The 61,532-nt window shown below is 57.2% G+C and overlaps 2 protein-coding genes across 32 annotated transcripts; one reads left to right on the top strand and one right to left on the bottom strand.

The window, feature by feature from the left end:
* Positions 1 to 3,445: 3,445 nt before the first annotated feature.
* On the top strand, positions 3,446 to 24,778 carry ATP8B3 (ATPase phospholipid transporting 8B3). Of its 31 annotated transcripts, none has more exons than XM_060416471.1 (30): positions 3,446 to 3,546; positions 4,845 to 4,903; positions 5,377 to 5,468; positions 5,844 to 5,957; positions 6,975 to 7,073; positions 7,413 to 7,474; positions 7,848 to 7,920; positions 8,151 to 8,221; positions 8,620 to 8,702; positions 10,678 to 10,836; positions 11,382 to 11,470; positions 12,033 to 12,223; positions 12,343 to 12,554; positions 13,761 to 13,783; positions 13,870 to 14,023; positions 14,405 to 14,593; positions 14,675 to 14,787; positions 16,246 to 16,410; positions 16,502 to 16,613; positions 17,617 to 17,686; positions 17,881 to 17,989; positions 18,267 to 18,651; positions 18,747 to 18,970; positions 19,620 to 19,775; positions 21,377 to 21,460; positions 21,585 to 21,824; positions 22,008 to 22,146; positions 22,425 to 22,552; positions 23,723 to 24,046; positions 24,131 to 24,778. In XM_060416471.1, the coding sequence occupies exons 2-30, from the start codon at positions 4,855 to 4,857 to the stop codon at positions 24,548 to 24,550; spliced, it is 4,329 nt and encodes a 1,442-aa protein (XP_060272454.1). In that variant the 5' UTR covers positions 3,446 to 3,546; positions 4,845 to 4,854; the 3' UTR covers positions 24,551 to 24,778. The 31 variants fall into 31 exon arrangements, with proteins under 31 accessions (XP_060272454.1, XP_060272455.1, XP_060272453.1 ...); XM_060416472.1 differs by having other exon boundaries at positions 17,611 to 17,686; positions 24,155 to 24,778; XM_060416470.1 differs by having other exon boundaries at positions 17,611 to 17,686.
* Positions 24,779 to 26,602: 1,824 nt separating this feature from the next.
* ONECUT3 (one cut homeobox 3) lies at positions 26,603 to 48,269 on the bottom strand. The gene is made up of 2 exons (XM_027970696.2): positions 47,025 to 48,269; positions 26,603 to 29,710 (listed from the first exon to the last, which is right to left on the bottom strand). Exons 1-2 carry the CDS (start codon positions 48,208 to 48,210, stop codon positions 29,418 to 29,420), a joined length of 1,479 nt encoding a protein of 492 aa, XP_027826497.1. The 5' UTR covers positions 48,211 to 48,269; the 3' UTR covers positions 26,603 to 29,417.
* Between the last annotated feature and the right edge of the window lie 13,263 nt (positions 48,270 to 61,532).

Genomic DNA, 61,532 nt, shown 5'->3' with positions numbered 1-61,532 from the left:
ACATCAGTTTAGAAGGCAAGACAGGCAGGTACATTTGGCCTGTTCGGTCACAGCTGGCCAGAGGGAGCGACTGACTCCGAAGCTGGGAAGTACCTTCCTAATTTCTGTTCTTCAGAAGGTTCTTTAAAAGAATATGAAAAACAGCTTAATCACCTCTCCTGAACCCTCAAACTTGCCCCTCTTAAGAGGACCCTACCTTTAGTAGTGCCCCACCTCTGGCCTGAATGCTGCCCAAGCCTCATTGCTGTCTCCTACCCCTGCCCCCTCCAGGAAGGCCCCTGGAGCCCTATCTGAGTGCTGAGTAGGCAAACTCCAGGCTGCAACCCTCTGTGCTGCTTCCTGGTAGGATGGTTTCAGTGGTTCTAACAGCCTTCCCCAGCCAGACGTCCAACACTCTACCTGTGCATAGGAGATGCTCATTGAATTGAAATAGGATGAATGAAAGAGCTCAACATTCAGAAAACGAAGATCATGGCATGTGGTCCCACCACTTCATGGGAAATAGATTGGGGAAACAGTGGAAACAGTGTCAGACTATTTTTTTGGGCTCCAAAATCACTGTAGATGGTGACTGCAGCCATGAAATTAAAAGACGCTTACTCCTTGGAAGAAAAGTTATGAAAAACCTAGATAATATATTCAAAAGCAGACATTACTTTGCTGACTAAGGTCCGTCTAGTCAAGGCTATGGTTTTTCCTGTGGTCATGTATGGATGTGAGAGTTGGACTGTAAAGAAGGCTGGCGCCGAAGAATTGATGCTTTTGAAGTGTGGTGTTGGAGAAGACTCTTGAGAATCCCTTGGACTGCAAGGAGATCAACCCTGGGATTTCTTTGGATGGAATGATGCTAAAGCTGAAGCTCCAGTACTTTGGCCACCTCATGCAAAGAGTTGACTCATTGGAAAAGACCCTGATGCTGGGAGGGATTGGGGGCAGGAGAAGAAGGGGATGACAGAGGATAAGATGGCTGGATGGCATCAAGGACTCGATGGATGTGAGTCTGAGTGAACTCCAGGAGATGGTGATGGACAGGGAGGCCTGGCATGCTGTGATTCATGGAGTCGCAAAGAGTAGGACACAACTGAGCAACTGAACTGAATGAGAGAGAACCCAGGCCCATGGCTCAGACTTAATTCCCGATTATCTAACACCCCAGCATCCTTCCTCTGCCTCTAGCCTCTCCCCAACCCTGTGGCCCCACCCAGCTTCAACCAGGTCCAACCCACCTCACCGAGTGCAATATTCCACCACTAAAGGACATACCCCCGTGTCCTTTGAGACCACAGTTTGTTGTGAATGACAAACCTAGACAGAATATAAAACAGAAACATCACTTTGCTGACAGATGTCCATATAGTCAAAGCCATGGTTTTTCCAGTAGTCATGTATGGATATGAGAGTTGAACCATAAAGGCTAAGCCCTGATGCATATGAAAAGTGATACTGGAGAAGACTTTGACTTCTAACCCGTCTGACTCTTTGTGACCACATGGATTGCAGCATGCCAGGCTTCCCTGTCCTTCACCATCTTCTGGAGCTTGCTCAAACTCATATCCCTTAAGTCAGTGATGCCATCCAACCATCTCATCCTCTATCATCCCCTTCTCCTCCTGCCTCCAATATTTCCTAGCATCAGGGTCTTTTCCAATGAGTCAGTTTTTCACATCAAGTGGCCAAAGTATTGGAGCTTCAGCATAAGTCCTTCCAATGAATATTCAGGGTTAATTTCCTTTAGGATTGACTGGTTTGATTTCCTTGCAGTCCAAAGGATTCTTAAAAGTCTTCTCCATCACCACTTTTCAAATTCATCAATTCTTCAGGGCTTAGCCTTTATGGTTCAGTTCTCACATCCATACATGATTACTGGAAAAAACCATAGCTTTGACTATATGGACCTCTGTAGGCAAAGTGATGTTTCTGGGTTTTTTTTTTTTTTTTTCTACATTCTGTCTAGGTTTGTCATTCACAACAAACTGGAAAATTCTTAAAGAGATGGGAATACCAGACCACCTGACCTGCCTCTTGAGAAACCTGTATGCAGGTCAGGAAGCAACAGTCAGAATTGGACTTAGAACAACTGACTTGTTCCAAATTGGGAAAGGAGTACCTCAAGGCTGCATATTGTCATCCTGCTTATTTAACTTATATGCAGAGTACATCATGAGAAATGCTGGACTGGATGAAGCACAAGCTGGAATCAAGATAGCCATGAGAAATATCAATAACCTCAGATATGCAGATGACACCACTCTTATGGCAGAAAGTGAAGAAAAACTAAAGAGCCTCTTGATGAAAGTGAAAGAGGAGAGTGAAAAAGTTGGCTTAAAACTCAACATCAGAAAACGAAGATCATGGCATCTGGTCCCACCACTTCATGGCAAATAGATGGGGAACAATGGAAACAGTGACAGACTTTATTTTTTGGGGCTCCAAAATCACTGCAGATGGTGAGTACAGCCATGAAATTGAAAGATGCTTACTCCTTGAAAGAAAAGTTATGACCAACCTAGACAGCATATTAAAAAGCAGAGACATTACTTTGCCAACAAAGGTCCATCTAGTCAAAGCTTTGGTTTTTCCAGTAATCATGTATGGATGTGAGAGTTGGGCAATAAAGAAGGCTGAGCACCAAGTAATTGATGCTTTTGAAGTGTGGTGTTGGAGAAGACTGTTGAGAGTCCCTTGGACTGCAAGAAGATCCATCCAGTCCATCCTAAAGGAAAAAAATAAAAAGCCACCTGATGCGAAGAACTGACTCGTTTGGAAAGACCCTGATGCTGGGAATGATCGAAGGCGGGAGGAAAAGGGGACGACAGAGGATGAGATGGTTGGATGGCATCACAGACTCAAGGGACATGAGTTTGAGTAAGCTCTGGCAGTTGATGATGGACAGGGAAGCCTGGCGTACTGCAGTCCATGGGGTTGCAAAGAGTCGGACACGACTGAGCGACTGAAATGAACTAACAGGTTTGCCATAATACAAAATACAAAAGCCCAGATTAAGACTTCCATCCAGCCCCTCTGGCAAGGCCTCACTCGGCCCCGCCTTCGGCCCCTCCCCCTTGGTCCCGCCCCCTCTAGCTCCTCTAGTCACACTAGGCTCCGCCCCCTCGAGCCCTATTCGGCGTGGATGACTCTCGGCCCCGCCTTCTCCCCCGCCCCGCCTTCGGTATTGGCCCTGCCTCTGGGTAACGCCCTTCTTCCTTGGACTCACCTTCCGCTCAGGCCACGCCCTCGACGTCCCGCACCTTAGCCCCGCCCGCTCTCTCCCCGTTCTTCGAGGTCACTGGGCCCTGCCTTCGGGCTCCGCCTCTTTTGACCCTGTTCAGTTTGGCCTCGCTCGACCCCGCCTTCGACCCCGCCCCTACTTTGGTATTGGCCACCCCTTCAGCCCTAGACTCCGCCCTTCCGCCCAGCTCCGCCCCGCGCCCGCGCCGCCCGTTTCAGGCCCGTTGGCACCCGGCTAACAGCTTCCACCACGTCCGTCGCTTTGAACTCCAGCGACTGACCCAGGCAGCCCGGCCCCACCCGCCCCAGCCCGCGCAGGTGAGCGGCTGCGCTTCCACAGCTGTGTGTATCTGTGGGCCCGCGCACCCTCTCTGAACTCCGCCGGGCCTGAAGGCGGGAGGCCGTGGCGGAGGCGGCGCCCCCTAGAGGTCCGCGCGGGCCAGGGTCCGGACGGGCGCCGGAGCTCACGGTCTGTAGTGGACCGAGATCTCCTGGTGCATTTTCCAGGGGCTGGGCATCGAATCCTGCGTCGCTTCGCTGTGGGAATGCTCGGGATTTCCCCGGGGTTAGTGGACGTTCTGGTGAGCCTAGAGTGCGCTGAGGAGGAAGCAAGCCCTTGTTGGGGGAGGCGTGTTTGCCATCCCCCAAAACACTGCGTGAATTCTGACCGGCAGCAGCCCTCTAACCCCATCTGGCCCGGGCCGGGATTCCTAGTGGCTCTGGTCCCACAGGCTGAGCCTCACTCACCCCGAGCCTCGTTTTTTCTCATCTGGCAAATGGGCACTGGCCTTCATCAGGCTCCCAGGAGCATCAGCGCCGGCCCTGAGCCAGGCCATCCCACCCCGGGGCCCTGGGGACACTAATGACTCAGACGCCAGCAGTCCCTGCTCTAGGAGGTTCCGGTTTCAGCAGGCAACCCAGATGGGGGAAGAAGCAGTAAAAGGGTGATCAGAGCTGGAATGGGGGACCCTGCAGGCAGAAGGGAGGCCCAGAGGAGGCTCCAGAACGAGCCTGGGCCATCGGAGAAATATGAGCTGAGAGCAGATGGGTGAGGTGCCTCCGGCCAGCCTGTCAAGAGGGAATGGTCCTGCTGGCAGAGGGAACAGTGGGACCAGGGGTGTGGAGTGCTGGGGCTGGGGTCATTTGGGGAGCTGCCAGGGGCACTGAAGGACTAGGAGGGACCAGGCTCCTGGCTCTATGGAAGTCTGGTGGTTGCTACCCCAGGGCCACACTCAGACCTCTCAGCCCCTTGGCCTCATAAACTCCCTTTTGAGATATGACAGGGAACCCTGGGGGCCCATTTAGTCTGTCAACAAAGAAATCGATCGAACACCTGACCAGGCTGAATGTCCTGTGCTGTGTGGAAGGACATGTGTGCGCCTTTCCAGGAGCGGCAATAGGGGCTTGGACTACAGAGGGCCGTGCGGGGCTGTGGGGTGGGGAACAGTGGCCAGGTGACCACAGCAGTGAGCAAGGACTCACAGCTGGTGACTGGACCTTCAGATTCTGGGGAGGAGACTTTAGCAGGCGGGCATAGGAAATTACTTTTCCAAGAAGGTTGGAGTGGTGGGCACTATACAGCCGCCAGTGTGACCTCAGGCCACTCTGTCCGACAGCCCCACCAGCATGGGCAGTCTCACGTACCAAGAAGACCTTGACGAGGAGAAGAACTCAGGTGCATGTCTGGGCGAAGCGTGGGCATAGGGTGGGGGGAAAAGGTGTGGGCACAAGGTGGGCTCCACCAAGGGGCGTTAGAAAGTACAGTGGCTGAAGTGGGGAGACAGGAGGCCCAGTGTGGGGTTCTCATGGGGTTACAGATAGTTCAAAATCCTGGGACTGAAGGGTGGACTCAGGACTTGGAAGCCTGGGACCCAGAGCACCTGGGCCGGGCATGGAGCCTCCGACACCTTGGAGCTCATCCCCGGTGCCTTGTAGTTTACCCGTCTGTAGAAGGAGTGGGTGTGAATAGGTCTCCCATGGCCTAGGGGTTGTCTCGGGGTGGCTGGATCCTCAGATCTACCTGGGCTCCCCAAGCAGGTAGCTACCGTGTAAAGAGATCGAGGGCCCTCCTGTCTGTTTACCAGCTAGATCCCCCAGGGGCCCATTAGCCCTCCTCTGGGGTGTCATTAGCCTGTGTTTATCCTCCAGAGTTCACCTGGGAAGTGCAGGCCAACAACCGGGCCTACAACAGCCAGTTCAAGGAGAAGGTCTTTCTGTGTTGGCAGAGAAAGAAGTACAAGGTGGGCAGGCCTCCCCCGTCCCCGCTCCCATGGGCTTTGGGGACCTGCCAGTGAGGGAGAGTGGTCACCGGGGCTCTGCCTTCTGGGTTCTCCCACTTGGTCCTGAGGACTGTAGTGCTGGCCTCGCAGAGTCACTGGTCCAGCACGGATGCCCCATGTGGCTCCTCTGCCCTAAATATGTTCCTAGGCAGCCTTCACAGTACAGTGTGTCCGTCAGGCTCTACCTACCTGCAGGGAATCCTGGGGTCACCGACCTGGCTCACCAAGCCTGCACCCAGTAGGGGCTCTGTTCACGCTGTTCATGGCTGGAGGGGCAGGTGGGTGGAGGCCAGGTGGGGCTGGGCAGGCAGACCCCCACACCAGCTCTCCTTCCAGAAGAACGTCATCCACACGGCCAAGTACAATGTCTTCTCCTTCCTGCCCTTGAACCTGTATGAGCAGTTCCACCGCTTTTCCAACCTCTACTTCCTTCTCATCATCCTCCTCCAGGTGAGGTGGGGGCAGCCCCAGGAGTCAGTGCCCATGGTCACTCCACTCCATCTACCTGCTTGAGCTGTCTCCTCCAGGAAGCCCCCATCCCCACCCCCTGGCACTTCCCACCTTCCCACATGGCTCTGTAGACCCAGGGTGGTTCCCACATGGCTCTGTAGACCCATGTGTTTGTGTGGTTAGTGGGTCAGTGTCCACCCCCCACAGACTGGGAGTTCCGTTATGGCTGGATCCTCACTGCCCAGCCAGGGGCCTGGAACACAGGACGTGCTCAATATATATTGAAGGATTTGAGTGCATGGATGGCTCCTCCAGGTATGAGGAGGCCTCCTGACCCCTTTGGCCTCAGCAGGTCCCAGAGGGCAAGGAGGAAGGATCAGATTCTAGGGACCCACTGGGTTACTTCCTGGCATCAGGCTGGTCATGGGTGGAGATGGGGCCCTGTGTGGTGAGGGAAGTTTCCAAAACATCCCAACTCTTACCCAGTATCTCATTCTGATCTGAGTAAAGTGAGACACTGCTTTTATCCATCGAGCCAATAAACACTTATTGAGCACCCACTGTATGCAGGTCCTGTTCTGGGCACTGGGGACCCAGTAGTGGCCCTGACACCTGTCTTAAGGTGGCTCAGGACTGGGGGAAATGACTGTCATTAAACCACATGGTAGGAACCAGTGATGGGGTGGGCCCCCACCCAAACTGTGCTGAGGGCAGATATGAGGTTGCACAGAGGGGATCCCATGAGACCCAAGGCCTTGAGGAGGGAACAAGCATAGGGTTGGGAGGGCTTCCTGGAGGAGAGGACATGTGGGGGCGGTGCGTGGAAGGAAGAGGAGGCATTGCTGGGCAGGAGGTCCAGGCAGGGAGAGGGCCCAGAGGGGAGTTGCCTGCAGGTGGGAACGGCAGGATGTGAGGTTGTAGTGCTGGATGTGTGGGCAGAAGGGTGCAGGATTAGGGGGAGGGGAGGCAGTCTGGTGCCCAAGAGGGTTGGCTGGCATGACCCATCCTCTGTTTCAGGGCATCCCCGAGATCTCCACGCTGCCCTGGTTCACTCTGTTCGTCCCGTTTGTCTGCCTCCTCACCATCCGGGCCATCCGAGACCTGGTGGACGATATTGTAAGCAGGGACGGGGTGGGGGCAGGGCGAAATCAGGTGGGTCCTCCTGACTCCTGGGTGCGGTGGGAGGAAGGTCCGCACAGGCAGCCCCGGTGGGCTGTTGTCCATTGTGCTCTGTGGCCACTGGGGCAGGTGCCAGTGCCCCTTCAGCAGGTCATCCAAGTGTCCACAGTGGCAGCCTGCAGGAAACTGCCCTCTTTCTGCTGCCAACACCCTCCCAGGGGCAGGGTCACTGGACAGGCACTGCGGGGTTTGGGCTCTCTAGCTGGGCACCTGCGTCTGTTGCCTGAGCGGCATGAGGGGAATCGTCCCTGCTCTGACCTACCCCCATCGGCCCAGGGGCGACACAGGAGTGACAAGATTGTCAACAATCGGCCGTGCCAGATCCTAATGGGGAAGAGGTGAGGCTGCAGCAGCTGGGTGTGGGATCTATCCAAGGGGGGCAACCCCAGCATGGCAGAGGGATGGACATTCACGGGGGGTGTGCCTGGAAGACCATCCAGCATCTTCTGAGGTCTTGGAGATCCTATGGGGCCAGGAGAAACCCAGACCAGCACTTGTTAGATGCCTGCTGTCTACCAGGCTTGGGGTGGGCCCTGTGAAGGGGCAGGGGCTGAAGATCCAATTGTTTACTCTCATGGAGCAGAGTTCAGCCAAAGGGGAGGGCAGGAAGGTCTGAAGGGCGTTGGAATCTGGGAGGAGGGGGTAATCAGGGTGGGGGGTGGGGGGGTGGGGGGACCCCCCACCCCACCCCTGCCACCCCCACCCACACAGCTTTCTGTGGAGAAAATGGAAGAATCTACATGTGGGAGACCTGGTCTGTCTGCATAAAGACAGCATTGTCCCGGTGAGCTGCAGAGGGGTGCTCCGGAGACAGGGCAGTTCCCTCCCTCCTCCCCATCCCTCACCCTGCTGGTCTCCCACACTCTGCCCCTATGCAAGGCCATCATCTCTTCCTCGTTGAGCTGAGTTGGGGGGTGGTTTGGAGGCAGGGCTGTCCCCCTCTCCCCACCACTGGTCTCCCCCTTCTCTACCCCCATGCAAGGCTGTCATCTCCCATCCTGCTCCTCACCCCAGGCTGACTTGGTTTTGCTGGCCAGCACAGAGCCCAGCAGCTTATGCTATGTGGAGACGGCTGACATTGACGGGTGAGACCAGGTCATCACTAGGGCTTTTGGGGACTGGAGGGCTGCACACCCAGCCCACTTGGATGTTGTGGTCCTTTGCCCTGGGAGCATGCGGACACTTGAATGTCAGCTGGGGCAATAAAAATGCACCACCATTTCTGGAAGCCCATCTCCCCCACCCACCATGAGCCAGGTGCCAAAGCAAGAAGGCCTAGGGTCTGGCCTCAGCCCTTTGGCAAACACACTGTGTGACCTTGGGCAAGGCTCTCTCCCTCTCTGGGCCTCAGCCTCCTGCTTGGCAGCTGGTGCACAGTAGGTGCTTAGGGAAAATGCCAGAGTGGCTCTGGAAAGAGGCTGGGCATGCCCTGACCAGGCACTGTCTGTCCCACCTTTTGTCTTGCTCCCCTTCTTGTCACCAGGGAGACCAACTTGAAGTTCAGGCAGGCCCCAGTGATCACGCACCACGAGCTGACCAGTATAAGGAAGATAGCCTCCTTCCAAGGTGGGAGCTGGCAAACCCATCCAGCCCCTCTGGGCCCTGTCTCCCCCACTGCAGTGGGACCACAGGTTCCCCACCTGCTAGGTGGAGGGTGTTGTGCAGCTTCTGACATCCAGATGGGCACATTACCCTCTGTTATCCTGTCTTATTTATTCCCAGACCACTGGGGCTGAGAGAATTTTTGGCAGAGAGACTTCTTCCAGGTCCATATCAAATCCCTTAAACCAATGCAGCAGTGGAGGCATTTCTGTTGTTATTACAAAGCATGCTACAGCATTTGATCAAGTGTTACATTTTATTTTTAACCCATGACCACTTTAAAGCAAATGCTTTTAGTTGTTTATTCAAAAAGGCAGCCTATGGGAATTCCTTGGAGGCCCATTGGTTAGGACTCAGCACTTTCACTGCCAGGGCCTGGGTTCAATCCCTGGTCAGGGAACTAAGATCCCACAAGCCGAGTGGTGCGACCAGAAAGAAGCAGCAAAACAAAACAAAGAAACCAAGGCAGTCCATGTACACTGGCTAGCAATTCACCTACATGTTTGGGAGAGGCCCACAGGGACATCAGGTTTATTATTTTCTGCCAGATAAGTATGACATTTCACACCTATTGGTTCAGTTACTGTTTGCTGAGACCCAGCAAGGGGATAATTTTTTTATTGTTACTATTTGCTATCATTATTTTCCTGTCACATTACAAAGGCAAGTTATTCTAATTGGCTCTGGAGCATGCCAGAACCTTTCTCTCCAAGCACAGCCCCTCTGCTCCCGACATCCAGACACTGGTTGTGTGTCTGCTCATGGATCTGGGGAAAGGCCTTGCCACCCTGACACCTCTCTCTGGGTCCTGACCTACCCCAGACAGCCCAGCACCCCTGCCCATTTTGCAGAGGGGGAGACTGTGGTTCAGAGGGGTAGTGAGAGGTGTGGGCTTGCCCCATGGCTCCTCTGTCCTTCTCCTGCCCCTCCCTAGACAGCTCTCATGTCTACCTTCAGGAAACAGAGGGTCCAGCCCCAGAGAAGGAAGGGTGAGGGTCACTTAGCCCCGTGGCCCCCCAGCCCACTCCCTGCCAGATGCTGCCTTGGGCCAGCCTTTGCACGCTGGGTGGGTTTTGTCAAACAGAAGTGAGACCAGTGGCTATACTCTCTCAGGGTGATGGTGGACAGGCCCTCCCCTACTGCCTGCTGGGGAACGCTGTGCCCTGTGTTTGGTCCCTGTAGTTTAGGGTGCTGGATGGGTGCACCCCTTCCTTCCCTCCCTCCTCATTTGTATTCAGCACTTACTGTGTCAGGTGCTGGACTGGGCTCTGGTGTCCCCAGCTCAACTGAGATAAGGCTGGTGCCTGCACTGGTGGACCTTACAAACATTTAAAAAATATTTATTGATTTATTTGGTTGTGCTGGTATGTGGGACCTTTTTAGTTGTGGCATGGAAACTCTTAGTTGTGGCACGGAAACTCTTAGTTGTGGCACGGAAACTCTTAGTTGTGGCGTGCAGGATCTAGTTGTCTTACCAGGGATGGAACCTAGGCCCTCTGCATTGGGAGCAGGGAGTCTTAGCCACTGGACCACCAAGGAAGTCCCTCACAGACATTACTGATATGGCTGCAGGAATAAACGTCTGGTGATGTCAGACACTGGCAGGGAGGAAGGGGCTCAATGGAGGGGTGTGTTTATCTGGCTGGAGGATCAAGGAGGGCTTCCCTGAGGAGGTGTGTGTACCACCACAGGAGACAGCACATGCAAAGGCCCTGAGGCCAGGAACACCCAGCTTGGAGCATCCAGGAGGAGGCTGTGTTGTATAGTGGGGGTGGAGGTGCCATTGGGGCCAGTTTGGGGTAGTGTGGGGCCTGTGCAGGTGGCCCTGGCTGGAGAGTGACAGGAATATTCCCTGAGTCCCCTACCCCTAACCCATATTGAAGAGGGGTGGCTGAGTTGCACCATGCTCGTGGCTCCCTGAACACTGGGTTGCCCACAGGGAAGGTGGTGTGTGAGGAACCCAACAGCCGAATGCACCACTTCGTCGGGTGCCTGGAGTGGAAGGGCAAGAAATACCCACTGGATAGTGGCAACATCCTCCTGCGAGGCTGCAAGGTCCGGAACACAGACACCTGCTATGGACTGGTCGTTTATGCCGGTACAGCTGCTCTCTGGGGCCCCGGGGCCCATCCTGCCCAGGTCAGGGGTAGGGCTGGGTGGCGGAGAACCCTGAGGTCACTGGCAGGAAGTCACAAGGCCAGGCCTGGGTGCCACATGTCTGCTGCTATGGGATGAAGGGCTCCTGGCGTGGTTTCTCTGGACTCTCATTTCTGAAACTGCAGGAATGGACGTGTTGAGCCAGCACCTTTGTTTTGACTGGAGAAATGGGGGTATTTATAATAGATGGAATGATGGGTGATGGAGTAGGTGGATAGATGGAGATGGAGGGTGGGTGGATGGATGAGTAGACACGAGAGTGGACGGATAAATGGATGGATGGATGGACGGACAGATGGTAAATGGATGGATGGATGAATGAATGGATGGTGGATGAATGGTTGGTGAACAGTGGATGGATTGGTGGATGGATGAATGAAGGGATGGGTGGATGGATGAATGGATGGTGGATAGATGAATAGATAGATGATGGATGATGAATAGGTGGTAGATAGACGGATGGATGAGTGGATGGAAATCTTGCAGGTTTTGACACAAAGATCATGAAGAACTGTGGCAAGATCCATCTGAAGAGAACCAAGATAGACCATCTGATGAACAGACTGGTGGTCCTGGTGAGCTTCTTAGACCCCCCTGCCCTGGGTGGGGGGCCATGGAGGAGGGGAACGAAAGGGCCCCACCGCACAGAAGCCCCATGGCTGTCATCTTCCAGGCTTCAGTTTCCCTCCTCTGAAGAATATGCAGCTTGATCGCCTGGTCAGGCCAGAGAATTTTTTCTTCAAATGACGATTTGAGGTGGGGGGGGGGGGGTTAATAAAACAATATTTGATTGCAACGTTTCCAAAACCCGCAGGAGATAATAAGATGCCCCCCTATCCTCCACTGATCTTTAGAAATCCTTAATTTTTTGCCTAAATCAAATTTTACCTTTTTAAAAATTATCGAAATAATAATTTCGCAGTCGCGAAGCTCGGCAGAAAACCTCCAAATTGCCCTCCCCGTGGACTGCCATCCCCTCCCCACCGCGACCCCCGTCCCATCCTGAAGCAGTGCTGGGGAACACCCGCTCCCCGCCCCGTGCTTGTCAGTTCACACTAAGGGTGCGCGCGTCCCTGAGGTGCCTCGCTGCCGCCTGGGCCCCCCTCACGCTGTGCCCCTCCTCCCCTCCGCGCGCAGATCTTTGTGTCCAAGGTGGTGATTTCCGCGGCCATGACCTTTGGCTTCTGGCACAAGGTGAAGGAGTTCAAGGCCAATCACCACTACGTGTCTGCCATGCACATGCACAGTGTGGCTATGGAGGCCTTCTTCATCTTCTGGAGCTTTCTCATCCTGCTCAGCGTCCTGGTGCCCATGGCCATGTTCATTATGTGAGCCCCGGGGCCTCCCAGCCCTGCCCGCTGCTGAGCCGGAAGGGAAGGTGGGGGAGGGACAGCAGGCCCAAGGGCCGGGCAGTGACCCAATGTGCGAGTGCGCATGCGTGCATCAGCAGGGTCGAATTCATCTACCTGGGGAACAGCGTCTTCATCAACTGGGACGAGCACATGTACTATGAGCCCCAGGACCTGCCCGCCAAAGCGCGAAGCACCAGCCTCAACGACCTGCTGGGCCAGGTGGAGTACATCTTCTCCGACAAGACGGGCACGCTCACCCAGAACATCATGACCTTCAAGAAGTGCTGCATCAGCGGAGTTGTCTACGGTGGGACCCCGCCCGCGCCCTGCTCCCCGTGTCCAGGGTCTCACGGCAGTGGCCCGGCATCCAGCATCCCACACCAATTGATGCCCCACCACTATTGCCAAGGGGCTTCCTCTCACGTGGGGTTTGGTTAGCTATTCCTATACGGAAAAGGCAATGGCACCCCACTCCAGTACTCTTGCCTGGAAAATCCCATGGATGGAGGAGCCTGGTAGGGTGCAGTCCATGGGGTCGCCGGGAGTCGGACTTGGCTGAGCGACTTCACTTTCACTTTTCATTTTCATGCATTGGAGAAGGACATGGCAACCCACTCCAGTGTTCTTGCCTGGAGAATCCCAGGGACAGAGGAGCCTGGTAGGAGGCCATCTATGGGGTCGCACAGAGTCGGACATGACTGAAGCGACTTAGCAGCAGTAGCAGCAGCAGCTATTCCTATAAAGAACCCACGGGTCAATATTTTTGGCCACTAAGGCCGCTGGGTCTCTGGCCCCAGAAAGCAGCTGCTGCTTTCACCCAGATTCTGGATTTTTAATTTCACAGCATTTCCACGGGTCACACAAGATAATATTCTTCTTTTCAGGTTTCTCCCAACTCTCTAGAAATGTGAAAAACATTTATAGCCTTGAAGGTCACACAGAAACTGGTCCCGATGTGGGGGCATAGTTCACCAGTCTCTGGTCTAGCTGATAAGCAGCAGACACAGTTTAGACCAGGAGCGGACAGAGGGCCCCACTGGGTGATACTGGGCCTCATGGGCAGTCTCATGACAGACCTGGGCCCCTGCCCTTGGGCTGATGCCACCTGACAGGTCAGGTGCTGACCAGGCCCGTGGTGAGTGGCACCAACCCTGGCCGGTCTCTGATGTTTCTAGAAGTGCTGCGGACCCAGGTTTTCCTGTGAAATCACCTTGTTTTTCAAAGTAGGTAGCCAAGTCCAAATTTTAAAAAGACACCAGGAGGAGGTCAAACCAAACATGTTCTACGGGGCTGAACCCCACTCCCCTACGCCCTCCACCCCACCGCCCTGGAGGGGGCCCCTGGGACACATGGCTACATCCTATTCTCCAGGCAGAAGCTGAGGCTGGGGTCTTTGGCAGCTTGGGGCGCCGGGTGCAGGGCGAAGGCCTGGCTGGTCTAGCTGCAGCCGGCAGCCCCAGGAAGTCTGGCCCAGGGAGGGGGTGCTGAGGCCTAAAGCTGAATCTTTCCCCAGGCCCAGAGGAGACCCCAGGCAAGGTGAGCTCTGGCCTCCCCGGAGCCCTGGGTGGTGGGGGGAAGGGCAGTGACCCACCCAGTGCTGGCCTGTGCCCCACCCCCTGCAGGAGAACCCCTTCCTCTGGAATAAATTTGCTGATGGGAAGCTGCTATTCTGCAACGCCCAACTCCTGCAGGCCGTGTGGGCTAACCAGGACTGGAGGGTGCGCGAGTTCTGGCGCGTGCTGGCTATTTGCCACACGGTGATGGTACAGAAGAACGGTGAGTGGCCCCCCAACCCTGGGGGTGGCCAGGCCCAGGCTCCCCAGATCCTCTCCCACCAGCTGCCAGGGCCTTCTCATCCCGATCAGAGAACTCCCAGGCCCCCAGCCCGAACCCCACCTATCCTCTGCCACCAAGGGTGTCCTGGCCTGTCATCATACAGGGAGGAGGAGGACTTGTGGACTGGGATGCAATCGCCCTTTTCTTTTATTGGACTTAGAGGTTGTGCCTGTCCAAGAAACTGTCGTCCTGCAAATGCATGTTGGGCACTTTCTGTATTTGTTTCCTCCCTGTGCTAAACAGGTGGAGACAGGTGGGTGGTGGGTCTCCAACAAGGTCAAGCTCTCAGACCCCTCCCCGCTCTGCACCCTCCCTGGCCAGACCAGCTAGTGTACCAGGCAGCTTCCCCGGACGAGGAGGCACTAGTCACAGCGGCCCGAAATTTCGGCTATGTGTTCCTGGCACGCACGCAGGACAGCATCACCCTGATGGAGCTGGGGGAGGAGTGTGTGTACCAGGTCCTGGCCATGATGGACTTCAACAGCGTCCGCAAGCGGATGTCAGTGCTGGGTGAGTGCCCGAGGTCCTGGGTGGGGTGGTGGGAGGTAGGGAGGGGAGTGTATGTGGGCAGCCAGGCCTCTTCCTCCACAGTCCGCAAGCCCGAGGGCTCCATCTACCTCTACACCAAAGGGGCTGACACAGTCATCTATGAGCGCCTGCAAAAGAAAGGAGAGACAGAATGGGCCACAGAGGAGGCCTTGGCTGTGAGTCCCTGTGGGAAGGGAGGGTGGAGGGGCAGAGTCGAAGTCACAGGAGCAGGGGAAAAGAGTGTGCGGAGAAATGGCCTCAGGGAAGCCGTGGCCAGTTGGTCAGGTTGCACACTGTTCTGCCCAGCACACAAACACACACTCAAGGGCTGAAGATGGAGCTCAGCTCCAAGCTGCACTGCCCAGTGGGGACATCTTCTTTTGAGTCAGGCAAGGACACCCTGTGGGTGGGTTTTTTCCTGGATGCCGCCCCCCTCTTCCAGCCAGGCCTAGGTTCCAGGACACACTCAGCGCACTCTGCCCCGAACCTTTCATCTCCAGGTGAAGCCCCTTTCCAAGCTTCATCCTTCATCCTTCTGTTTCCTGCTGTCTGTCATCTCTGACCTGGTTTCCCTGCCCTCGGGGGGTTTCCCAGAACCCATTTCCCAGAACCCGGTTCCGGTGTTGCCTCAGGGCCCTTGCACATGCTATTCCCTGTCCTCCCTCCACTCAGGCGCTCAGCATCCTTCTGTCCTCGCGGTTCAGCCCTAGGTCCCCACCTCCAGGGAGCTCTTTCTGACATGGGCTGTCCTGCCATGCGGGCCCAGTCCTGAACCCATGGGTCCCCAGCCTCACCCAGCACAGGGCCCAGCAGGGCTGTTTATGGAAAGAATGTCCTCTGTCCCTCCCCTCAGGGGTCTCCCAGAGTGCCCTACTCTGCCGGGAGGGAGTGGTGGGGAGCCGATGTCTGGGTCCTGACCCAGAACCGAAGAAGTGCAGTCACAGCAGTGACCCAGAGCCCAGGATCTCGGCAGGATGACTGGGCTCAACTGCCCATGGTATGGATAGGGAAACTGAGGCATGAGAGGAGGCGCACAGGCCTGTCTGGGGCACTCGACATGTCCGCATACAGCCACCCAAGCCCATGTCAGTCAGGAGCAGAAGCCAGTCAAGGGGCTGCCTGTTGGGGCAAAAGACCCAGGGCAGGGTTGGAGCCTAGGAGGGAAGAGCTGTGATGGGGTGAGAGAGCACTGGGTCCTCACCTGGGCCTGGAGACAAGAGTCCCACACGATCCTTTCTGTGCCCCACCCCCTACCTCAGTTCCTTGAGAAGTGAAGCAGAGAGAGGGCTCCAGGGAGGACAGAATCCTGATTGGGAAGGGGTCTGGCAGGGCTTCACTGAGGATCTTGCCTAATGGTTAGAATTTGCAGCACAAATCATAGGGTGGATGTTCCTGGCTAGGGGAATAGGCAGGCTGAGATCTGGAGGCTAAACAGAGCGAATGGGGTGTCTGGGGGAGAAGGGTTGAGACAGAGCAGGTGTGGAGCAGGGTGGCGTGTGGTCCCAGCCTCCCCCCGCCACCGGAGGACAGACTGTGTGGGTAGGGGCAGGTTGGGGGCCCAGGCAGAGGGAGAAGGGCTGCAGGGGTTCCCCGGAGTGGCAGGGGTGCCAGTATCATCTGCCTGCTGGCCCCAGTCCTTTGCCAAGGAGACCCTGCGGACATTGTGCCTGGCCTGCAAAAAGGTGGATGAGGAAGTGTATGAGGAGTGGCGGCAGCGGCACCAGGAGGCCAGCATTCTGCTGCAGAACCGCGCCCAGGCCCTGCACCAGGTGTATGAGGAGATGGAGCAGAGCCTTGAGGTGGGTGGAGCTGGGGGCGGGGCCCCACACCCCAGCCCCACTGGGGAGCCCACTCAGTCTGTCCTCACCCACTCCTTCCTCCCCACCCCAGCTCCTGGGAGCCACGGCCATTGAGGACAAGCTCCAGGATGGTGTCCTCGAAACCATCAAGTGTCTCAAGCAGGGGAACATCAAAGTGTGGGTCCTTACAGGGGACAAGCAAGGTGGGTCCTAGGGTGGCGGCCACCAGCGCAGGGAGAAGGGAGGCACGGGGAGGGCTCACCCCATCCCAGAGTCACCATCAGGCCCTCCCTGTTGTCTGAGCTCACTGTAGCCCACCACTGTGTGTCCCTGGGAAGGGAGAACCGAGGCCCTAGGTGCCTCTCTCAGGTGGGCTGATGCCATGCTGAGCGCCTCCTGGGGATTTGGCCCCCTTGGCAGCGCTGTTTGGTGGGGCCCAGGTTACCTCCCAGGGCTCAGAGAGCACTGGGCCCCTGCCTGAGGCTGCCCAGCCACCTAGGGGCCAAGTTGGTCCTGTGGCTGTGGAGCCCTGGTTCTCCCACCCTCTGAGGCTTCTGGGGGGGCCTTCACTGAGCACTGGTGCCTACAGGGCTCCATTAGGACTTCTGTGGGCGGGAGGCACATACACTCCAAATATTTAGAATGACATTTAACAGCTCTGCTGGTGTAAAGACCAGTCTCCAAGGTGGAATTTTTTTTTTTTTTTTGGCCGCATTGCCGGTCATGTGGGATCATAGTTCCCCAACCAGGGAAGGAACCTGGGCCCACTGCATTGGCAACATGGAGTCTTAACCACTGGACTGCCAGGGAAGTCCCACAGGTTGGATTTCTGTATTCATTTTTTCCTTTATTTTTTTCCTAAGAAGTTATGTCACATTTTTCTTCACCCCCCCTCCCTGCCCCCAGACATTAAATCGTTTTGTGGGGATCCTAGGCATTGAAATGCCTAAGGTGCCTTGACCTTGGCCCCAGACTCACCTCTCTGCAGCCGCCCAGCCGCAGCCAGGAGTGGAGTCCTAGGTATGCTCAGAGTTGGAAAGTCTCAGGGCTGACTCAGTGGCTGCCATGGTCACATGCCCTCCTCTGAGCCAATCGCTGTGGCCCGTGGAAGGGGCATGCCGCTGTAATGGGCAAGGTGGGTGGGGTTGGCCTCCCGGCAGGGAGGCCTCCCCGCAAGGGCTGAACTGGGCTGGTTTGCAGAGACAGCGGTGAACATTGGTTTTGCCTGTGAGCTGCTCTCAGAGAACATGATCATTCTGGAGGAGAAGGAGATCGTGTAAGAAGTGGGGATGGGGTGGATGATCCTGACAGGGGATGGGGGTCAGGGTTAGGGACGGGACGCCCGGGACACAGCCATGGCCTTGGGGTCTGCCTGGCCGGGCTCCTTGTGGCTGGCATGTGGGTGCAAGGAAGCCTGTGTGGCTGACGTGGCTGAGGCCTGGTTGGGCGCCCACCCCTACCCCCGTGCAGGCGGATCCTCGAGGTCTACTGGGAGAACAACAACAACCTGCAAGGTGGCAAAAAGAAAGAGCTTCCCCTGCAGTTCAAGATGGCCTTGGTCATTAACGGGGAGTTCCTGGTCAGTGTTAGGTCAGAGTGGACGGTGGAGCCCTGGTACCCGGGGGAGGGGCCTGGGAGGAGCTGCAGGCTGAGGCTGGGGCTGCTACCACTGAAAGGCCCTCAGATGCACCATTGGACCAGCCAAGGTGATGGCCACCCCGAGAGATAGTTCTCAGCTGGGCCGGAGCAAGGGAGGGTGCAGTCAGGTCTGGATGGGAGGAGGGCACAGTCGGGGAGTGGGGCGGGAAGAGGGAGGGGTGCAGCAGAGTGACCCGCCCCTGTCACCCGTGAGCCAGGACCAGCTACTGCTGTCCTTGCGCAAGGAACCCCGAGCCCTGGTCCAGAATGTGAACGTGGACCCACTGGAGTCCTGGCAGGAGCCGGGAGAGGAGAGGGTGGACTTCCTGCAGGCCAGGCGCCTGTCCCTCATGTGGCGGACACTGGGGATCCAGCTGCGGAGCTCGGGGCTGGCGCCCCAGCAGGAAGACTCCAAGACCCTCCAGAGCTCTGAGGAGCGGCGGGAGCGGGCCTTCATGGAGCTGGCCTCCCGATGCCAGGCGGTCATCTGCTGCCGCGTGACACCCAAGCAGAAGGCCCTGATCGTGGCGCTGGTCAAGAAATACCAGAACGTGGTGACCCTGGCCATCGGGGATGGTGCCAACGACATCAACATGATCAAGAGTGGGTGGAGGGCAGCGGGGCCAGGGGAGGCTGGCAGCAGGTAGGAGCGGTGGGCTGGGGCCCCTGGGCCGACAGGCTTGCATGTGCCTCTGCAGCTGCAGACATCGGCATAGGGGTGGCGGGTCAGGAGGGCATGCAGGCAGTGCAGAACAGTGACTACGTGCTGGCCCAGTTCTGCTTCCTGCGGCGGCTGCTGCTGGTGCACGGACGCTGGTCCTACATGCGCGTCTGCAAGTTCCTGCGCTTCTTCCTGTACAAGACACTGGCCAGCATGATGGTCCAGATCTGGTTCGCCTTCTACAGCGGCTTCACTGCCCAGGTGCGCCGGAGGGAACTCCCTCCCCTCTAAGGGGGGCTATGTCCTTCCTGTAGCCTCCAGGAAGGCAGCAGGCATGCTCCCACTCGGAGGTCCTCAGAGGGCAGAGCGTGTCTGAAGCCACAGAGCAAAGCAGCCTTCAATCAGTATCTGGCTGCATTAACAGAGGTATAGAATCTACATAACGCAGGGGATGGTTCTGTGCCCAGCTCTGTGCTGAGCATTTTCAGGGATGTTTGGCAAATTTGAGCTTTGAAGCAAGGGCAGGACAGGTGCTCCAAACATACATTCTTCAAGGGGAAAAAACGAGAACCTGAACTTCAGAGAAGATAAGATTGTAAGGGCTGGGTCCCTGACTTCAAGATTCTTGACAGTATCATGGTGAATACTGGATGTGCTCTCCAGAGTGTCAGAGGAGTCATATGTAATGCAGTGATGTCCCCTGTGGTCTGAAAATAGACTTTCATGAAACAGAATGGCCTCCCTGTCACCAATACCCAAACAGCTGAGAGAGAGCTTTACAAGAGAATTCTTCATAAATATATATTTTTGTTTTACCTTTTATTGCTAGGTATTTTATTCTTTTAGATGCTACTATAAATGGAATTGTTTCCTTAATTCCCTGTTGATATTGCTTATTGCTGCTGTATAGGAAGTGGTACCATGTGGTGGTGCATGTGGTAAAGAATCCGCCTGTCAATGCGGGAGAGACGGGTTCGATCCCTGGGTCAGGAAGATGCTCTGGAGAAGAAAATGGCAACCCACTCCAGTATTCTTGCCTGGAAAATCCCATGGACTGAGGAGCCTGGTGGGCTATAGTCCGTGGTTTCTATACACCACTGGTGTATAGAAACACTTTTGTGTGTGTATGTGTGGATCTGTGCCCTGCAACTTTGTTGAGTTTGTTTTATTGGCTCTAGTAGTTTTCCTGTGAGTCTTTTGGGATTTTCTGCATGTAGATCACGTCCTCTGCAAAAAGAGACAGCTCTACCACTTGCTTTCCAATTTGGATGCCTTCTATTTCTTTTTCTTGCCTAATTGCTTTGGTGAGGACTTTTCCAGTGCAGTAATAGCCACGGTGAAAGCAGACATCTTTGTCTTGTTCCTGATGTCAGAGGGGACAATGTTTAGTCTTTCTATGTTTGTTAACTGGAATTAATGTTCCTTCCCCCCCCACATATTTATTTGAATATTTACTCCTATCAGTATGGACTCATGTATGTTCATTTTATTCTGTGCCTTGTTGCTCATTTTGTCTCCGATTTGTCCCTTTGCCCTGTGCCTGCTCTTCTCTGAGCATGTCCTCACTTTCTGGCGCTTCAAGAGCTTCCTGGCTCGTTTTGTCCTTTCCTTGTCCCAAGCCTGGAATGAACCATTCCCTCAAGGAATGCCAGTTCTCTTCACCAGAGAATGGTAGTTAGACACCAAGATCTAAGCACTTGGTGTGCTCATCGCACGTGGGATGCCAATATTCTCTCTGTAGACAGAGGCAGGAGATATACACATACTAACTGTGTTTAGACACACATCTACACCTGTACTTATACTGATCTATCTATGTGTATATGAGTTCACACTGATACCTCTGATTCCAGTCACCCCACAGAACAAGGCTCAGCTTAGCCTTTTCCACATGCTCATTTGTGACTCATCTCCAATGGTGAGAAACTTGATTCTGGTAAAAAAAAAAATTTTTTTTTGTCGTTACTTATTTGTTCAACTCCAGAATGCATGTAAAGCCATTCTGGGAACTGAAACTGATGCTTTTTTCACTAGCCTGGATTTGTGCATTCAGGAAGGGACTTGGTCTCTTTGTGAGATCACTTCCAGCTCTGTTACCCATCACTGACTTCCCAAGTTAAAAATAATCTAGGGACTTCTCTGGCAGTACAGTGGGTAAGTCTCCAAACTTCCACTGCAAGGGACACAGGTTCGATCCCTGTTTGAACTAATACCCTGCATGATGTGCAGCATGGCAAAAAGAAAAATTTAAAACACACTCTCTAGCCATTTTCCCTCCTGTAAACTTTGTATTATAGTCATCACTTGAAACAGACTCCAAGGTGCTACTTTAAAAGCATTGAAGTGAAAGTGAAAGTCACTCCATTGCATCTGACTCTTTGCCACCCCCATGGACTGTGCGGTCCATGGATACTGGAGTGGGTAGCCTTTCCTTTCTCCATACCTTTTCTCTTCTAGTCTTTATCACTTCGTGCAGCCCCGATCTTAGCTCCAACCTTGATTGTCACTTGACTTTCCAAGTCACCTGGCATCCTCTCCAGGTGACAAACAAGCCTGGATGGGTCTCCTTAGGTAGAGATTCGTTTCTGTCTCTGGCCATTTGGCTCTGAAGGCTCAGTGCATTCTCCCTCCCTTCCCCTCTCTGCACCCTCCACCTTCCCACCACAGGCTCTGTACGAAGGTTGGTTCCTGGCGCTCTTCAACCTGCTGTATAGCACCCTCCCGGTCCTCTATATCGGGCTCTTTGAGCAGGTGAGCAGCTCCAGGTCTTGGCTCCTCCTTCTCTGTACATGTTTCTTCTCCTGGGGCCTGGGGTAGGGTAGGGGCCATCCCCTTCTGGTCCCAAGAGCCAGCGTCCCCGCCGTGAACTCATCAGGATGTGAGCGCAGAGCGGAGCCTTGAGTTGCCAGAGCTATACATCACAGGCCAGAAGGAGGAGCTCTTCAACTACTGGGTCATCCTGCAAGCCATTGCCCACGGCACAGCCACCTCTCTGGTCAACTTCTTCGTGACGCTGTGGGTCAGCCAGGACTCAGCTGGGCCTGTCAGCTTAAGTGACTACCAGTCCTTTTCGGTGGTCGTGGCCCTGTCCAACCTGCTGTCCATCACTATGGAGGTAGGAATGGCCATCTGCCTGCCCCTCCCCTGGTGGGGTGGGCCTCGGCAAGCACTAAGGTCTTTCCTGGCAGTGACCTGCCCCTTCACAGGCCCTGGGAGCTGGGCCTCCATCCTCCCCGTGGAGCCCCACCCCACAGTTCCCTCCCCATCCCCCCTGCCTTAATGCCCCTTCCCTGTGCAGGTCATCCTAATCACCAAGTACTGGACCGTCTTGTCTCTGCTGGCCATTTTCCTCAGCCTCTTCTTCTACGTGATCATGACCAGCCTCACCCAGAGCATGTGGCTTTTCAAACGCTTCCCCAAGAACTTCCCGTTTCTATGTAAGCCCCCAGCAGGGATGGGGCAGTTGGGGGGGGGTGCCCATCAGAGCACCCTCTCTCCCCCTCTGAACCTCAAGCTCCTTGGCCATGCAGGTGAGGTAGGGGGGTGTGTGTATGTGTGTGTGTGTGCAGGAAGCGTCAGTGTCTCCTTAGAATTTTCACCTCCTTTCCCTGAGGTGAAGGGAAGAGAAAGAGATAGGGTGTTGGAGGGGAGAGGCACCAAGCAGGCTCTGGTGAGGCCATAGCCCAGGACGGCTGTGATCCTGCCCTGTTTCCAGACGCTGACTTCAACGTGCTGTCCCAGCCCCCAATCATGCTGGTGATCCTGCTGAATGTGTCACTGAACACCCTGCCTGTGCTGGCCTTCCGTGTCATTTACCAAGCCCTCAAGAAGCCACAGCGCAAGGTGAGGGGTGGGGGTCCACGCCACACATGGAGGACCCCAACAGCCAGAACCTGTGCTGGGAACTGGGACTTGAAGGAGAGGCAGAGATGAGGCAGAAGCAGAGCTAGACACACACCCAGTGTCCCCACAAGGGACCAAACGACAGGCAGAAGGGCCCCCAAGTGGGGTGTGGTTCCTGAGGTGCATGCAGTGGGAGCATAGCCGGACTCCCACCTGGAAGTGCCTGGGGCTTGGGGGCCGACGCGACAGAAGTGATTTGGAGATGGGATAAGCAGAAGAGGGACTCGGGGTAGCCCAATGTTCATCGGTGGGTGACGGATAAACAAAATGTGACATATACGCACGGTGGAATATTAGCCTTTAAAAGGAAGGCGAGTCTGACACCTGCTACAACATGGATGAAGCATGAGGACGTGATGCTCAGTGACGGGAACCAGACACAGAAGGACAAATACTGTCTGATCCCACTCACAGGAGGTCCCTAGAGGAGTCAGATCCATAGAGACAGGAAGCAGATGGTTGGGCCAGGGGCTGGGGGAGGGAAGGGAGTGTCAGTATTTTATGGGGAGAGAGTTTCCATTTGGGAAGATGAGAAAGTTCTAGAGACAGGTGATGGGGATGGCTGCACGACAGTGTGAATGTGCCACTGAGCTGTGCACCTAAAAATGGATGAAATGGTACATCTTATGTTATATGTATTTTACCACAATGAAAAAAGGTGGGAGTTGGGACTCACTAGCCCATAGTATCAGAATCTAAACGGATGAGTTGAAGCTGGGATGGGCCCCAGAGTTGACTTGGAATGGTGGACTAGGACTTGGCCACAAACCACCACCTTCAGCCACACAGGCTGGACATGGGGCTGCCCCAGGGAAAGTTCTGACTTTGCCACCAGCGGGCACACAAGGTGAGTGTGGCTGGCCCAGAGTTAAGTCCCAGGAAGAGGACTCTGATTAGCTGGTCCAAAGTCAGGTCCATGCGGAGGAATCTGGTTGGTCCAAAGTCAGGTCCCATGGAGGACTCTAGTTGGATCATCTTGCCTAGGAAAGAGCCTGGACAATCGATAGTGGCCAAGGACTCTGATTGACCCTCACTGGAGGGGCAGGTGATCTGAACATCATCAACATGGCTTGGGAGCCTGATGACTTCACTCTCTCTTTTGCTCTGTAGGAAGAGGTAGAGAAAGGCACAAGTGAGGAGGTCATCACCGTGGAGCCTGTGCCCTGTATCCATAGGGAGTCACGGGCCCGGCGCTCCAGCTATGCCTTCTCCCATCGGGAGGGCTATGCTGACCTCATCACGCAGGGCACGATTCTGCGGAGGTCACCTGGGGTCAACAGTGACATGCTGGTTGATCACACAATGCCACCTGATGAACCATCTGGGAGCATGAAGGAGTCCTTGTGGTACCCAAGGAAGATGTCATTTCTTGGGAGGAAGAGGCACTCACACCATGGGAAGGTGTCCTCTGAGGACATGCAGCCTCCCTCTGAGGTGAGCTCCTCCTTAACCATGGATAGGCGGTCTGCTCCTCATCCCCAGCCTCTCAACAAAACCTGGCCATCTGGATCTTTACAGGAGAAGTTGCCATATTCTCCTCAGAACCTACTGCCAACCGAGATACCACTGTCAGCTCTAGACAGCCAAACGACCTCTGTTGAGAGCCAGACGCTGCCTTCGAGCCAGCTGTCCCTGCAGAGCCAGCCAGCATACCTGCCACAGGAGAAGACATCCCTCTGGAATATCCGGAAACTGTCCTGGAAGAACTGGTCGTACATCTGGCAAAAGGAGCCCGAGCCCCGCAGGGAGGGGATATTGCCAGTTTCCAGCTCAAACCTTAGTTCTGTGATGGAAACTGTACCACCAAGTGCAAAAGGATCATCCATCAGTGAGCAGCCAATGGAGGTGGAGCCCTCACCTGTGGAGAGAGAGCCGTCTCCTATGGAGTGGCTGCCAGAGCCCAGTGGGGACCAAGCTGCACCTGATCTGGCAGAGTAGCTTCCCTGGCCCCCGGGGCATCAGTGACTGCTCAGGCATAGTAAGTGTCATCCAGCAAGCACGAGGCTATCCCTTGAAGACAGGGCCCCACCGGCTCTTCTTTCCCTAATAAATCACAGTCTGTCTGACCCTAGGATTCCTTGAGGCTCCCTCTTCCTGTACTTCTTTTTGTGATGCCCATGGAAGTTTTTTTCTGGTTTAAGGGAAAAAAGAAAAAGAAAATCAAAACACTGTCTTCTTGTGGTATAATGGGGAATTGTGGGGAAAGCTGGGCTGCTTTTGTTTTGTTTTGTTTTTCACCCTGGGATAGATAATGTGGGTAAAAGCTTTATTGCTCTCAGAAGGGAGGAAGGTGCAGAGCAGACTGCTTACCAGCGCTGGCTTCCTGCCTGCTGCCTGTTGTCCTGTCTCAGTACAGTTAATAAGGCCCTGGCACCACCTAGCCTCTCTCTCCACCAGGGTGCCCTCATTTCTTTTCCTCAAGCAAATCACTTTACACTTGGTGCTCAGAAGGTAGTGGACGGTGACACCTCAGAAGCAGAGCCCACAGGATCCTGAGACTCGGGTGACCTAAAGGCTCCATGGAAGGTGGAGCCCTGTGGGGTGGGATCTCAGGGAGGGCTGTGTTCAGAATGGAGAGGCCCACTTACTCTTCCCCTTCTCCCTTCAAAGGGTGGGCCCCATGCCTCCCCTTCCTGCACCAGCACCCCCCACCCCTCCCATTCAACCAATGCACAAGCCCCGGTGAGTGACTAGAAAATAATTTATTGGAGAAAAACAAAACAACAAATCCAGCACAGCAATGGTTCACAACGATGAGGATTTTTTTTTAATTTAAACTTTTAAGTCTGTCACCTGAGGGTGAGGTGGAGGGGTCTTTATTTAGATGACCCAAATTTTGTGTCCCCCGAAAGCTGCCCTAGTGTCCAGTTGTGATTACACACACAGGGCCACGTGGCCTCTTGACCCTCCCTCACCCTTGGTAAAGAGAATCCCCCCCGCCAAAGACCAGCCATTTGGGGGAGGGGTCTGCTGGGGCCGCAGGAGGAGCCCAGGAACTGATAGATTGGTGTGACTGTAACTGCTTTGGGCAAAGAATATGAGTGGCCCCAATTCCAGCCTGTGCAGGGGCCCTAGAACATACTCCACCCATCCCTATCCTCATTTCAGGTGGGTGGATCTGCACCCCCAGGCCCAGCCCTCCAAACTCAGACCTTCTGACTTTCAGGGTGTGAGGGACCCCCTTTGGCTACCCCACCCCCCCTTATCTGGGGCCTGTCCTAGAAACTAGGCTCTCCCCTGGTGGGAGCATGGGGCCTGGAGGCTGAAGTGGAGTCCCAGGCCAGGAGACTGCCCCAGAGCCCCTTTCCATGATTTCTGGGGGTACCCTCTGTTCTCTAGGGTCCTATTGTGGGCTGGAAAGGGAGCTCCACAGGTGTGCACCATCCACCTCCCAGGCCAGATGGAAAGGTGAAGTCATGCCTGGACAGGCCCTAGGAGGCTGGGGTGTCTGGGTGGAGTCCATGCAGGGCAGGTGCCTACCTGGGGGGTGGGGGTTGTTTCAGGAGGGTCCTTTGGATCTGGGGAAGTTGGGGGACACCCCCGCCCCCCACCAACCTGGGCGACATGACTCAAATTGGCTGATTGTCTGACTCCTCTGAACAAGACACTTGGGAATTCATGCTAATGTGAAACCCGACCAGCCCCAGGGGCGGGGAAGTGGGGACCCAAGGTGGCAGTGACGCCCACTGGCGCCCCAGGACCAGAATCCGGAGGGACTCGGCGCCAGGAGGTGGAGACGTGGGCATGCAGGTTGAGTGCCTGTCGCCTGCCTTCTCCACCTGAGGCACGTCCATGCGCCGCCGGCTGGACACAGATCCTTGGAAAGGGAGAAAGTAACATAGAGCAGCGCCATGGAGCACCGAACAGCGCCCCTTGGGGCATGAAACACAAGATGCTGAATCCTGGGGCTCCGCCCCCGAGTGGCCCCGCCCCACCCCCCACCCTTCCGCCCAGTACATCATCTTCAAGAAAAAGTACATTAGTCATGCATCAAATCAAATTCCATTGCGTCTTTTTTTCACTTTTCTTCCTTTTTTTCCCTTAAATTACATTTGAACACAGAACACATAGAATCATAAATAGTCTAATAAGACATGACTCCAAAAAACAAGAAACAGAACACGCCAGAGAACAGAAAGGTACCCCGCTCTCGCTCGCTCTCTCTCTTTCCTAAAGGACTCATTGAAATAAGAAATCTGTAAACGCCGCCGGTCCTTCCTCGCGCTCTCCTGGACTCTCTCGCTCACGCTCCCTCGGCCCTTCGCCTCTGACCGCCCCTGACATTCACCGCGTCTCCCACGGAACTCACCAAAGAAACGACATACCATCGTCTGCAAAATTATAATTTAACGGTATAAAGCTTCAAGTCACGTATTCCAAAAACTAGCTAAGGATATTTTTTAATCACATAAACTATACATTAAATATCTTGAGGTATTTCAGAGAAAATTGTCAAAGGCTCGAAGGAGCTGTGCTGGAAGTGTCATTCCCTGGGTGGAGAATGGTCTTTGGTGTGTGACAACCGGCTGGGTAATTGGGTCGAGCGGAGGAGGGGACTGGGGGAGGGGGCCTGGCCAGGTTGGGGGGGGTTGTCTGGAGGGAAATGGTGTGTGTGCTGAATAGAAAGTGTGCACATGTCATAGGGTGTTTGAGAGGGACGTATCTGTGACCAGCGTCAGTGAAGCTTAAGCGACTGATCCCCAGAAGGGTCCCAGGTCAATTCCTAAGTGTCCAGCAGGGGACAGACCCAGGCCCTGGCCTCTAACCTTTGGGCCTTGAATGCAGGACCAGCAAGTGACTTAACCTGCAGAGAAGCCCTGAACCCTGCTAGCAGCTGCTCTGGCCAGTGGGGTCCAGGTGCCCCTAGTGGGTGGAGGGAGGAGCCAAGCCCACTCAGACCCCAGTGCCCTGCTCGGTGAGTGGCGTGTGCACAGGAGTTGTGTATGTGTGTGTCTGGGGGAGGAGTTAGTTGCCAAGCGGGAAACGGGGACTCTCAGGACTGCCCCAACACCCAAAGGTTCTAGAAGCATCACTCAGATCCAGTTGCTTGCTTGAAAAGCGGGGAGAACAGCGAGTCGATAAGGACGAGAGAACATCACACACGTCTTTGGTTCAAGAAAAAGGCACTCATCGACCTCGCCACCCTCTCCCTCTCTCCCTCCCTCTCTCTCTCTCATTCTCTTCTCTCTCTCTCTCTCTCTCTCTCTTTGTCTCTCTCTCTCTGCTCTCTCTGGTGGGGGACGGGGGTGGGGGACGAACCTGGAGAGCGGGGCCCCAAAGCAGACCCTCGCTCACACCTGCTACCTGGGTGAGGGAATCTTAGCATCCAGCACAAGTCCTCGGGGGCGGGGGGGGAATCTTTGGTATCAGGCGTGATTTTTCCAATCACAGACATGAGCATTTGAGTGAGGTAGCATTTACCTGGGGAGGGGGAGGGGCATTTCACTAGAAGTGTCTCTTGCATTCTCAAAGGTGGGAGGGGCTGGCCACCTCCCTGGGAGGCGGCGGGGTCAGCCGGGTTTGGGTGGGGGAAGAGGCTCCTTCTAGCCTCCAGCTCTTGAACCCCCGGCTAGGGGGAAGCAGGCTCTTGGGATCCAGCTGCCGGCCAATCCTGGAGGTCACCTGGAGGAGAAGGGAGTGGGGAGGGGGCGTACTTATCTTCATTTCTGACCCTTCCTTCCCCTTTGTCTTTTTTTTTTTTCTTTTGGCAAAAATCAGAGCAAGCAGATTCCACCTTGTTCATCCTCTTCTTTCTCTCTTTGGAGAAAAGGCAGGAGCACAGGTGCGCCCTTGCAGGCCCAGCGCCGCAGCCCGGAGCGCTGGCAGGTGGGGCGAGTTCCAGAGGATTCCGAGCCGAGGGTGGCGCCGCGACGCCAGCGCTCAGGAGCTCAGGTGCGCCCCTGCCCTCCCGGGGCCCGCTTCTCTGTGGAATCTGGGTGTTTCCTTCCGCTGCCTGGGGTCTGTCTCTCCCCGCATCATTCATCAAGGTGCGTAGCGGTAAAGTGCATCCCGGACAGAGGGATGCTGGGACAGAGGCCTCTGGAATTACCCGCTTGTTTGAGCTGCCGTCCCTTCCGGTCCGGGACTGGGTGGGGATGGGAGCTCACCGGTAGCCGCTGCAGGCAGGCCCCTCCCCAGACGTTAAGGCAGGCAATTCTTGGCACAAGGAACCCTGGCCGTCGGGAGAGGCGGCTGGGTTCTTGGCTGTGGGGGCAGTTCTGCCGGCGGACCGGGGGTGGTCCTGGTAGGGGGAGGGAGCGGCGTGAGCATCCAGCTCCACGTGGGCTTTGGCGACTTCGGAAGAGCTGAGTTCTGGGGGAGGGTCCGTGGGGCACCGCTGGAGACGAAGCCTTCCTGCCTCCCTCCTGCGGGCGGGAGCTGGCGAAGGAGTGGCTATTCTTTAAATTCCTTTTTGAAATTACCCGGTTTCTGTTTCTAGTATGTGCTTCTTGACCCGCTTTCGGGACGACACGTGAGCCCTGGTTTTCCTCGAGGTCCCCCGGGCGTCCTGAATTGAAAGGGAGTCGGGGCGCTCCTTTCTGTCACCCCTTTCCCTCTCGGGGGGTGGAGGGCTTCCTTTGGCCTGAAGGGGATGGGGACGGAGGGAGGGGGGACCCTTTTTGTGCACTTGGGCTGGGGGTGTGCTGCGTCCCTTCCCTGGGTGTGGGGGCCCGGTCGGCAGCCCCTCCAGGTGCGCCCTGGGGCGGGTCTCCGGGCCGGCAGGGTGGGAGTTGAGGGGGGGAATGTAGGTTTGGGGGGCAGCGCCCGGGCCGTGGAGGCTGGGAGGGCGCGCAGCTGGGGCGCCTCAGGCCTTGGAGAAGGTGGCGGCAGCGCCGGCGGGGCCCCCGGGGGCAGCTCCGGGCTCCTCGGCCCAGCGGTTCATGCAGCGGCGCCGCGCGTTCATGAAGAAATTGCTGACGGTGTTGAGCTCCAGGCCGAGCTGCTGCGAGATGGTGACCTGCATCTCCTTAGACGGCCGCTTATTCTCCTTGAAGATGGCGATGAGCGTGCGCCGCTGCAGGTCAGTGAACACCAGGCGCTGCTTTTTGGGCTGCAGCGCGCGCTCTTTCTGCTGCTCCTGCTCCTTCCGCTTGCAGGCTGCGGGCGAGCGCGGGCGGGCGGGCGGGCGGGCGGGCCGGCGAGAGGGACGCGGCGCCACCGCGCGGCCGGACAGGAGAAGACAGGCCACGTGTCCCGGAGCACCGAGACATCGGGAAACACAGAAATGCGGGAAACGCGAGAGATGGAGAGACGACACGGGGACAGGGCCAAAACGACAAGGAGACACAGAGAGCAGGAGGCAGCAAGAAGGCGGTAGGTCGATAGAGACCACCAGTAATGGAAGGAGAGGGGGGCAGACAGTCGTGGGCGGGGAACAGAGACAAAGAGGCAGATGGGGGGTAGGGGAGACAAAGAAGGGGACATAGTGTGAGCACACTTCCACAGGCACGGGTCGTCACACCCTCCCACACCCTTTCTGCATTCTGACCCCCTCCCAGCCTCATGTCCCCAAACTGCCCCTCATCCCCCAAGAATCCTGACCTCAAGGGTACAACTAATGTTGGTGGCTTTCTGCCCTCCCTCCTGCAGCCCACACCTGGGAGATGTTGGAGGAAATAACCCGGAAACCCTACATGTGAGTTATTTGGCTCAGTGTAGACCTGAGTGACTTAGCAGCAGCAGCAGCAGACCTGAGTGAAAGAATCGGTTAATTAATACCTCTTTGCCGGGGGTGGGGTCACAAACCCCAGGAACATCCCCCTGGAATGATGGGGCAACTAGGTTCTCAGAAGACAGGTGACAATCCACGTCTCCTTCCCTGGTGACCTGAGGTCTGATCAGCTTAGGGATCCAGAATCCACCTAACATGGTCATCCACTTGGTCTGATTCTGATCTCTGAGCCCCTACTCTGGCCTCCCTCCACCAGCAGGCTGAGACCAAGGCCTGGCATCCCTCAGGTCCCCCAGGGAACTTCTGGAGCAGGGGAATTGCAAGACCAACCCTCCCTCTGCCAGAACCACCTGGCCCAGATGATGGGGAAGGCGTAGGAGGCCGCCCTATGGTCAGTGCTTGTGTGCTAAGTCACTTCAGTCATGTCTAACTCTTCTCAATACTATGGACTGAGGCCCTCCAGGTTCCTCTGTCCATGGGATTCTCCAGGCAAGAATGCTGGAGTGGATTCCCATTTCCTTCTCCAGGGGAATCTTCCTGACCCAGGGATCAAACTCATGTTTGCCTGTATCTCCTGCATTGCAGGCAGATTCTTTACCAGTGAGCCACTTGGGAAGCCCCCTGTGGTGGGTAGAAGCTTGCAAAGGAGAAGTGGCAGCATCTGAGTGGTGGAGCTAGGGTGGAGCCTATGGTCGTGCTCCCCCCTGCACCAGCTCCAAAGTGGGCCCCTCTCCTCAATGCTGTGGGGCCAGCGGATGGAAAACATGATCTTCACCAGCCAAAGCTGGCTACCTCCACCTGGGGACTGGCATCAGCAAAAACTCCATCAGGGTCTCAATTCCTTGACCACACACCAGTCAGGGACAGTGGGTGGTGGACGCCCACCCCATCCTGCCTTCCCACAAACCGCTTGCCCCAGCGACTCTGTCACTCCCAGAGTGGCTGGTGGCACGGGCTGTACTAGCAGATCTCTGCTACCAGCCCTGGTAGCCTGCTGGGACCATGTACCAAGCTGGGTTTTTTTTGGTTCCGGAACAGTCTGAACCAGATGACATGCCAGATCAATGTCCACACATGTCCGTAAAAAATAAATGAATGTCCCCTGTGCTGTGGCTCATTTCTTAGTGATGACATCTCCCCCTCTCACCCCCAAGTCCTCCCCTCCGTTTGGACTGATGCACCACTTCCTTCTCTGGCTTCTTCTGACCTGGAACACACAGTGCTTCTAATTGGCTGTTTCAGGTTTCATAATTAAATGAGAGTGGCAGGCAGAGGTTACTGGACTTTTCAGAAAAAAGCTTCTAATAAAGGAGAGAGAGAGAAAGTGAGAAAATGGGAGGACTGGGGACTGATGCTCTCAGAAGAAACAGATAAGACAGGTGCAATTAGAAGTCAGATTCTGGGAGGGGTAAGAGAAAATACTGTATCCATGAAACAAGAACTGGATGCTGTTCAATAGAAAGGACCATGAGAGGGGCAGACAATGCTCTTAGAATTTAAGTATATTATAGCAGGAATAAAGTCAATGTAAGAATTGGGACATAGGAACTTCCCTGGCAGTCCAGTGGTTAGGACTCTGCTTTCATTGCCAAGGGCCCAGGTTCATTCCCTGGTTGGGAAACTAAGATTCCATAAGCCATGTGGCATGGCCAAAAAGTTAAAAAAAAGAAGAAGAAGAAGAATTGGAACATAAAGCAAATATCCCTGGAAATATAAGTGGATGCAGAGATGGAAAATGAGGGAAAGATGATAACAAAGTTTGAGGATGAATGTGCAGGTTTGTCATCTGAGCAAGAGGCCATCCAAAACTAGAGAAAGGGAAGCCCAAACAAATTATATCAATATGATTAGAATAATGTGTGTGTGTGAGTGTGTGCTCAGTCATGTCCAACCTGTTATGACCCAATGGACTGTGGGCCACCAGGATCCTCTGTCCATGGGATTCTCCGCATCTCTTGTGTCTCCTGCATTGGCAGGCAGATTCTTTACCATTGTACCACCTGAGAAGCAGTTGGAGGATGTGAGAATTCAGTTTAAAAGAGCTCATGAAATGCTCAGTTCAATAAATTAAAAAAGACTCCCTGAAGCTCACCCTTGTGAAATGTCAGGGACCCAGGGTGAAAAGAAGATAAATGCTCCCAGAGAGGAAAGCCACATGCCATTTGGAGAACCAAGAATCAGAGTGGCTTTAGGCTTCTCAAAAGCTAGGAGTCAGTGGAACAATGCCTTCAAAATCCTGAGCAAAATCTATATTCAGCTAGAATTGTGTGCCCAGCCAAACTCAAGCATGTAGGTAGACTAAAGATATAGTCAGACATTCAAGGTCTCCAAAAGTTGACTTTTGTGCACCCTTTTCTCAGAAAGCTATTAGAGGGCATGTTTCATCAACATGAGGAAGTAAATCAAAAAAGGAAGATGTGGGATTCAGGAAATGTGATTCAACCTAGAAGAAAGGAAAAGAGGTATTCCATATGAAGAAGGGAGACCCTGAAAGACAGCAGGACAAAGGCACCAAGGACAAGAGTTCAGCCCAAGATCAGAGCCAGTGCACCAACAGAAGTAGAAAGGGGAGATGTCCTAACAGGTGTTAGTTTTGCATTTTGTTGGAGGATGCGGGAGAGTTTGTGATAGGCAACCATAAATTCCTGGAAGAACAAACAGCTGTACAAGAAAGGAGACAGAAATCCTAGTACTGTATGAGGTAAAACCTAGGAGATGAACCATGTACCAGGCAGCATTTTGTATACAAAGTGGGGAGAGGGAACATTTGTTCATGTTTTATCTGCATAAAGAAACTTTGATGGGAAAGAGGTTCAGGAGGGAGGGGACATAGCATACCTATGGCTGATTCATGTTGCTGTATGGCAGAAACCAATGCAATATTGTAAAGCAATTATCCTTCAATTAAAAATAAGTATTAATTTTAAAAGAAAGAAACGCAGAAAGGAAGCACCAGGAACCACCTTGACCTCTCCTTGGAACTGGCCGGCTTGTGAAGCTCACAGGAGGAGGCCACATCCCCATTCTTTTAAGGAAAAGCTGGATCTCAGGCAGCAACATCAGGGAAGAGCCAAAACACAGCCCAGGCCTCTACATTCTTGCCACCTGTTGTGACCTTCAATTCATTCATTCACTCATGCTTTCATTCACTCACTTGGAATTGTTCTCACAAATTCAACATGCATTTATAGGAAGGGCAGAGACATAAACACTTTTCAGAAAGCCTGCAAGAGCTTTCCGCAAGGCCCACACGTCCAAGGCCTTCAATGTGCTGGGTTTTTTTTTTTTTTTCCCATCCTTTAGATAATTCCATAATGCAAGGCTATTCTTTCTTACTCAGAGAAGGTAAGCCACTTGCCCAAAGTCACCCAGCAAGTCCTGGCAGGGACAGGACAGGAGCCAGGGTTGACTGGGAGATGGGAGGGAGGTAAGATGTGGGTCACCTCTTCCTCACCCACCTCCCTCTTCTCCAATCCAGAGCCGCGTGGGGGTCTCAGAGGCAGAGGCTGGGGGAGGGGGCAGCCACAGCAGAGTCGTGAAAAAACTTCGCGTTTTGTCGATCACAGCAAAAAGAGGCTCAGCTCTGCCCCCCCTTCCTGGGCGTTCAATCTAATTACAGCTCCTCACAGCCCGGATCGATCCAGGCTCCAGTCGGAGCTGTTTACCGCGAGCAGCTTTTGTCACCGCTTCATCCCCCACAGCCCCCAGCGGCGCCGGCCTGGAGGCCCCTGGCCCTGCGTGGGTTTAAGTGCGGGTAGGGGAGGCGGCCCAGAGCGGCCTCCTCCGCCCACCAGATTCCCTTCCAGCATTCAGGATCACCCCAGTACAGCCCCCAAACCGCTGCAGTCCCTGGAGGCAGCCCCAGGAGGAGGAGAGGACAGGGAATGGGCCCCTTTCACAGAAGTGGAAACAGAGGGTGAGAGGACTGACCTGGGGAAGAAGGACCGCTGGGTGGAGCAGCCTGGGGCCTCCCCACCCACGGCCCCCAGACACTGCCCTGCCACTTCTAGGGCCGCCTCTCCAGTGATCTCCCCTGGGGCCCACCACTGGGGCATGCCTAGAAGCCTCCTCCACCATCCCCTGCTCCCCCTGCAGCTCATCCACCTCCATTTCTTCCTCCCCGTCAGAGTCGCTTATACCTCATCGTGCCCTCCATCACCTCTGCTTCTGGCACCTCCACCATCACCATCTCCTCCATCTGCATCGCTTCCACCTCCGCTGCCTCTTCTGCCCTCACCTCCTCTCCACCACCATGGTGCCCACCTACCATCATCACCTCCGTGACTTCCACCTTCACCAATTCTACCAGCATCGCCTCCTCCTCCACTATGCCACCACCACTCCTGCCCAGTCTGCCTCCATCACCCCATCAACACCACCTCTGCCCCCATCACTTCCTCCACCTGCACTCCTCACACCATCCATTTTATCACTTCCAGAACTGTCTCCTCCGATAGCCTTACTTGTACCATCAAACCCCATCCTAGGGCTCACCCTGTATGTGACTAGCACAGGGAGCACACAGCCCAGTCCCCTTACCAGGGCCTCCCAGCTTGTGGTGGGGGGACAGGGAGGGGCTCCAGACTCAGGCCCACACCACGCACCATGGTTGCCATGACAGCGCAGGTGGAGCCAGCTGGGCTGGCTTGTGGGATTCTGGGGGGTTTCTCTCTGGGACCCAGGGAGTCAGTTCCTTTACAAGGCCTGCTTCAGTCTCAAGTGCAAAACTGGCACCCTCTGCCTCCTTCAAACATTTTTCAGCGTGCCATCAGCTATCCGCCCCTCCTCGTCTCATTCGACCCCTTACCCCCACGGTCTCTCGGTTCTCTTGTCCTCCTGCTGCCCCGGCTCAGCTCACAGCTTCGCAGCCACACTGGTTTCAGCCCGGGCACAGTCCAACCTCAGGCCTTTGCAACTGGCTGTCCCCTCTGCCTGCATCGCTCTTCTCCACGTTTCTTCATGGCTCCCTCCTTCTAATCTTCACTCAAGCTCTCATCTCATCTCATCTGCGAGGGCCATCCTGACCCCCCTCTCCAATTTAATTCTGCAAACTCTCTCCCTGCTCAGCTCTTTTCTTCCTTTTCCCCTGACAGTATTTACCATTCTCTCAGGGAGTGAGGGTTCTGGCTCCAACTTTCTCTCCTGTCCGCCCTCCGTGACCCCAGGGACGGAGAATATGATACTCAGAGCCAGATTCCATGATCTTAGAGCATCCAGGGTCCCCATCTTGTTGCTGTCAGTCATGTTGGAATCCAGGGATGAGGAGGGTCTGGGGCTGGCTCCTGGGAGTCCCGGAGGAGATCCAAGGGGATACAAAAGAGGCCCCTTTCCAAATTAGCTTGCTCCTAGGGCGCCCCTCAAGGGCTGCTGCTGCTGCTAAGTCACTTCAGTCATGTCCGACTCTGTGTGACCCCATAGACAGCAGCCCACGAGGCTCCCCCGTTCCTGGGATTCTTCAGGCAAGAACACTGGAGTGGGTTGCCATTTCCTTCTCCAACCCTCAAGGCTAAGTGTGGGCTTTTCTATCGGTCCGACCCGAGTTTCCCCGCTGTGACCGGCAGGAGGCTGTGGTCTCCGCCTCAGCACAGGGCGGGGCTTCGGGAAGCATGGTCAGCCAGGCTGGGCTGCATCTGGGCGGCGATGGCAAAGGGAGGTAAGTGGGGGTCACCTTCAAGTTCCCTTTCATTTCAGACTCTCTGAGGCTTGCTCCCACAGCACCTCTGTCCCTCCTGCCTCCTGCCGTTCTAGGAAGTTGCTTACCTCCAGGAACCAAGGGGGCAGTCAGACCCACCACCCCTGGGTTACTGCCCGGTACCTGCCTCTGAACTTGTTTCCTCACATGGAAAATGGTCTTAGTCATGAGCCCTGCCTTGCCAGGCTCTGCGAATGGGTTTAGCCAGGAAGGTCCTGAATAGGGTAACGGCACTGAGCTGGGGCTCTCAGCTCCCATCTGGGGGTGCAGGGGAGGGGCTAGGTTCCAGCCCCCACTTGCAGTGCAGCTGTGAGGTGCCTCCCCACCTCAGGACATGCCTCAAGCCTCAGCACCTTCCCAGGAATCTTCCTGGAGAGGGGAGGGATGCAGAGGCCAAGGTTCGGAGCAGGACTGCCTCAGCCAAAGAACTCCTACACATCCCTCAAGGCCCAGACTCAGTGGCCCTTGCTCCAGTAAACTCTTCCCCTCACCCTCAGCAGAGCCCCAGTTCCCTCCCCTGGGAGCCCTCTGATGTCCAGCACAGAGTGGATCCACAGAAGGCTGTGGGCCGGCTGTGTCTGTCCACTGACTGACGCCCCTCCCCACTGTGGGTGGCTGAGGACTAGCCCAGACTGGAAGACCCCACACAGGGAGACCTGGTGGCCACTGCCCTGGAGAGCCAGGTAAGGCAGCAGGACCCCAGGAGCACCCTGTCTGCAGTCGGCCAGGGAGAAGCTGGGGCCCTGGATTCAGTCACCCCCTCAGTGGGTGGCGAGAACCAGGCCCCTACTGGGGGGAGCTGGGGTTGCACCTGTTAGCTCCCGTCTGACCCACACCTGCCGCCTTCCCCCTCCTTCTCCCCAGACACCTCCTCTCCTCTCCTCCTTTCCTTCCCCTTCTCCCGCCAGTTTCCCCCTCCCCTTCAGGTTCCTCAGCATCTTCCTCCTCATCCTCTCCCTCCTCCTTCCATTTCCTCCTCCAGAGGCCCGCTGTGGTCCACCAGGGTGACCTGGAGAAGGAGTGGCCCCGCTATGCCTGTCTGGGGCCATCCCTAACCCAGCCAGCTGACCACATGGGCTGTCTGTCCCTGTCTGTTGGGTGTGCCTGTGTGAGGACGCACAGGGCCCGGCCAGATGGACAGAGGTGTGAGAGGGAGGTGGTGTGTGCAGTGCACTTTGCTGCACTGGGAGGGTGTCCATGCGGAGCAGACCACCAGTGTGAGTGACAGCAAGTGACCTATGATGGTAGGCAGGGCCCTGGGTGTGACAGGTGGATGGGAGGGACAGTGCGGGAAGGCTCAGAGGATGAGGCCGGTCAGTGGGCAGTACGGGAAGATGCAGGGGCCAGCAGACCTCAGTGACCTTTCCTTGCAGGTGGCCTGGAGGGTGTAGGGGACACAGCGTGGACGTCAGATGGAGGGTGCTATGTGAAGAGTCAAGGGCGTAATGTGACTTCTGGGTGTGACAGCCAGTGTGGATGGCCCTGAGCCCATGGGGTCTGAGTGTACAGAATGCAGGATGGGCCACCGAGACCCTAGGGCAGTTCTTGTCTGCTCTTGTCCTAGGACTGCTAGCTGCCCCCCCCGCCACCGCCACCCTGTCCTTCCCGGTCAGCAGGCTCCAGGGGCCAAGTGACCCTTCGCATACACTCTGTGGTTTACGACCCTGGTCCTGATGTCCCCATCCGTCCATGGAAGTGGGGGTCCCACCGCACAGCGGTCCAAACGCAGGCCAGGGTGGGCCTGCAGCCGCCACTCCTCCCTTCACTAGCACTTTCTCCACACACTTATCAAGCGCCTACTGTGTGTGCTGTTTGGATGGCTTTGCTGGGGAAAGCAACGAGTAAGATGGATGCAGCCCCCGCCTGAAGCGATCTGATGTGATGACATGCTAGCCAAACAATCAGAGATACAGGGAGACCATGGCTGTCCTGATGTGCAGCGGGGGTGGAGGCGGGTGTGGGTGGGCTATTTGTAGGGGAAGACCTGAGGCTGGCTGGGTGGGAACAGATCTGGGCATGGAGGGCAAAATAGGAGGCCGAGCTTGACATCTGGGGACAACGGGGGAGAGGCATAGTGAAGCCCAGGGAGACGAGGCAGGAGCCAGGCTCGCACTAGAAGGGTGACACCCCCCAAGAAAGGCTGGGTTTGACAGGAGAGGACAACAGCCAGACGATGGCCCCCAAAATCAGCGACCTAGGAGCGTTGTCTCAGTCCCTGTGTCGCACTCTGTGCTGTGTTAAGGTCCTCAAAGAGTTGCTCTTGTCGGTCCCCTGCGCCCTGGCCTCGCAAGCCTATACCCCACAGTGTCCATCCACCTGGGGACAGGTTGGGGTGTGGGAGCAGGAGCTGGATTCGCTGTCCCCTCCTTCCAGCCACCTTCTGAGCTCACCTCAGCTTCTTGGAGCAGACAATTCAATACGGAGCCAGGTCCCCGGCTGGGATGATGACTGGTTTCCTTGGCGACACATCCCACCCTGGCCACCAGCTGCCCAGCCCCAGATGTGGGGCACATTGATACACCCACCTGGTGGTTTGTCCCCACTGGGCTGTCTGCCTTGAGCATTCCCCGCTGGCCTCCCCTGGCCAGAGACAGTGAGTGACTTGCCCAAAGTCACACAGTGAGCCACTAGGAGGGGAGCTGAGCACATTCATACCTCCATCCTCTTTATCCACACCCTGCATCACTGTGGGCCCCAGTTAGAGGTTCTCATGGATGGGGGCCGAGTCATCTCCAGGGAAACCAAGGACCCTCTGGAAGCCTCAGCAGCCCCCTCTGCCTCTGCTGCCTCCCGGATCTCCACATCGACTCCTTCCTTCCTCTTCTGCCCTGCTTGCCAGGTCCACACCTCCCATCTCCCAGCGTCTGAACCACCTTGGCTGTCGCCCAGCCTCCCTCCCTCCCTCCCTCTATCCCTCTCCCCTCTCCTTCCCCTGATGGGATTTTAATGGCCACATTTTCAAATTAGTTCTGAGCCTTTCAAAGACTTATCAGAGAAATGAGCATTTCCACTGGACTCTGGGCTGCCCGTGGTGGGGGCGGGGAGGGGGGGGTTCCATCTGGTGGTTGCAATACCTGTGACGGGGGACGCTGAGGGTGTCCAGGGGCAACTCTCACGCCTTGAATCCCCTCCCCATTCAGGCACTGCGGGCGGGGGGTTGGGGGGGCAAACCGCATCAGTGCGCACACAGAGCTTTTATTAAAAAAAAAAAAAAAAAAAAAACTGTTAACAGTCACAGCGGCCAGCAGTTGGAAATGGATTTGAAAAAGATGACAGGAAAGGAACCGGTGATAAGAAAAAGCGTAGAGAGGCCAGCGCACAAAAGGGAGGGGTGGGGGGAAGCGCAGAAAAGGGAGGGGCAGGGGAAGCCAGCATCTCAGTGACTGGGAAACTCAGCCACAGATAAACTCACTAGCGAAATGGTGGCAGTGCACGTGCGCGCGGCGGCCTGGGGCCTACCGCAAACCATCTGAAACCACCCAGGTGTCCACCGGGCGGGGAGGTGGTTGAAAAATGGAGAGAACGGCCAAAGAGAATATTACGCAGCTGGCAAAAGGGCCTCCGAGGCTCTCTCTTTCCTGATGTGGATGTTCCATGTCAGGAAGCAAAAGCACAGAACTGCGGGGGCGTGGGGGTGGGTGGTCTTTCGTGATATTTTTTTAAAAGAGGAAAAAGAAAAGAACGTGCATTAGGGGTGCTGGATTAAGTGTCACCTCTCTTTACCAGGAGAAATAGAAACTGGGATTTATAGAAAGGAGGACTTGGCGAGTGTGTCCGTTGTTTGGGGAAAAAAAAATAATACAGCATTTTTTAAAAGAACAGGCTGGGGAGGCAGAAGACAGGCGGGGGGGTGGGGTGAGCAGGGTCTTTGTCGAGGTTCCCCAACGCACGGCAGCTTTTTTCTTTATCCGCTTTGTGCTTCAGCCGGCTGCGGATTCTAGTCTCCATCTGGGGAAACGGAAGTGATCAGGGGACAGGCCTTGTCCACGGTCACGGGCTCGAGCTGCCGCCGGCCCGTGCCTCCCTCTTTGGGAGCGCCCTGTGTCCCCCGCGCTGAACCGTTTGCGTTCCAGGCGCAGCGACCCGAGCGAGCGCACAGTCGAGCATGCCAAGTCCAACGACGCCTTGGGTTGGGCCGGGAGGGAGGCGAACCCAGACACGGCTACCCCTGGGTGAGACGTGATTTCCCCCCTCGTGGTGGGATGCGAGCGCCGCCGGTGACCCTACTGGGACGCCGCGGGGGTGCAGTGCCAGTGATCCAGTCTCCTTACACTGGGCCGCGCGCGTTCACCTCCCGCCGAGCTGTAGAAGGCAGGTGCACGCTAGAGCCTTTCGGGTTTCGGAGATCCCACGTCCGCCGGACAGAAGGGCGGAACGCGGCGGCCCGGGTTTTGCACTCGGCGGCTTGGCGGGCACTGCGGGGCGGCGGCGGCCTGGGGCAGTGGGAACTAAGGCACTTACCAGGCCCCCAATTGCCCACCCCGTCACCGCTCGCGAACGCGACCTTCTCCCAACCCCCAAGCGCTAGGGAGTACGGTCGGACAGCAACTGCCTGGAAGCAGGTGTGGAGGAGCAGTGGTCAGGGGGCCCAGCTGCGGGTCCATGAATAATTCCTGGCGGCTCGCAGCGGTTTCAGGAGAGAGAAGCGCGTTCTTCCCCACACCCTCAGCGCCCGGTGCTGCCTCCGATAGCCAGACCCGACTTGAGCCGGAGACTGCGCTCTCTTGTCCTAGCGTGGACGTGGCGCCTACTTGTGTCCCGTGAGGACCTACCCGCACATCCCCGTTCCTTTGCATCTCCGCTTGAGTTCCCCATGCGCCTCTACACTGCGTCCCCGGGACGTCTACACTTCCGTCCTTTCTCTCCGGCGGCCCGGCGCCAATCATGGACGCCCTACTGGTCCGTTTCCTTCTGCCAATCTGTGGCTTGGTGCTGTGACTCTTTAGGTCTAAGCCCTTCGCCCACTCCCACATCAGTCCATAGTGCAAGACAATAGCGGCAGGAGGGACCCTGCCCTAATCTCACCCTGACCCCAGCCACATCCTGGCCCCATCCGCATACCAGCCCCACTCACATCCACACCTATTTGGCCGTGGGGAAACTGAGGCCGCAGGTGCCCCAGGACACCCCAAGGTCAGATGGGTCTCCCAGGCTGGTCCTGGCTCCTGACCAGCTTTTCTCCTCCCCTAGGAGCACAGCCTTCCTTAGTGATCAAGGGCCATACTTAATTAAAAACTTGATTCAAACCAGCCTAAGCTGCCCTGGTTAAGCCGAGCTCACTGCTACACACAAAGACTCCATCCTTACAGCAGCTCTGGCTTCCCGCCTCCCAGCCTTTGTCCTTGGTGTTTCCACCCGCACTGAGGCAGAACAGAAAGTCGCCTCCACTTCTGGAATCTGGAGAGTGACCAGGCATGGTATTAAGAAGAGGAATGGTGAGCCCCGTCCAGTTGCAGAGAGGACTCCAGGGGAGGGGGTGGAGCCTGGAGACCAGAGTGGAGGAGGCGGCTGCCAGAGGTGGCTTACTCAGACTAGAGTGGTGATGATTGATAGCGGGCCCGGCGTCGGCGGTGGGGGGAGGCTAGGGAAAATGGCCATGTCTTGGTGAGCCCTAGGATTTTCAGCTAAGGAGACTTCAGAATAAAGAAGCCAAAGGCCATTTCCAGGACCTCTGTGTGCTTTTCTGTGATGTGGGGGTGACCGTCCAGTCTCAGGCAGGAAGGAGTTCTCTGACCTGGGGTCCAGGGAGGCTGGACATTCAGTGACCCAAATTTCCCCCCGAGGGTCGGCAGCCAGGAGAAGCAGAAGCAGGTGGCTCTGTGTTCAGCAGGAGATCGCTGGGACTCGACCTCCACCCCCCATCTACCCCCTACCCCGCCGAGGGTCTCTGGTGGTCCCTGGGGGAGCTCCCATGGGCACAGGAGTCTGTCCAACTCTGTGTCAGGAGAAAAGTGCAGGCCTTCCCTCCTGGCCCAAGCATCACCCAAGTGTTTGTAAGCTGGACCTGGATGTAACCTGGAGAGCCTTCCTCCTAGTCCTGGCCTCAGTCCACTGAGTTCCCCTCCCAGCCTTTGTCTCTGCTGGACCCTGAGTGGGATAAGAGCCTGAGCCACTCAAGCCCCACTTACTGCCAGCTCCACATCTCCCTGCTTGTGCAGCTTCGCGCAAGTGGCAAGTGCATCCCTTTCAGCCGTGGCTCTGCGGTCTGTAAAGTGGGCTCATTATCTGAACTGGCTTAAACAGTCCCTCATTCCTAGGGGAGGGGAGGGCTCTGAGCACCCCACACAGCCCCCTCCCCATCTGACAGCCCAAATCAGGGAACCTGGGCAGGGAGCTGGCACCACTCCACTTGGGGCTTGTGTTCTAGAAGGGGGGCTAGTGTGGGGGCCCCTGGCATCATACCAGACCCACAAGGCTCTGGTACCCACAGCCCCAGACAGCCTCCCCCTACTCCTTGTTTCTCGGGGTGGGGTCTGCAGTGGCCCCTCTGGGTCCCAGACCCCCTTCCAGCACCCCTGCCCACTCTCTGTGGGTTCCATGAAGCACAGATTGCCGGTGGCAACCCGGGTCTTCCCTACAAACTAGGAGATGTGGGTGTGAGCAGGTGAGGGTGAGTAAGCAATGTGGCCTCAGGGTGCAGGTTCTGTGAATGTGTCCTCAGGGGTTCTGGTGGTGGAGGGGGGAGGAATGGATTGATAAGAAAAACCTCAACAAGCACCTCGGAGGTGGCACTTGATTCTGTCCATTTCTCTGATGAGGAAACTGAGACTCAGACTTTTGCCCAGCATGAGTTAGTGATAGAACGCAGGTGAGGCCAGTTCTCCAAGTTCTCAGCTATGATGTCTTTCCTAAAGGGTCTGTAAGAGGTATGGGCCCTTGTGGTTGCTTCAAGGTCAAGTTTTACAGAAGGTATTCTTGCCTGGAGAATCCCATGGACAGAGGAGCCTGGCGGGTCACAGTCCACAGGGTCACAAAGAGTCGGACACGACTGAACGACCTCACTTTCACTTTCACATTGGCCTTTGAGGGGTGGGGTGGGCAGAGCATTTATGGGGTATGGGTAGTAGTCCTCCCAGAGTAGACCTCTGAGTTGAGTCTCTTCAGCCTAGGAAAGCCTCCACCCCACCTGCCCGCCAGCTTTTCAACAACTGATGGTGGATACAGAATGGGTGGCGGACAGGCCTGTCCTAGTCTGGGGGGAGGGGTAGTTGGGGCAGTTTCCCCTTCCATCACCGTCCCCCCCCAGACTCCCAACCGCTGGTCACTGCCCTCACTGTGCCCACCAGCTTCAGCTCCAGAAATAGCTCCCTCCCTGCCTCAGTTTCCCCCACTAGCGTCTCCCTCATCCTTCAGGGATTCTGGGTTCAGGGCTCACTAGTGAGCCAGGAGGAGAGGGCCCTTCCTTCAATCGCCACCATCTGATATTTTATATATATTTTCTGATCAGTTACAAAAAATACTTTTCCTCCGGAGTTGCAATTTAAACAATATTTGAAGACGGCCGAAGTTATCGACCAGGCGGCGGTGATGAATTAGAGCCGGTAATTCGAATTCATCGACCACCCCGCCCCCGCAGAGAAGTCCGTCAGCCCCTCCCCCAGCCCCTCTCCCGTAATTACCGTTTGAGACAGTCTTGCAAGGGAGGGCTTCGAAGAGGTGGCGGCTGGGAAGCTGCGGGGTTCTAAGGACCCTGGGGGTGGAGCAGGGTGAGACCCCACCAGGGCAGTAGGGTTGGGGCCTTGCAGGATGGCCGTCCCCAGAATCTCAGAATTCAGACCCAGAGCCTGTCTCCCCGAGTGCACACATTTTACAGACGGGTAAACTGAGTCAGAAAGAACAGACAGGTCTGGGAGCAATGGAGTGGGGAACCCTGAGGTCTACCTGGCCAGATTTCTTGGATGCTTCAAAAGAAAGAAATCCCCCTTCAGTCCTCAACCCCAGAGGACTGCCGGCTCCACATCCCCCTGCTTGTGCAGCTTCGGCAAGTGCGTCCCCTTCAGCCCTGGCTCGGTGGTCTGTAAAGTGGTTTCATTATCTACTGGCTTAAACAGTCCCTCATTCCTGGGGAAGGAGAGAGGTGGAGGAGCTGGGAGCCGTCAGGTTCCAGACGAGTGACCCCAGCGGCCGTTGGGAGCCCTCACCTCGCGTTTCCAGTCTCCTTTTCTGCCTCTTTGTCTCTGTTTGTCTTTCTCACTGTTTTTACCACTCTCTGTCTCTCCCTACCTACTTCTGTGTCTTTCTGCCTGTCTCTGCGTGTGTCTTTCTCCGTCCTTACCGCCTCGTGGTCCAGGGCGGTGGGGAGGACACCCCGACGGGGCGCCCACAGCAGCTGGGCCAAGAAGCGAGGCCGGAGACCGAGGCCCGCAAGCGCGCGGGGGTGGGCCTGGGGCGCGGAGCTGCCGGTCGGCCCGGGGATGGCGGGCGGCTTTCGCTGGGCTCAGGATGGGGACTGGGGAGGAGGAAGGGCAGTGAGTGCGGCCTGCCGGGGTCGGACTGTGCTGGTCGCCGTCCTGGAGGCGCCTCAGGCTGTCGCGTGCGGGGCGGTGCGTGGGGGAGGGATGAGCCAGGCCGCCTCCCCCTAACCGCTGCGATTTGCCGCCACTTAACTGCTTTTCATTTGCGCAGCGACCGGAACTAAAGGCCTGTCGACCGGTCGGCTCCTAATTACCCCACGGCCCAGCCACCTATAACATTCTAAGCCCAGCCCCGCGCTCTGGACGCGGCCCTGAGAACGCCCAAGGTGCAGCAGGTGCCCAGGGCCCGGTGTGCGGACCAGGCGGGGCGGCAGGGTCACAGAGTGGGCAGGGGCCTGGGGAAACAACGGAAACAGGCCAGGTGTCGCGGTTCAGTGTCCCCTGGACCTGAGCACGTGCCAGGCCCTGCCCTCAGCCCCTGCATTTCCCCTAGGGGGCCCCAGACGGTCGCTATTCTGAGTCCCAGTACAAATGGGGAAACCGAGGCTCAGAGAGGCGAGGAGGCTCTCTACTGCCACCGAAGTCAGGGAGGCCCGGCGGGATGCAAGCGCGGGCTTACTTCCCGACCGCCCTCCCCTGCCGGTTGGCGCTGCCCTCCCACAGCAGCACCCCTACAGGGACTTCTCCCCTGGGGTTTGCCAGTCTAAGACGCCCTGAACAATCTCTTGGATGGCCCCAAAATGTGCCATTCGAATGCCACAAATGGGTTCTGTTTCTTACATGATGTGACAGTGGAATTTAAAAAAAGGAAACTGGTGTGTGTCCTTTGGGCACACATGTGTCAGACACAATGTCCCCAAAATACATGAGCTGGGGAGGAGGCCAAAGGTGGCCAGAGTGGCGGTAAGTCAGACCTCACCAGTGACCCCATTCGACAAGGGCCTCTTAGTAGCTGTGGTGTTAGAACTCTGCCTTTGGCCTGCTCCCTAATGTCACCTGCATCACGCGCACACGGCAGGCCATGACTGTGCATTGGTGTGCTTGAGTGTCTCCTATGAACACACCTGTGTCACTGCATGTGTCAAGAGGTGGGTGGGGCAGGACAGAGTGGATCCTGTCCTCAAACAAGACCGTCCAGGTTCCTGACGCCATTTCTGACATTTCATGGCAACCTCCCCACACACTTGGTCACCTGCCACATGAAAGGAGGATTTATTCCCCAACGTGGGGGATGAAGGAAGCCCATCAGAGGCTCAATCACCTTGTTCTGCAGAGGGGAAACTGAGGCAAGCGTGTAGGTGCAGGGTCCCCAGGTTGTCCAGGTTGCCTGGAGGAGAGGAGCAAATAACATGGACCCTTCTCCATCCCCCACTGGCACCCCAGTCTTCACAGCAGAAGGCTACAGACACAGCCAAATCCCTCCCATCCTCCCTGCTCCAGGGGCGGCTGGTTGAGCCCTACCCCGCTCCATCCAGCCCCTCTCGCCCCTGTGCACAGAAGCGATCGATCAGGTGCCTGGGGCTGCTATTGTCCCCATGGCTGGGGCGGCTGCAGCCCCTCCCCGGAATGGCCAGGAAAAGACCCCCCCACCCACCCAAGCCAGGCCACGACGGTGAGAGTGGGGGCTCTCCTGCACTCCCCCCACTCAGCAGAAGGGGTCCTGGGTGGCGGCTGGCTGGGGGCAGGTGTGGACCCTGCTGTTGTCAGCTGGGAGAGAGGAGAGGGTCAATGAGCATCAGTGGGAGTAAGATGAGGAGGCAGAGAGAGGTAGAGAGGGAGCTAGACAGAGAGGGCGAGGGAGAATGAGACAGGGAGGGAAATGCGGATGAGCAAAGAAACAGATACCAGTTTGCCCCGACAGAGAGTGTAGAAATGAGAGAAACACAAAATGGAAAAGAGAGGCGGGTTCGGTGCGCGCACTCGAGCCAGGAGCAACCGCGCGGGGAGGGCGGCCGGCCGGCTGGGGTGTGAAGGCCTCCGGGCCGCGGGTCCCCCGGGCCGCCCCTCCCCCGCCCGTTCTCGGGTGACCTTTGCCAGCGGCCGGAGGGGGGAGGGGGCTATCGATCGCGGAGGCCCAGCTACAAAGAAGCGCGCGCTGGGGCCGGGGGCTGAGCGCGGGCCCGGCTCTGGCTGCGGAGGCGCCGGTGTTCGGTGCACGGTTCCTACACTCTGCCCCCGGAGCGGGAGGCGCAGCGAGGGGCCGTTCGGGGGGAGGGGGGTGGCACTCCGAGCTGAGAGCGGCGGCACGTCTGGATCACACCCCCACCCCGCCACACATATACACACACACACATCACACACAATGAGCGACCCTGCTGGCAACTTGCGGACCCTCCGGCAGTCTGAAGGGACCCAGGGACCCCACTCCCAGTTCCTGGAGGGACTGAGCCCGAGTGTAGACTCCGGTAGGGGAGGGAAGGCGGCACAGTCTTTTCCCCCCTTTTGGTGACGGTATAGACGGGCAGTGGCGAAGATTGCGCTCTCATCTCCTGCAAGGGAGTCCCTAGCGGGCGGCGGAGTGCCAGGCCACCAAATGGGGAGGGGGCCGGGGCTCTCCGCCGACGCACTGCCTGGTGCTAGGTAGCTCCTCAGAGCAGGACCCCTAGGGTCGGGGGGTGCGCGCTGAGCTCCTACCTGCCAGGCGCAGCGCCGACATGCGCTGGAACTCGGGCTCCTGCAGCCACTTCCACATCCTGCGGAAGGTCTCACGGCCCGATTTGAGCTTGCTCCAGGGCTTGGGGTTGCGCAGCAGGTCGGAGAGCGTGCCCTGCGAGCGGCACAGGATGCGCTGCGCGAAGATGGCCTGCGGGATGCTGTAGCGCTTCAGCTCCGCCGTGATGCGCTGCGCCACCTCCTTGGTGTTGATCTCCTCTGCCGCCGCGCCCGCCCCGGGGCCGCCGCCGCCCGCGGCCGGGCCGCCGCCGCCCGCGTGAGACCCGTGCGCTCCAGCCGCCGCCAGCCCGCCCAGCGGCGCCAGCAGCCCCGCGGTGCTCCCGCCACCCGCGCCGCCGCCGCTGCCGCCGCCTCCGGACAGCCCGCGGGACAGCGCGTCCTCCGCGCGACCCAGCAGCGCGGCGTGCGGCTCGAAGGCGGCGGGCGGCAGCAGCTTGTCCCCGGCCAGGTGGCCCGGCGCGCCGTAGGCGGCCAGCGGCGGGGGTGGCGGCGGCGGCGGGGGCTGCGGGGCGCCGTGCAGCGCGGGCGGCAGCGCATTGGGCAGCGGCGACAGCGGCGACCCCATGGCGGGCAGTTCCTTGCCGTAGGGCCCATAGAGGTGGCCCACGGAGGCGAGCGCCGCGCGCTCGTCGCGCATGAGGGTGAAGCTGCCGCTCACACTGGCCGCCAGGCGCTGCGGCGGGGGTGGCGGGGGCGGCGCTGCGGCCGGGTGCGGGTGCGAATGGGGGTGGCCGCCGTGCGCCCCGGCTACGGCCGCGGCCGCCGCATGCTGGTGGAACTTGTCCGCCACGGCTGCGAGCGGTGGCAGGTGCTGCAGCGGCGTGAGCGTCGTGTAGGTGCCGCCCAGGCCCGGCGCCTCGCAGGCCATGCCCATGGCCGGGTGCAACGGGCCGGCCAGCTCCCCGCGGAAGTCAGCGCCGCCGCCCGCGCCGCTCGAGCCGCCCGCGCCCCCGGCGCCCCCGCCGCCGCCGCCGCCGCCGCCGTCCAGCAGGCTCGCCATGCCGGCCACTAGGCCGGGGCGCCCGGGCGCCACCAGGCCGCGGTGCTGCGCCGCTGCCGAGCGCGCGTGGCTCGGGCTTAGCAGCTCGCCCGCCTGCGCGTGGGCCACGCCGTGCAGGCCCCCCAGGCTCTCCAGGCTCAGCTCCATTCTCGGCCGCCGCGCGCGGACTCCTCGCCGGCTCGGCCGCCCGCCCGCCGCGCGCGCTCTTCGGCGCCGGCCCGGCGCGCTCAAAGCCGCCGCATGGCCCCCGCCCGCTACGCGGTGGCTGCGCGCGAGGCTGCCCGGCTGCGCGGCGTACGGCCCGGCCCGGCTGCGAGCGCGGCCACCAGGATGTGGCGGGGGAGCGGCCGCCGGCGCCCGGGCCCGGGTCTGACGTCAGCGCCCCCGCCCACCGGCTCCCCTCTCCGCCGCCTCCCGCCGACTAGCTCTCCGCCCGCCCTGGCCCCCTGGAGCGCCAGGCTGGCCGGAGTGGGCTAGACTCCGGGGATCTGCCAGACACCCTGCCACTGCCTCCACCGTGCCCCCTGGGGATCAGCGGTACTCGGGGACAATGGACGGAGGTCGAGGACAGACTCCACTGAGGCGTGGCTGGGGACTTCGTCTCTGGGGCTCAGATTCTCTGTCTCTCCCAAGGGTCATGAAGGTTACTTTCCTCCCTGGCACCTGTGAGTCCATAGTTAGGGAGTGCGCCGGAATGTGACCCAGTGGGGGCCTGTGATCCAGGTGTTGCCCCCTACTCACGCAGATCCCTAGGAGGTGGGGCCTCTGTTCCCAAACCTCCTTCTCCTAGCACAGGTCGGGAGTCACATCACGCCCCCAAAGTTCTCTCTGGGGGGAGGGTGCTGAAAGGAAGGTCCTCAGGCTGATTCCCAGCCTGTGTCTCCAAGTGTCTGGATCTGCTCCCATGTGTAAGCACTGGGCCCTCAGTTTCCCCAGCTGTACAATGGAGCACCCGGCCTCAGGGATGCCAAAGCCTCCTCCTATTTCCAAGTCCTTCTAATTGCCTCCATCTCCAGCGTGAGAGCAGCTTGGGGGTGACTCTGAAAGAACCTCTGTCCCCCTCCAGATCAGGCAGGCCTGATACACATCCTCTTTGCTTCCCAGGAAGCTTCTGGTCAGACTCCACCCTCTCGCTGGGGTTTCTTTTTGGGGTGAGAAGAGGGAAGGTGCTCCTTTTCCTCACCACCTGGAGACAGGTGAGGCCCAGGGACCCCTGGAACTGAGATAAATGAGGGAGCCTTCCTTACTCAGAGACCTCCCACCGCCCTGTGATCCCTTTGTGGGAATGAGATGCAGGCCAGGAAGGGGAGTCCAGAGTGGCCAAGTCAGACCCCAAAAGGTGCCCCCAACTGAAGAGCAGGGTGTAAGGTGAGGAGGGATTCCCAAAACCAGCCCTACCCCTTCTTCCTGCCCAGGGGATAACCATTGCTTTTTCCCAAAGGGGGAGGAGAAGGGTAGGGCTAGTAAGGTCTGTGATGGAGTCCCCCAGGAACCTCCACCGCAGCAAGGAGGGCCAGGGCTCTACACCAGGGGTGGAGGGCTGCGAAAGCCCTGTCAGGGAGCTCCCCCTCCATGCAAACCATTGGGCATGTCTCTGTCTCACCACTGTCAGCAGGATTGGAGGTTTGATTCTGGGAACTGCCACTGGACTTGGTGCCTGTGCGGTGGCTCCTGTGTCTCAGTTTCCCTTTCCCTGATTGGGGTGGGGGGAGGGGAGGAGAGGGTGCCTTCCTGCCTGCCCCCGCTGAGAGCCTGGGCACGTCTTTGCTGTCCACCATAGTGGGGAGAAGGTAAGCTGTCTCCTAGTGCACCAGTGCAAGGAGGTTGAGGGACCAAGATGATCCGACCACCAGCTTGCACGGCGGGGGGTGGGGGTGGGTGGGGATCAGACAGTAGAATGGCCTGAGCCATGTCCTGGAGTGGAACAGGGCACTAAAACAAACACTGCCTCCCAGTGTCTTGTGCTTAGGACTCAGCATGTAGTAGCCACTTACTGTTTACCAGGCACACACTCTTGCTTCACCGAGCCCTGAGGGGAAGTTGTGCCTCTGTTCAGCGTCCACCACAGGTCCAAGGCAGAGAGTGGCAGTTGTGGCTGTTCGGGGTTTTGTCCAAGTGCCAACACTACCCCCAGGTCCTGGTCCACTGAATTTTCAATTCAGGATTTACATAGAATTTCAGGGACACCCATCTTCCAGGTAGGAAAACAGAGGCGGCAGAAAGGGACAGGTCTGAGCAACTGACTAACCCCTCCGCATGCAGATTCCAAGTCTAGGAGGTGGGTTCTGGCTCTGCCCTGCTCCAGCCACCCCACCCCCACTGTCTCACTTGCCAACAATCACAGATAATTAAAAATAATCGTAGGATCTAAAAATCAATCAGCCTTCATAAAATGATTGCATCCCAGGCCCAGCAAGCTCAAATGAGGCCGGGGTGGGGGTACCCACTGTGGGGGTGGGGTCTCTATGGGTGGGAAAGTAGAGATGGAGGAATTACCCCCAAAGTCAACTAAGGGGTGCTCCGTAGGGGTCGGGAGCATGCAGCCTTTTACCTCCATCTTTGTATATTTCCTCCAGCTTGATTATCATTTTCAATTTCATAACAAGCTTGTGTGGCTGTTCTAACAGGGAAAGTATCCATTTTGAAAGAGGCAGACCAGCCGCTTTAAAATGAAGGGGCCCCCTCCCCTCCACTGCCTCAGGATACCCTAAACGTCTCCTCTGGGCCAGGGCTTCCTGGTGGGAAGACCAGCCTCGTCCCCCAGGTACATGGAGCCTCCCAATCAGCCTGGACACTCCAACACCCCCAGAGGCGGGGATTCCGCACCTGCAGAGACTATGTTCCCCCTGGGAGACTGAGCAAAAATTTGCCACCCTCCTGAAAGAGAGAGTGGGGAGCCCCCTGGAACCCCAGAACGGGCTTCCCCCACCAGCAGCCTTTTAGTAATTAGTAAAATAGAATTGAACTGGCCGCGGACCGTTCGGTGGCTGGGGCCCTGATCGATCTTCAGTCATTAGGCAAATTGCGGGTTGGGGGAGGGTGGGCCAGATGGGGGCAGGGCAACCCCTGATCCTAGACCCTGCCCAGACTTTGGCCAAGTGGCAGAGGCTCTCCGGCCTCAGTATCCCCTCCAAGAAAATTGGAGTTTGACCCCTGGAACCCAGGTCTGCACCTGGAGGTGTCTCAACCCAGGCTGGGCTGCCTTGATCAATGCCCACCCTCTCTGTTCACAGCCTGGGAGAAGCTGAGAAGCAAACCTCACAACTGGCTAACCTGAGGGCTTGCAGGGTCCATCCAGCAGCTGGGAGGGTCAGCTGGGGCTCAGATCTCCTCTCCACTCTGGGGGAACCCAACCTTCTTCCTGGGTTCCAACGCCAGGGTTCCTGCCCACCTCTACCACAGCTGGAATCAGAACTGTACATCATCTCCTGTCTTCTTGGACAGGCTGAATTCCTTGTTGTTTTAGCTCCCAATGGCAGCTAAAAATATGTGGGTGGGTGGGTGGGTATTATACACAAAAGTTTTCCCTTTCTGGGCTTCCCCTAGGCCCCTCCACTTTTGGTGGCTGATTCTGTGATCGGATTTGTCCTCCACGGAAATGAAACTCATCAACCGCTGTGCCTTTTTCCGTTTTATTAGAGCGAGGTTTAAATAAATAGTGGCGATCCACATCTCCCTCCAGTCTTGCCCAAGCCAGGGACCCTTGTCAGCCCCCGGTACGGACCCCCAAACCCGCAGACGCCCCCCCAATTCTGGCCGTGCACACCTGACTGGGCCCTCGTCCTCCACCCGACTCTGCGCCTTCGTTCGGGCCGGGTCGGAGGATTTTATTTAGATTGGGGGGTGCGGGGAGGGTGCTAGACTGTTCCTCTCCGGCCGGGGGTCCCAGCCACGCTGGGCTCACGGAGCCCCGAAGATCCCACTCTCGAACCGAGGTTGCGTGGGGGACTTTTCAGCGCCGAATCTGGGGCGCCACGACGTTGGAGTTTCGCCGCTGACGGACAGAAGGTCCAAGGTTCCTGCCCACGGTCGCGGGACGCCCGGTCGCGCTGGCCCGCCGAGTGGATGCTCCCGCGGGCGTGTCGGCGACAGCTGCGCCCGATCGATCCCCGAGCCCGCCCCGGCTCGGTTGCCCCCGCCGCGCCGCGCGGCTCCATAGAATCCTCATCGCTCTCTGGCCACGTCGCCCGCCGCGCTCTCTGCAAACACCGCGCTTATTTGCACCGGGGCACCGGGGCACCGGGGCTGGGAGTCCGCGGCCGGCGGGGGCTTCCCTTGGTCCCCGCGTCTTCTTCCGCCTGCCCCAGCAGCTCGGCCTCCGCGGGCCCAGGAGTTCCAGGCGCAGAGAACGGAGAGTATTCCACCACCACCTCTATGACCCTGGGTGGGTGGTCGCAGCCAGGCCCCGACTGGCGCGCGGGCGCCCGGATTGTGTAGCTTGGGGCCGCTCAGCCTGCCCGGTCTGGAAAGTGATCCTCGGGGGCTCGGGATTCCCAGGGCGCCCGAGGTCGGCCCGCGCGCTTTTGCCGCTTCCTCTGCCTGCCTTCGCTCCCTCTGAGCGCCGGGGATCGCGTGCAGGTCCGGGAGCTGGGCTGCTGGCCGGAGCTTCGGACGCCCTCCTCGTAAACACGGAGAGACCCAGTTGGAGACGCAGCCAGAAGGGACTGAGCGCACGAATACGCCCGTCAGGCCCGAACCCCCTGTCACTCCTCTCCTTCGCGATCACATCCCCCGAAACCCTGGTAGTGAGGAAACTGGGAGCCTGTTCTACGGTTTGCAGTCGGGGAAACTGAGGCCAAACCAGGCACGGCGCGGGTGGCTGTCTCCAGAGGATGGTGGAGAGGGCGCCCCGCTACCCGCCTCCGCTGACCGCGTGGGCCCGGGCAGCTCAGGCCGCGGAATTCCCCGCAGCAACGAAACCCGCTTTCGGCGCCCGCTCCGGAGGGGCCCGGCCACCCCCGCGGCCAAGCTAGGGTCCTGAAGGGGAGCGAGCGGTCCCCTCGCCCCCACGCCCCTGGGCGGCCCTAGGCGCCCTCTGGCCCTTCCCGGAAGGGTCTCTCCTTTGATGACTAAAGATATAAATGTGTATATATTTAACCCACAACGCTTTCTTCCTTGCAGAAAGCCGGCTGGTGGATCTCGGAGCAGCGGCGGGTGGCGCGGGGCGCAGTGGGTGGGTTCCGGGAAGCCCCAGGCTCGCGTATCCGGGCCGGGCTGCAGCGGGGTTGCTCCTGGGGGGATCTTCGGGAGCCACCTCAGCCGGAGTCCAGTCATGGCTCTGGCTCTGCTGAGCCCCAGCATGCCAGCTTCGACCCCTGGGAGGGTCCTGCCCTGGGTCCCCAGAGCCCAGGACAGGACAACAGATGCGGGGGTGGGGAGCACCCACCTGGGAGAGCGCCCACTTTCCAGACGCGGAGAAGGAGGCCCCAGCCGGTAGGGAGGACTCCGGCCTTCCCACTCTGGGAGGGTGCGAGTCCCCGCCCCGTGGGTAACCCTCGGCATCCGGCAAGGGAGCCTCGCCCCGGCCTGGCGCCCCATTAATGTGCCATTTATCTGAACACGCCCGTGCCCTTTCCGCCCTGCCAGGAAGGGAGAAGGGAGGCAAGGGGGCTCCGCCCCATTCCCCACGGCTGTCCACCCCCTTCCTCCTTTCTGCCCTCCAGGTTTGTGTCCTTTGCCTGCACCCCTTTGGGCTGAGGGAACTCGAGAGACTACAGAGGGACACTTAGATGCTGAGACGGGTGCACGCCCCACGGAGCAGAATCTGCAAGTTAGGGATGGAGGAAGGGAACTGACATTCACCTGATTTAACAAATCCCTCTGGGCAGCCCCTCTCTCCAGGTTAGCTTCAGTACTTGGGAAGGGGAGACAAAGACTAGGAGCAGACTTCCTGGAGGAGAGGACCTCGAGGCTGGGTTTAGTAGGATGTGCAGGAGTTTGAGTCAGGTAAGGTTAATCTAGGGATGAAAAGACCCCTTATAATAATTTGGGGCAGAAGGGGATGGAGCAGTGGCAGGAGCTGGCGTTAGCTCACAGACCTTCATCAAGGAAATATTTGTTATGTAAGTCGAGGAGATAAGCTGGGATCTGACAGGAGGGGGCGGATGTCAAAACTGGGCCTTGAAGGCCAGGCTAAGTGGGGTTGGGCTTTCTGTCCTGGCTTGGAAGGCCAGCAGGCAGGAGTCCCAGTGGCCTTTAGAACAATCCCTCCAGCCCCAGTCTACACAAAGACACATCCTCCTGGTTGTATTGGGGGTTGAATGGCTCCCCTCCCCCCAGGGCAGCGAGGTTGAGGGGAAGAGCTGTTTGCACCAGAGCCCAGCAGGTGAGTCACACGGGGCCACCAGGCTGGAAGGAAACTGTTTTCTCCTCCCTTCAGTCATCTGCTGCCTCCTTTCTCCCTCACTAGATGTGGGGGTGGGGGGCCCCAACTCTGGGGAAGTCATGTGCCCAGCAGAACCTGGTTCTACCTGCCTGACCATCCTCCACAATGCCTGCTGCCCACTGGGGAGGTGAGACCCTGAGAGAGCAAGGCTAACATCCCCATTTTTCAGATGAGGAAACTGAGGCAGAAGGCTGGTCTGGGGCTTGCCCAAGGCCCTCAGCCCATGAGCCAACCCCGGGCCAGAGTCCCAGTGTGCGACCAATGTGCTCTGTTGTGGACACATCAGTGTGTCCAGCTGGGGATAGAGTGGGTCTTGGCTGCAGCGCTGAAGTCCTGGCGGAATTTGTAGGGTGCAGGGAGTCCATCAGACAATCCCAGTCCTTCGGACAATCCCAAGGGATCTAGGACCCCCTCAAACCCTGGCACTTGGGGGCGATGGTAAGGAGACTGGGAGGGACAGTCCAGCCTGTACTTTGGGGGCATCCCCTATTCTGGGGCCCACAAACAGGCAGCCCAGCCTGGCCTCTGGGACTCAGGTTTGCAGGGCTCCTGCATCCTTCTTGGTGGCCCCACATCTGATCAGTCGGTCAAGGAACCAAGAAAGGAGGAGTCAACTGGGCTCTTCCAGAAAAGACCACTGCTGGCCCTCCTCCAAACTCTCTCCAACTTGACTTTTGGGGAGCCCAGGGGTAGGGTGGGGAGAGCAGAGCCTGACCCCACATGAAGGGGCTCAGTTTCTTCTGCCAGGAAGGAAAGAGGGGGTCTTAATGGCCCTCCCCTCCCTTCTCCCACCTTCTCCTCCTTTCCAGCTTCCTCCTATTCCTCCCCATCCTTTCCTTCTTCACCTCCCTCCTGCCTTCCCCATTCTTCCCTCCTCCACTTCCTTCCCTGCTTCCCCATCCTTCCCCGCCTCTTCTCCCCTCTGGCGCTAACAGCTGTAACTGCTGGTTAACCCACCTCCCTAACAAGCACCCTGGCCCTCAGCAGTCCCCACCGGCTCCCGTGTAATTGTCTCCATAATAAATCCCTGACTTTGGCTGCGTAGGAACCCATGGCTAACTCCTCCTTACCTAACACACACACACACACATACACACATGCAACACAACATTTCCATTATTATTGAATTCCCTGTGCATCGGGGAGGTAGGAAGCCAGGCCCCCAGTGGTGTGTATTCCTGGGAAATTTGGGGGAGAATGCCCCTCCAGCCCCCTCCTCACCTGCTCACCCTCTACCTAGAGGGGAGGCAAGATGCTCCTGTCAGGAGCATCCCAGGCAAGAGCTCCCCAGAACCACAGCAGTGATGGGAGGGGAAGGGTTGGGGAGGGCTCAGGGTTGGTTGACTCCTTGCTTGTCTTCCAGGTGAGGAGTCTGAGGTGGAACCCAGCCTCTCAGCTGCCTGGGAAAAGCCCTCTGGAGGTCCCAGAAGCAGCATGGGAGACAGGCAGCAGGTGGACTATGTGCGTCAAGCCAGCTAAGGCCCTCTGTGGCTGATTCAGCCCTGCCAAGGACTGGCCATTTCACAGGTAGGAAGGCTGAGCCTCACACTGACTGTTCACTGAGGCCACTGACCCCAGCCCTCGCCAACCCCCTGTGAGTGCTTATTGCTCAGGGTCCTTGGTATCAGGGGTCAACCCCACAAGGTCAAGGGTGGGTTCTGGATTTGAACTGCAAGGTCCTCTTCCCCACATCATGGATCCTGTCAGAGCCTCAGTTTGCTTGTCTGTGGAATGGACACAAGGCATACATGGTATGAGCTCAGGGTCATCCAGGAGGTGCTTGTGACTGGTGCGGCCAGTCAGAGGCGTCTGAGCTGAAGCAAACCGGGTGTGGGGGGCAGAGTGCCCTGAAGCAGGGCCAGGAGGACCGAGCCAGGCATTGACCCCACATTGATCCTGGGAGGAGGCAGGAGAGAAGGGTGAGGGGCTGGCAGAGGCCAGCGAGGCTCCTCCTCCCCACCCCCAACCCCCGCAGGCCTGGCCAGACCCCAGCCCCACTTCACAGGAGGCTCTGGGGAGGCAGCGCCTGGCCCACATGGTGGATTTAGGTGCCTCCAGTTAGCCAGCCCTGGTTTTCTGTGTGGGTTCTGTGTCCCAAGCCCCTGATTTTCTGTTCCTTGGACCTTCCCAGGGCAGGGTGTTTTTTTCCAGCTCCTTTCAATGGGGCAGAAATGACAGCAGCCAGGATCCAGCATCACTGGGCATCATCAGAGTGTGGGCCTCAGCTCACTGTTGCCCCAGTCTTGGCTGGGGACACAGCCGGGGTGACCTCTCCCCTTTGACAGGTGAGCAGCACCCCAGCTACCTTGACAACTACTGGGGATGTGAGCTTCAACCCCTGCTGATGGACTCTAGGAAACACATCCATTTCACTATGCCTCAGTTTCCTCATCTGATGGGGAATTTCTGTGACTTGATGCAAGAGAAGTGCAGGGCCTTTGTTCTAATAAGGATGGGTGGAGGCATATTCAGGTCTGAGTTTGGAACCTGGGGCTGCACAAACCTGCAGAGAAGCAGGTCTGGAAAGGGGGCCAGGGTGTCTGAGGACTGCACCCCAAGAGGTCCCCCTTGAATCCCGTATTGTCCTGCCTCATCTCCTCTCTGCCCAACGCATGTGCTGCCCTGTCTCCTGTCTACTGTCTCTCTCCCCAGCCTGGGCATCTCTGGAAGTCACAAACAGAAGGTTTGGAGAGCCCTGGTGTCCCCATTGCTCTGCTCAGGCCAGGGGCGCACAGGAGGGAGGAACACCTGCCCAGGAGGTCTGCTTAATGCCATTTCAGTGGTGGCCGGGACCTAGGCAGTTCAGGAGGATGTGGTGCGAGCAAGAGGCCTGCCTTGGCCCCAGGACTTTCATCTTCCCTTTGGGGGGCTCTGGGAGGGACATGGTTTCTGGCCCTTGTCCAGAGGCTGGAGGATGGTCCCCAGCAGGCTGGTGCCCTGAGCGACTGTTTCCCTGAAGCAGCATTTCTGTCCCACCCCCAGATCGATGTGTGGGTGGAGTACATTTGTGGAAGGTTATTTATGCTGGGGCAACCGCACAGTCTAGCTCTGGGTTCAGGGTCAGGGAGAGGGTGACCAAGGGCAGCCTTGCTTCTTGTTCACCCCACTGCAAGGTTGCTTCACAGATCAGACTCTGTGGGTGTCTTCATCAAAGGTGCCTGGTTCCTGCGTATAGCCCAAGATCTCAAACCCAGCCAGCCCCTTAGAATTGAGCCTGGCTTCTAATCCGGATTCTCTGTTCCTCTTCTTAACTGGTGTCCTTGGGCTGGCTCTCACACCCTCTCTGTGAAACCATCCCCTTATCTGCAAGAGGGAGTTTTAGGGATGATAGAAGGAGAGAATTCATGTACAGTCCTTAGAATGGTGCTTTGAGGCTGAGCAGAGCGGAACTGTGGTGCTTCTCAGCCTGTTTGGGGTCCAGAAAGTTGAGTTGGAGGGGGTTGAAGAGAGGCAAGGCTGCTGGAGAAAATAAGTTAGAAATGAGCTCAAGAGAAGCAATGGCTGGAAGATAAGTTAGTCCACAAAACCCACAGCCGGTGGCTCTAAACCCTTGGCACAGGTGGGCCATAGTACTGGAGCTGAGCTCCCCAGCAGACAATGCAAAAAAAGAAACAGTTGCTGGTATGAACATTATCTATGGCCACAGCCACTTTTGTGGCCATTGCAAAGCCTGGGCCTGGGCCTGTGTGCATGTGAATATGTGCTTAGCAGAGATCTAATGGTATGAGGGTCTCCACTGTTAAGTCCCTTATAATCTCTTCCCGTGAGTATGGCTGACATACAACCAGTAGAATACAAATTGATGGACATCTGCCTGTGATTATGTAAGCCCCTGTCCCAGCAGATTCTCCTGTTGGCCTTGAAGGAGTGAGCTGCCCTGGTGTGTTGGGGTTTCTTTGTTTTTTGACTTTTTAAATTTTGGCCACACTGCATACCATGTGGGATATTAGTTCCCCAACCAGGGTTTGAACTTCTGCCCCTCTGCAGTGGAAGTGCAGTCTTAACCACTGGACCACCAGGGAAGTCCCTGAGCTGCCAGGTTGTGAGGGGCCCCTGGAGGGGAGCAGGTATTGGGAAACAGTTAGCATGCTTATTAATGAAAGCTGGAGTGGGAGGGGGGAACAACCCAGATTTCAGTCCTACAACCATAAGGATTGAATTCTGCCAACACTCATGTGAGCTTGGAAAAGGAACTTAGCCTGGACAACACCTTGACTGTGGCCTGTAGGACCAGAGCAGATGACCCAGTGAAGCTGTGCCCAGACTCCTGATCTGCAGACCTTGAGATCACAGGTGTATGCTGTCTGAAGCTGGTAGTTTGTGAAGATTTGTTACGCAGCAGTAGCTAACTGATACATGGTGTGAGCTGCTGTTGCTTTCTGCGTTTTGACTGGGCACCAGCTCAGGGAAGGCCTGCTCCTTCATGGATCACACATGCAATTATCACTGGTGCTCACATTTATCGAGTACCTTCCGTGTGCCAGGCTCTGCACTAAGCATTTAACCCAGGTCATGTAGGGTTGTCCCCTCTCTAGTTGTAAGAAACAGAGATGCTCTCCATGTTTGTTTTCCCTATAGGGAAACTGAGGCTTGGAGGCTGAAGTGAACTCACCCCCACCCCAGAGCACGTAGAGGATAAGCCGGGCCTGAGGATGTCTGGCCCCAGGGCCCCCCATCGGTCTGTCACAGTAGGTTCAGCCCTTGTCTGGATCTCACCAGTCACTGGCTCCTCCCCTGGCGCAGTGGCTTTTAATGCCCCAGAGATGGGGGAAGCCTGGGTAGCATCACTGAGCCTTCCATGGGACCATGATACATACTTGTGTTTCAGAACCACTGAGAGCAGGTTCTGCTTCCTCAGGGCCCTGCCCAGGTTCTGAGGAGGGCTTAGCACCCCGTTGCCCTTCTTCCCAGAGGTCGACCTCCCTAGTCCATCAGGACTCAGCTGGGGTCACGGTGCTAAGGAAGCCCCCTCCCTTCTTTACAGGCTCATACTCCTGTGTCTGTCACAGCGGTTTTGTCACAATTTCTAGTGATATCTTTTTTTCCTGGAATTTTTGAGTTAGTACCCTTCTCTTCCACCAGACTGAATTCCAAAAGGGCAGGGGTAAAAGGCTACTTGCTGGTGGCCCTGGCCCCAGCACCCAGCCTAACATGTAGTAGGTACCTAGTGACTAGGTGACATTCGCATGAGTGGGTTAGTGAACGGATGGATGAAAGGAAGGATGGATGGACAAATGAACGGGCCTCCCTACCTTCCTGCTTCCTGATCATCATGAGAGAAAGGCAGGCAAATTTCAAACAACCCGAAGATGTCTCTCAGCCTGGAGCCGCTGGAAACACCAGCTCCCCTGGCAGGGCGCATCGACCCACTGTGGGGCGGGCAGGCGTCTGGCTTTGTGCAGGCAGAGGTGGGGAGCTCCAGGCGGGTAGGGGGCTGCGCCAACCCCCCTTGCAGCAATCAAAACACCCCCGCCCCATTCCTAGCAGTCTCTGCCAACACCTGGGCCTCCGCAGCTGAGCGTGTCTGTCGATGGGGGGCTGTGGCGGGTGTGTGTGTGTGTGTGTGTGTGTAGGGTCTGTTGCAGCCTCTGCAGCAGCCGATGGAAAAGCCCTCTCAACACACAAAAGCAGGAAAGGCACATTAAGCCCATTATCAATATTTAGCCTGAATAAAAATACAAAAAGCATTTTCTTCTCTGAAAAATTAATAACCTGGAAGACAGGGAGGCTGGGTTTGATGTCTGGCTAGTGGGGAGAAGATGCAACTTTGATCCCCCCGCCCCCAGCGGCCCCCCTCAGCCTCCACCTGCTTCTAGTCCTGGCCGAGGCACCGTGGGTTCCCAGGCCACCCCCATCCTCCCCTCTGGGGGGGCATCCTCCCCAGTTCAGTTCCCCCAACCCTCCCCAAATGATTCACATTCACTCGCCTCCCTGCCTGAACTTCAGTTTGTCCCTCTGCTCACGCTAGGAAACTCCTACTCTGTCTGCAGAACCCAGTCCCAATGCCCCCTACTCTATACAACTTGCTCTCCCCTGCCAGATAGAACCCTCAGTGCCCTTCCCTGGCCTCCTGACCCCAGCATCCTCACTTTCCCTCAGGGACTCCCAACCTCTGGGGTTCTCACTGTTGCTCACTCAGCCACCCCTTCACCTCCCTCCCCACCAGCCAGGGGGGAAGCTTCCTGAGATCCAGACCAGAGCTGGCCCTCGGGGACTTCGGCACTGCCCAGATTAGTGGATCAGTGTTTTGACAATGGAAAGGGCTTGTTTCTGTGGGCGGCAGCCATACCCCCACCCCAGAAACCCTTTTCCCTCCCCACCTCTTTCTGCCCATTTGCCCACCCTTAGGCCTGGAAAGAAGATTCTGGAATCTGGCTAGGGAGGAGGGGAAGAACCACACCCTCATTGGGTCTCATTTTCCCTTTTCTTGAACAAGAGGTTGAGTCAGATTGGAAATTTTGGAATCATTTATTTACTCATTCACTCCAGCATTGCCATCTGCTGCCCCCCACTCCCCCACCCCTTGAGGGCGAGGCACCATTCTCATTTAACTGAAGACACGGAGGCCCAAGGGGGTCCTGTGAGGCATGACTGGGGGGGTCCTGGGCTCCGAATGCCTAGATCAATGAAGACCCTCCCATCTGGAGAGGAGGAAGGAGCTGTTCTTGGTGCTGAAGCTAGAACTGGAGGTCTTCCGTGTGAAGAGGGGCTGTCCCCCACAATCTAGCCATCTGAGTTCCCTCCCTTGCCACGGGGGTTCAGACCCACATCCCCGCTTCCCGGGCAGACTGGACGAGACCAGTCATATCGGGGTGTCTGCCCTCCAGTTTGCTGCTGTCACATCCTGAGGGGGCTTCCTCCAGCCCTGCATTCTTTAGGCCCCTCCCTGCTCTGTAGCTCTGGTGCCCCCACCCCACTTTGCCTGGGCCCTCATGCTGTCCCCACAGGGCTGGGAGTACCAGGCCCTGCCTCCCTCCCTGCTGAGCAGAGGGACAGTTGACAGTGGTGGCATGCAGACACTGTTGGGTGACCCCACTCAAGCGCCAGTCCCTCTGTGTGCTCTACCCTCCCGCGTCTCATAGCG

Source organism: Ovis aries, chromosome 5, assembly GCF_016772045.2.
Source record: "Ovis aries strain OAR_USU_Benz2616 breed Rambouillet chromosome 5, ARS-UI_Ramb_v3.0, whole genome shotgun sequence".
Taxonomy (NCBI): Eukaryota; Metazoa; Chordata; class Mammalia; order Artiodactyla; family Bovidae; genus Ovis; species Ovis aries.
The sequence above is the reverse complement of the archived record's forward strand: the minus strand, read 5'-3'. Positions and strand labels throughout refer to the sequence as shown.

Excerpts from the sequence above, each read along its gene's own strand:
- ATP8B3 (XM_060416463.1), top strand. The coding sequence starts at position 4,855 with ATGGGCAGTCTCACGTACCAAGAAGACCTTGACGAGGAGAAGAACTCA. Across the intron at positions 7,475-7,847 it reads CAGATCCTAATGGGGAAGAG|CTTTCTGTGGAGAAAATGGA; the intron begins GTGAGGCTGCAG and ends CCACCCACACAG. Across the intron at positions 14,024-14,404 it reads GGTGATGGTACAGAAGAACG|ACCAGCTAGTGTACCAGGCA; the intron begins GTGAGTGGCCCC and ends CTCCCTGGCCAG.
- ONECUT3 (XM_027970696.2), bottom strand. The coding sequence starts at position 48,210 with ATGGAGCTGAGCCTGGAGAGCCTGGGGGGCCTGCACGGCGTGGCCCAC. Across the intron at positions 29,711-47,024 it reads GTCGGCGCTGCGCCTGGCAG|CCTGCAAGCGGAAGGAGCAG; the intron begins GTAGGAGCTCAG and ends GCTCGCCCGCAG.